This window comes from Quercus robur, chromosome 12, assembly GCF_932294415.1.
Source record: "Quercus robur chromosome 12, dhQueRobu3.1, whole genome shotgun sequence".
NCBI classification, from domain to species: domain Eukaryota; kingdom Viridiplantae; phylum Streptophyta; class Magnoliopsida; order Fagales; family Fagaceae; genus Quercus; species Quercus robur.
This window is the reverse complement of record NC_065545.1, coordinates 36307634-36374722: the sequence shown is the minus strand read 5'-3', so window position 1 is coordinate 36374722 and position 67089 is coordinate 36307634. Positions and strand designations below refer to the sequence as shown.

General features: G+C 31.9%; 3 protein-coding genes and 1 long non-coding RNA gene across 9 annotated transcripts; 1 reads left to right on the top strand and 3 right to left on the bottom strand.

Annotated features, from left to right (window-relative positions):
• Window positions 1-12568: 12568 nt before the first annotated feature.
• LOC126710288 (novel plant SNARE 11) lies at window positions 12569-47751 on the bottom strand. Of its 6 annotated transcripts, none has more exons than XM_050410693.1 (10): window positions 47207-47749; window positions 46904-46996; window positions 45039-45132; window positions 44871-44908; window positions 43644-43732; window positions 42688-42767; window positions 42356-42412; window positions 42099-42191; window positions 41935-42009; window positions 12569-12665 (listed from the first exon to the last, which is right to left on the bottom strand). In XM_050410693.1, the coding sequence occupies exons 1-10, from the start codon at window positions 47281-47283 to the stop codon at window positions 12576-12578; spliced, it is 786 nt and encodes a 261-aa protein (XP_050266650.1). In that variant the 5' UTR covers window positions 47284-47749; the 3' UTR covers window positions 12569-12575. The 6 variants fall into 6 exon arrangements, with proteins under 6 accessions (XP_050266650.1, XP_050266651.1, XP_050266655.1 ...); XM_050410694.1 differs by lacking the exon at window positions 12569-12665 and adding an exon at window positions 21350-21610 and having other exon boundaries at window positions 47207-47748; XM_050410692.1 differs by lacking the exon at window positions 12569-12665 and adding an exon at window positions 40321-40785 and having other exon boundaries at window positions 47207-47736.
• Window positions 23528-32015, bottom strand: LOC126710285 (disease resistance protein RUN1-like). The gene is made up of 9 exons (XM_050410673.1): window positions 30936-32015; window positions 30484-30819; window positions 28255-30381; window positions 27533-28087; window positions 25987-26080; window positions 25836-25859; window positions 25674-25760; window positions 24175-24231; window positions 23528-23607 (listed from the first exon to the last, which is right to left on the bottom strand). The coding sequence occupies exons 1-3, from the start codon at window positions 31845-31847 to the stop codon at window positions 29215-29217; spliced, it is 2415 nt and encodes an 804-aa protein (XP_050266630.1). The 5' UTR covers window positions 31848-32015; the 3' UTR covers window positions 23528-23607; window positions 24175-24231; window positions 25674-25760; window positions 25836-25859; window positions 25987-26080; window positions 27533-28087; window positions 28255-29214.
• Window positions 32240-32777, bottom strand: LOC126710290 (TMV resistance protein N-like). The gene has a single exon (XM_050410699.1). The coding sequence runs from the start codon at window positions 32762-32764 to the stop codon at window positions 32264-32266; it is 501 nt and encodes a 166-aa protein (XP_050266656.1). The 5' UTR covers window positions 32765-32777; the 3' UTR covers window positions 32240-32263.
• A 7379-nt stretch (window positions 47752-55130) lies between the features above and the next one.
• LOC126709243 (uncharacterized) lies at window positions 55131-57582 on the top strand. The gene is made up of 3 exons (XR_007649349.1): window positions 55131-55639; window positions 55943-56053; window positions 57385-57582. It is a non-coding gene; the product is annotated as an uncharacterized LOC126709243 (long non-coding RNA).
• Window positions 57583-67089: the final 9507 nt, after the last annotated feature.

Genomic DNA, 67089 nt, shown 5'->3' with positions numbered 1-67089 from the left:
CAAACCCCTTCCTTTTTTCTTTTCTTTTTTCCCTTTAAACATAGTGTTAATTTTAGCTAGTAATTGAAAATTTAATACCCACTTCACAATATTTGTATTGTGGTAGCTAAGAACACATAATTTTACATAATTTTGACCCTAACTCACAATGTATTAAATATATGGTAATGGGTCTATATGAATCTATATCTCTACCACTCACAATTAATCACGTAAATAATTATGATCAAAATTGTGTAAAATCAGTGGCAGCTCTAGGAATTTTTTCCATGAGAGTCATTAAGAAACTTAAATTAAACAAAAATTTAATTTAAAAAAAAAATTAAACATATTGAGTTATTGAAAACAAAAACACACAAATATATGAAATTTTACAATTTCTTTTTATGAATTTTTATATTTTGAAATCGTCTCATAATAGTTTATTTTCAGTTTTCATTATCTATTGTCAATACAAGTTTGACCATTTAATTTTGTTAAGTTTGTATGATATTTTTGTTTTTATGCAATTGTGGTTATATATCTGTCATTTTTTTATAAAAAATTTTAAATTAAATGAAAAAACTCAACTCCACTTGTACTATATAATTATTAACTCACATAATCATACTTATCCATCCATAAATAATATATTAAATTGTTGTTTTAATTGTGAGATAAGCTGATATGTGATCAGAGTTTAAAATAAAGTATGCAAAAAGATTTTTAAAAATATTAAATTAGTAAAGTAATATTATATATATATATATTTTTTTTTTTTTTTCAAGAAAGGGGGTGCATTGAACCCCCTGAAATGTACGTTAAGCTGCCCCTCAGTAAAATTATGTGTTTCCCCTCATTGTTCCGGAACTAAAACCTCACTTGCGTGGTGTTTATGTGCTCATGTCTGGGAATTTGCGTAGTGTATTTTTTTGACTGAATGGGTAGAATTTATATTATAATAATGAGAAAAGTACTAGAGTAAAGAAAGGGGTCCTGAGATGATTCAGGGCTACACATACTAGGCTGACATCCAAGACAAACACAAACGCATGAGAACATCAAATTACCATCCTCTCAAAGCCAAATTTTGCCCGTTGGTTTCCCACTAAACCCTCTTGATAACTCCATGTAGAGAGTATCCTTCACGATAGTTAAAAATTGAGCAAAGTTGTCAGCGTGATTAGCGGAGGGCACCGAAAGCCTATTGCTTTAAAGTTAAAAATTAATGTTAATCAGTGCGAAAACTCACTGGAAACTTTTGTGGCTTTAAAGTTAAAAATTAATGTTAATTAGTGCGAAAACTCACTTGGAAACTACACTTTTGTAGCCACCAGATTCAAATAATAATTTTTATATTTTAAACAATATTATATATATTATAATATATTTTTTTTATTTACATGTATTTTAAAAAATTATAAACAACCATTCTTGAATTATTTTACAAACAACACCTTTTTCTCTCGGTTTCCATTCGCCATTGCCAATCACAAATATTGTACCACAATTTAACAAAAAAAAAAACATATATTTTCTTTTCATTTTCTTTCTCATTGCAATCCAAACAAAGGAAAAATAAATTCTTTATTCTCTTTTCTTTTCTTCTTTTCTTCCTATTTCCAAACATACACAAGAGAATTGATTTCTTTTTTCTTCATTCTCATTTTCTTGCTATTATTTGTTTCTTTTTCTTGTCTTGTCTTCCCTCTTTTCTATTTAGTATTTTGAAAAAAAATTCTATTCCTAACTCTCGTTAATGCTAACAACATATCTTTTTCCACACATAAATCTAGTATCTTTATATGTCAATTATTGATTGAATTTTAACCATAGTTTTAAAAACCATTACGGTAAAAGAATGGAAAAAATGACTTATTACTGATTTTCTGATCGAACTGATGTTGTCATAAATATTTTAATTAATAATATTTAAAATTATATAAATAAATAATAATTTTTTTATACACTAAAACTAATTAATAAGTTATGAACACACACTGACACACATATAACCTAAAATGCTCTGTAAACTATAATGCTTTATAATTTTTTTTTTTTTTGAACACTTATAATTCATTAATTACTGAAAAGAAAAATGAAATTTAAAATAAAGCCTTTAGTTGAAGTGTTGAACACGTGAGTGTGACTTTTACTAGCTACTGATTGACGTGATAAAATAGAGTTTGAATAGTTTTTTTTTTTTTGTTTCAAATAGAGTTTGAATAGTTAAATGGTAACATTCAAATTTTCACACTATTTGTTAAACCTTCACAGTTTCAAACCGGTGTCAGTCCCTTGAAAAGTGTGTCAATTTGTAAAAAACTAATAAACTCTGTGGGGGTAGGGGCAGATCATTAAACAAGAGAAAGGAAGATAAAGATAAAACTAAAAAAAAAAAAAATAGAGGAAGAGAAGAAGAAGAGGACGAAGCAGCGGTGGAAGATTAAGACCATAACCAAAACCCAAAAGACCAAAACCCACGTTATTGTTTAAGAATATTGGTGTTGATAAGGTTTTAATTTTCAGTTGTGGAATGCTGTTTGAAGGATGTACGAAATGAGAGAGAAATAATTAAAAAAATTAAAAATTAAAAAAAATATATTATTATGTGAATGTTTTTGAAAAATGGCTAAAAATAAATAAATTTTTATATTAAAATAAACGAAATTTTTGCATGAGATATATTTATTAAATAATGTTGCCGTTATAAATTATTTTATAATATTTTTATAAAATATTCATGTGACTAATTTCTTATTGGTATTTATTTAAACATATTATTAGTTTATCAATAATTACTCATTATATTAATAATGTGTAAAAAAATTTGTAATTCTATCATTATTTATATTTATTTGATTATTTAAAAATTTGCTAGACTTCGTAACCAAGGTTCACACTCCACTCTTTCTCCCAAAAAAAAAAAAAAAGGTTCACACTCCACATGCAAGTGACCCTTGTAACTATCATGCATCCGCCAGTACAATTACTTGGAAAAGTGTAATAAAGAGTGTCTCAGATAGTCATCAATTGTTTTTTTTCTACATGGCCACATTCAACGTTCCTTTGTGACGTGCTTGACAGATTGACAGGTCTTGCAAGTCACACATGGCCACATTCATTATTCAATCCATTGTACTCCAATAAAGAAATTTCTAACATAGTTGGGAAAAAAAAAAAATAAATAAATGCTAAAGTTGAATATTAGCAATTTTTCTTTTTGCTAAGTGGTACAATTGGTTTTTTAATTTTTTCTTTTTTGGTTGTGAATACAGTCTAAGTTTGATTTCACTGCTTAGGTGCCCAGCGAAAAGCACATATTTTATAATAAGGTAGGAAGACCAAACTGGCTACAGGGACTTGAGGGATTATAGAAATATCTTCTTCTTTTTTTTTCCCCTCCCCTTGACAAGGGATATTTGACAATAAAACAAGGGTCCGGTTAATGTGTACCATAGGTACACATTAAGTCATCCATTTTTGAAAATATTTTATCGAAAATTAAAAAAACTGTCAATACTTTTTCAATTTTCAATAAAATATTTTCAAAAATAATTAATTATTGTATGCCCCCATTAGCAAAATCCATAAAACAAAAGGGAGGAAACTTCCCCAATAGACCTCATTCAATATTGGACAAACGTTTGTTTGTTTGTTTTGTTTTTTTTTTGTTTAAATTTATTGAAAGTGAATTATGGTAAATTTACCATTAGATTGAATTTTTTTTATTATATTCTCTATGTTTGCAAATTTTCAAGAAAATCGAATATCGAAAGCTATGTCATCCAAAAAAAAAAATCTAAATTCATATTTTTGTAGTTTTAAACTATGCATAAAAAATAAGTTTATAGATCAAATAGTAAATAATATTAAATTTATAAGAAATTTGACATGCATTTTAAAAACATAAAGAATTTTTAATCCAATTATTAGATTTTCAGCTTGGGATTTGAGCGTAGTGTTAATCAACCTGCCTAAGCACATGAAATATTCCACAAGGGTATTCATTGTTTTTGAAAGAATTTATTACTAGTTTATCATGGACAAATGTTGGACAAATGTTTTCTTTAAACTCCTCTTATTTTATTTTATTTTAAATTGAAAGTGAATTATGATTAATTTACCATTAGATTGAATTTTCTTATTATATCCTCTATGCTTGAAAAATTTAAAGAAAATCAAAGATAATAGCTATGTTATCAATCAAATATACAAATTTCATGTTTTCGTAGTCTTAAATTATGTATAAAAAATAAGTTTATGGATCAAATTGTAAATAATATTCAATTTGAATGAAATTTGACATGCGTTTTAAGAACATAAATAACATTTAATCTAATTGTTAGATTTTCAAAATATCTAAACTAGTTTGAAAAGAAACTTTGTCCATCATTATTTTCTAAAGCTTGTAACCCTACTCAATTTTAGAAGTCAAATGTACCAAATGCTATGTTTACACTCGATTTTCTTTTAGCAAGTTCACATTCAATTTTATAATTTGTTGAAGTGGGGGATTATAAATTATAGAAAAAAGTGGTCATTCATATAAAAAGTGATGGATCACTTATATTAGATCATTTCATCATATGGTAAAATTGTGTGAAATTGCAACTTGGGTGTCTTAAATTTAATGAAAAATATAGTTATGGGACGTATAATTTCTTTGGTTTTTATAAGTAAGAAATTTTTTTTTATTTTTTCTTTGCTGATTACAAGAAGGTGGAATATCGGGAACAATTAACATTATTTTTTCCATCTTTTTTTTCCATTCTTTTCATTTTTACATCCAAACACATACATAAATAGTATTTTCTGTCCCTCTTCTTTCTTTCTCTCTTTCTTTTCTTTTTTTCAAATCCGTTCCTTTATTATTATTATTTTTTTTGAAATACATCCAAACATTCTATTTTCTGTCCCTTTTCTTTCTTTTGGTCATTTTTTCCTAATCATTTCCCATATTCTTTTCCTTTTTTTCCCTTCCATTAAACATATGTAAATTTCAGATAGTAATTGAAAATTTCTTAACCCCTTCACAATATTTGTTTTGTGTGGAACTAAACCTCACTTGGCTCCCATCACAGATTCAAAGCACAAAATTGTAAGAGAGTACATGAAATTTTCAGTGAAATTTAATCTACTTATTTAGTTTTTGGTTGAAAGTGTACTAAAGTATACTTGTGTACCTTAAAAAAATTTGAAAAAGCGAAAAAAAGTAAGAAAATATGAGGTTTTAAAAAATTGTACATAAAAACTAAGGATTTAGATGGAAAAATTAAGACCATTAAATTATTAAAAAATTGTTTAGATTTCATAAAATCTATTTGATAGAGTACCCTAAAAAGTTTAGAATATTTGAATCTAAAAGTAAAAGCTCAGCTTATTTCAGACACACCCTGTGTTTAGAATTTTTCTTCAAAGTTTCTCAAAAAAAAAAAATTCTTCGGAGAGAGAGAGAGAGAAAGAAGGAACAAGAACAACTTTTGAGGTTATTTTTTTTCTTATTTATTTTTTTTTTCAAATACATTCAAACACTCTTTTGAGCGCGTTTGGTTTGCCAGTTTAAACATTAGTGTTTAATGTTTAAACACTGAACACTAGTGTCCAAAAAAAAAAAGCATTTGATATGCCATTCCTGTTCAGGGATTGTTTGGAAAACAGTGTTCAAAAATCAGTGTTTAAAATGATATCTTTGAAATCATCTCCGGCCTGTTTTTAAACAGCAAAAACTAGTGTTTAAGTGGCAATTGTGTAATTATCTTGAACATTGTATGGCCCACTTGGTCAGACATCAAAAGTTGTATTGTCTTCTCAATCTCACCCATACAGTCCTAGTGGCACTAAAAAAATATTTTTTGAATAAAAAAATGTTTATTTGGGTCGAAGGTGTCAGTTTTTTTTTTTTTTAAATCAAACACACATACCAAACACATTTTTTTGTTTTATAAACACTAAAAACACGTATTTCAACAACACCTTTTAAACTACAATTTTCACATCTTTTTAAACAACAATTTTTGAACTCTATGACCAAATGGGCCCTCTATTATTGTGTAGACTACTCCGCCCTTCATATGGGGTAGGCTCACACATTGGGAAGAAGGGTTGGAAATTTCTTACATGTGCGTAAACCTCCAAAGTTGTGCTTGTTCTTTCTTTCTCTCTCTTTCAAGAAAAATTCTAGTAGACACATCCTAAATTTCACTGAAAATTTCATATACATGCTCTCACAATTTTGTGTTGTGAATCTGTGATGGAAGCCAAAAGGTTTAGTTACAACGCAATACAAATATTGTGAAGAGGGAGTCAAATTTATAATTACACACTAAAATTAACACTGTTTTTAAAGGAAGGGAAAAGAAGTGGAAAACGTTTAAAACAATGGGAAAAAAAGAGATGAAAAGGGAAAAATATTCCTTTATGGTTTGAATGTAAAAATAAAAGGTAAATTACTTTTTTGCATTCTAAATTATATCATATTATATACTTTGTGGTAATTAATCCCCTAATAAATGTATAATTCTATAACACAACCTCTATTGTTTGTTCCAGGCTAAAACTAATAGAGTTTAACATTAAAAAACTCATTTTTCTCTCCTTTTTTTTTTTTTTTTGATAAGATTTCTCTCTCCTTTTAAAACAAAACAAACAAGAGAGGGTAATTAAAAAAGTGACGAAAGAGATAAAATGTTACACATGTTTTAAGGTTTTAGTTTAGGAAGCGGATCATGCATTCTTGTAGTTCGTGAAATACATATAAAATAGGGTGTCATTGTCGAAAGAAAAGTTTAAAGATTAAACTTTTTTTTTTTTTTTTTATATATGAAAAGAATATAAAGAAAAAGATGAAGAAAATAATGCTAAAAAATGATTTTCTTCTATTTTTTGTAAATTATAAATGAATATTTCATTAGGAAGAATTAAAATTTAAAAGTAATTTTACAAAATATTCAGAACTTTTTCATACTTCTACGAGGGTGTAAGAGTAATCTTATATGAAAGTTGATCATTTCTTCTTTTTTTCTTTCAATTCGGACAGGATAAAAAAAAAAAAAAAGTGTGGAACCCACACGACCACAGCTTTCATCCATTTTTCCATTTTCTACTTCCTCTCGTCCAGTATAATCAGCTAACGGAACAATTATCAATAACCAAGGAATTTTTTTTCTTATCAAAAAAAAAAAAAAAAAAAGGATTTTTTTTTTTTTTTTTTTTTTTTGAGATTCTCACAAAAATCTACCAAGGAAAATATGAGAGAGAGGAAATCTCCAAGAAAGCTTCGTTACTTTGGCGTAGGGTTTATGTGCTCATGTCTGGGAATTTGCGTAGTGTTTTTTTTTGACTGAATGGGCAGAATTTATATTATAATAATGAGAAAAGTACAAGAGTAAAGAAAGGGGTCTTGAGATGATTCAGGGCTACACAGACTAGCCTGACATCCAAGACAAACACAGACACAGGAAAACATCAAATCACCTATCCTCCCAAAGCCAAATTTTGCCCGTTGGTTTCCCACTAAACCCTCTTGATAACTCCATGCAGAGGGTATCCATCACGATAGTTAAAAATTGGGCAAAGTTGTCAACAGCTGTACGTGAGTAACAGAGAGCACCAAAAGCCGATTGCTTTAAAATTAAAAATTAATGTTAATTAACGTGGAAGCTCACTGAAAACAATCAGATAATGACTTTTGTGGAAAGTGGAAGATTTCAGGACTCTTTCTCTGTCTGTTTCCATTGGCCATTTCCAATCACAAATAATGTACCACAATCTAACTAAAGAAAAAGCCATGTTATTAATATTTTCTGAGAATGACAAAAGTAAAAGAAATGGGTCATGGCGCAACTCTCTAAAAACTGTGGAACTGGCATTGTTCCTTTTACGTTACTTTTTGACGAAATATAAAAATTCTTTTTAAGTTTATATATTGTTTTTGACCGGGTATAAAGTTTTTGTTTTTCTTACCCTTTTTTTTTTTTTTTCATTACCAATACATTTTGTTTCAGTGCTCATGACTGAGAATTTACTGGGTTTGATGATATGATTAATGTTAAAAATTGAGCAAAGTTGTCAAGAGTTGTGTGTGATTTGTGGAGGGCACCGATTGCTTTGAAGTTAAAAGTTAAGGTTCGTTTGAATACAATTTATTTTTATTGAAAATTGAAAACTGAAAACCCTATAACAAAATAATTTTTAAATATGTGAATAGTAGTATGAGGCTTACTTTTAATGAAAAAATAGCTAAAAAAGGGTGAACAATACATGAACAGTACGAAACAGTAACCACACAGTGTAATCAGTAACTTCTGTCCCCCCACTGAAACGCATGCAGAGGGAAAAAAAAAAAAACTGAAACGCATCCCTACCAAAATGTGGACGCTATAGTGAGAGCGTTTGGATTGCGCTGAAAACCAGCGCGTTTACGTTTTTCAGCTTTTTTTTTTTTTTTTTTTTTTTCACGCGTTTTTTAGCTTTTTGAGTGCTGCGGTTACTGTTCATGTACTGTTCAATGAACAGTAACCACAAATTTTGACTTTTCCAATTTGTTTCAGCCAATCAGAGCACATCGTGTACTGTTCACGAACCCACAAATTTCACTTTTCAGCAACTTTTCATTAAAAATGGGTCCCACGATACTATTCACACATTTAAAAATTATTTTGCTATAATGTTTTTCAGTTTTCAGTTTCAGTTTTCAGTTTTCTGCTGTATCCAAACGGACCCATAGACAGAGGAAATTTCTAAGAAACCTTCTTTACTTTGACATGGTGTTTCCGTGGTCACCGAAAGCCGATTGCTTTGAAGTTAAAAGTTTGTGTTAGATCCGTTTGAAATTTGTTTATTTTGCTGAAATTGAAATTTTTTTATTAATAGTACCGTAAATAAAAGTAAAAGTTAGCTAAAATAATATAATAGGACTTATAAATAGTACCAAAAAGTGCAGTAAGACGTATAAATGGTAACAAAAATAAGCTGAATAATAAAATAAGTTGTCAAAATTAATCATACCAAATAGATACTGTACGGCACCAATATCCCATGACCCATATGAGTTTTGGGCTCAAGCCCAATGGTACGGCCCCATCGCCCTAAGCCCTTCTTGAAATTGCCTTCATAAAGAACGAGTTTTGGGCCTCGGATCCTGAACTGTGCTCGGCATAAAACTTCCCGAACAATCAGATAAACCTTGTCCGGGCAAACCATGGGATGCTCGGGGAACATCATTACTGAGCAAATTCGCCTGAGCTGGAACTAAGTTCCAATGCCATAATTGTTACATTCCACTCTCACCTAAACACCCACTTAAAACAGATAATATTGGACCTTCAATTGCACTAACGATGGCAGTAATCATGATCTCCCCACTAACCTAAGCTATAAATAGAAGAAGTTGGGGAAGATGAAGGGGTTCAGAAAAAAGGGGAGAAAAACTGTCATTAAGGAAGAGAGGAGGAACATTACTTTGAGTCTCTGTGCCGAGAACGACCCAAAGTAGGAAATCCTGAAGCCACTCTATAAATAAATTATGAGTCCAAGTGAGTTCGAGCCCAACAGTCTCATTTCAGGCGTGCACAGATACGTAGTGTGGAAACACGCTGGAAAGTGGAAACCACGTCACATGGTGACTTTTGTGGAAAGAGCGGTGTGAAATGCACCATTGGCCATTTCCAATCACAATGTACCACAACCTAAGGGTGTGTTTGGTTGGAGGGGTGGAAAAGTGGGAGGATAGAAAATGATGGAATGATAGAAAATTGGGAGGATAAAAAATACTTTAATTTCCCTCATTTTTGTTTGGTTGGGAATGAAAAAGTGAATTTGTATAAATTTACTGATATACCCTTGTTAAAAAAAGATGCACAATTAAAAAAAAAACAATCAACCAAATTTATTAAAACAATAAAAATTATGTCCAAGAAAAAAAAATCATGTCTAATTAAAAAAAAAAAAAAAAAAAAAAAAAAAAAAACATAACACTATGTACAGTCCAGAAAATCAAAAGAAAAAAGGATTAAAAAAAAAAAAGAGTAGGCATCGTTCTTAGAAAGTAAAAATAATAAATAATGCCTTAAAAGGAGCAAATGCCCAAGAAAGCAGGCAGAAGAAAAAAAAAAAAAAAAAAAAGACAATGGGACGAAATTAGTGTTGTAAGGACTCAATTTGTAACGACCCCAAATTGTTATATTGGGTTCGAACGTTGAAGGCCTAAATAATAAATTTGTAGAGAGTGGGCTAAAAGGCTATGCCTTGGTCACCGGATAGTTGTTAGTCATGGTGTTCATGATGGTCGCACAGAGGTGAACCTAGCATATCTAATAAAACTTTCTCCCCGGTACGGCTTGAGTGGCTCCGGTCCTTAGACCTCGTCCGAAGAGCTTAATGTTCTTATTATTCTTTTTACTTTAGGGTCTAACAGCCCTGGAGACGATATACCTCCATTTCTTTTTGGCACTTCCTCCTCCTTTTATACTAGCTTTTCCCCTCTCTCATACGTCCACGTGTAGGTTTCACTTTTTAGGGCTGATACTTGTCTTGTCAACCTATACCCAAAGTGGTTAGAGGTGGTTATAAAAGCTGAAGAGTATGGCTCTGTCAAGCGCAGAGTACTTAATTGCAGTATTGACAGCCTTTCCCTTGAACTGCTCCTACACTGTACTCGTCATTTCTTTTAGGAGTGCTCTGGGGGCTGCCTTTGACGGCGTGCCATTCTTTCCTTCTGAGTTTTAGGATGCCGAGGACAGGATCGTACTCGGCTACATCTCTAAACCATTTGGACTTTCATTGTACTTCCTCGACAATGTTTCTCTTCGGCTCGGGTCTTGAGCCCTAATGTAAAGTGGGCCGTAGTCACAAATTCTTTGGCCCCACAAGTGCAGTGGGCAATTTTGTCATTTACCCATAAAACTCCTCCCACACTATTTTCTCTCCATTTTGGAGAGACAAGTTTTAGGTGGGCCTAAGTGGAAAATGTCTGGGCACCACGACCAATTTTCGTTTTCCTCCCCCTCCCTCCTTTCCAAAAAACATCATTTCTCATTTTCTCTCCAAATTTTTTCATCCTCCTAAAAATCCACTCATCCAAACATAGTGTAAAGAAAAAGCCATGTTATTAATTATTATCATTTGAGAGTGACAAAAGTAAAAGAAATGGGTAATGGCGCAACTCTACCTCTTGACGTTTGAGGAGCAAGTTACAGATCACACGAATGTAAGAAATTTCCCAAAAACCTTCGTTAGAGTATAAAAGAGGACAAACAACTTCTTATTATATTGCTCTGTAACCAAATTTTTTCTTTTTGGTGAATATTGTGACCCATTCATTATAAAGTTATTTTTACATTACTTTTCGTAAGCTTTTTAAGTGAATTTTACATTACTTTTTGATCAACCATAAAAGTTTATATTTTACATTACTTTTTGACTAGCAGCTATGTACTTTTGTAACAAATCCACCATATATCAGCCCTGGGTTTCATCTCTACGCATCCATACGCGCAGTTAAAGAAAAAAAATAAAACATTATGGAATTTATAATGCAAAAAATATGTAAGAGTCATATAATACAGTGGCGTTACCTACTCTCTTAAAAGAACCAGAGTTTGAATTTCTCCCTCCCATTGTTACAACTACCAAATTAAAAAAACTAGCCTATGAGTACATGCATGAGCACGTGCTCTGAGGCTTTTCTATTTTTTAAAATAAAGGTCAATCATTTGCATCTATTATAATTTAGAATTTTTTTTTAAAGGTTTGGTTTATCTTTAGTACTTTTTTAACTAAACATTTCATTTTTAAGGTTTGACTCACCTTTAGTACATTTTTACCTTTAGTAGCAGGTTTTAATCTTCACGTTTTATTTAATTTGTGAATGATGTGGAAGTTTTTTATTAAAACAAAAGGAAATTCCAGTTAAAAAAGTATTAGAAGTAATCCAGACATTTAAAAAAAAATTCAAACAAATAAAAAGAATAAATTTTAAAAATATGCAGTAATTGTAATTTTTTTTTGAACATAAAAGAAAAAAATCTTAAATTTTAAAAAGTCTCTTTTAAAATTCAAAATGAAATTTGTTATTTGGCATTTATGACTCTATTTCTAAATAAAGTTACTTTTCATTAATGTAAATATTTTTAAGTCACATCAAAATCCAATTGAATGAGAAGATTTCTAGATAATAGCGGATATGATATTGCAAAATAAACAGTAAATAACAAAATTTTCAAATAAAACATATAAATCAATTATGAAGTGCATATCAAAATATCTTACAAGTGTAGCAAATACATGGTGTGAACCAACACAATCTACACATTTTTTAGTTTCCCTCAAATAGGAATGATTTTTCAGTCGGGGAAGAAATAATCATACAGACCACTTCCAATTGAAGCTAATGAATCCCAGCAGTTGTTTGAGAGACTATCGTTTGGGAAAGTTTGACCACTCTGCAGAAAAATCACTAGAAAGAAATCTATACTCAACTAGACCAACTCTATAAAACAGGTGCCACCAGCAGCATCACAAGCTAAAGCTGATATCCATCCAATAAGATAACAAAGTATCATCACAATCTCATTAGATGATCCTTTCCTAAATTTTTAACTACCACTCCAAAGTAATTTCCGAGTCATTGCGGGTGGCGCTAATCCAGGAATATCCCTGATGTCCTTGTTGTTTGGGTTCACAAGCTGAGACATAAAAATAAAAAATCACGAAATTTTATTTAAATAGTGCGATGACTCACTGAACTTGAAAGTAACCAAACGAAAAAATGTATGTACGAAAGTGACTGTTTTTGAGTATGGGAGTCCCTGTTTCGTTTGATTAACTTGGATTCTTTTTATTTATCACTGACACCAGGTGTGACTCTCTTTCACACACTGTGACTGTCCCTGCTAGTTTGGCTGGTGAGTGGGACCAACTGACATGAACTTGTGGGTCCCAATGGAGCTGTCGTTAGCAAGAGAACGCGCGGAAACAGCACTGGAGCTGTTTCCCAATGCAGTAATAAACATCAATAACTCTCTCTCTCTCTCTCTCCGCCAATCTTACACACACTAGCACTTCCCATCACTCTCTTGCTTTCCATCTCTATCTGTCTCTCTCTTTCTTTCTTTTATATAAAATATTTTTCTGATACGTTTGCACCCCACTAAAACACCCTATCCTGTCAAACATTAAGTCCTTTGATTTTGACCTCCAGATATCTCGCTCTTTATTTTCTTTCTTGCTTTCTCTTATTTGTGTGAGCTATAGTGAGAGAGTGAGCCATTGTGTACTTGATGATGGGACGGGGAAGGTGGGTTGGCGCTACTGTGGCGCCTGGAGTCCGGCAAGGATTACTGTGCACCCATGTGGGAAGTGGGGTCTATGGTGTGAAAGGAACCAGGTCTTTAGAGAAATTTACAATCCGTTTTGAAAGGCGGGAGTAAAGAGGAAGAGAAGATAAATGAGAAGATACGCAGTCCTTTCCTTTGTATGGATACCATAAAAGTAATAAAAAGGAAGAAACCATTTCTTTTGAATTCACATATTTGCAATCTGCCCAAATTGGGTGGAATTAAAGGGAGAGAATGGTTTTTAAATAATGGTCTGATTAATATATGTCTTAAGAATATACATTAATTTTTTTATTTTTAATCTTTCTCAAAAATTTTTTTTTTTTTTTTTTTATTTTTAGAAATATTTTCTTGAAAATTGAAAAAATTATCATTATTTTTTCAATTTTTGAGAAATTTTTTTTTCAATAAACACACATTAATAAAATCCTTTAAATAATAGAACACACGTACATAATATAATATGACATAGAGTTATATATTTGTCCGTAATTTTTATGTATCTTTTACATTTATATGGGTATAAAAGTAAAAATAAACATATATTTTCTTTTAATTTTCTTTCTCATTGCAATCCAAACTTTATTCCCTTTCCTTTTTCTCCTTCTCTCCCTATTTCCAAACATATGCAGAACAAGTGATTTTTTTTTTCATTCTCATTTTTTTGCTATTATTCATTTCTTTTGTCTTGTCTTCCCTCTTTTCTCTTTAGTATTTTGAAAAAAATTACCATTCCTAACTCTAGTTAACGATAACAATACATCTTTTTCCACACCTAAATCATGTCAATTATTGATTGAATTTTTACTATAGTTTTAAAAATCGATACGGTAAAAGAATCGAAAAAATAATTGGTTACTAGTTTTTTGGTCAAATTGATGACGTCATAAATATTTTAATTAATACTATTTAAAATTATATAAATAAATAAAATTTTTTTATATACTAAAAGTAATTAATAATTTATGAACATACACTGCCACACATATAAAATAAAGAATTTTACTAATGTGTGCCTTAGGGCGCCTATTAAGCCACCTATATTTGGAAATATTTTCTCAAAAATTAAAAAAATATTAATAACTTTTTCAATTCTCGATAAAATATTTCTAAAATTTGATAGCTTAATGTGTGCAGGGGCACATTAATCGCACCTTAAGGCTTAAACTAAAATGCTCTATAATTCATTAATTACTAAAAAGAAAAATGAATTTTAAAATAAAGCGTGTTGAACACGTGAGTGTGACTTTTACTAGCTACTGATTGTTGTGATAAAAGAGAGTTTGAATAGTTAAAAAGTAACATTCAAATTTTCACACTATTTGTTAAATCTTCACGGTTCAAACCGGTGTCAGTCCCTTAGAAAGTGTGTCAATTTGTAAAAAACTAATAAACTCTCGTGGGGTCGGGGCAGATCATAAAAAAAGGAAAAAAAAAAAGAGAAGAAGAAGAGGAGGAAGCAGCGGTGGAATGTTTAAGACCATAACCAAAACCCAAAAAACCAAAACCCACGTTATTGTTTAAGAATATTGGTGTTGATAAGGTTTTAATTTTCAGTTGTCGAATGCTGTTTGATGGATGTACGAAATGAGAGAGAAATAATTAAAAAAATTTTAAAATTAAAAAAAAATATTATTATGTGAATGTTTTTGAAAAATAGTTGAAAACGAAATAAATTTTTATATTAAAATAAATGAAATTTTTGCATGAGTTATATTTATTGAATAATGTTTTAGATAAACTATTTTATAACATTTTTACAAAATATTAATGTGACCAATTTTTTATTGGTATTCATCTAAACATATTATTAATATCATTTTTTTACCAATAATTATTCACTAAATTAGTAATTTGCAAAATTTGTATCTCTAACATTATTTATATTTATTTGATTTTTATGTCTAATAGATATTGAGTAAATTAAAAGATCGCGAGGCATCGCAACGAAGGTTCACACTCCACATGCAAGTGACCCTTGTGTGAGTGACCCTTGTGTGGGTGTGTGTTCCAAACACTTTTATTCTTATTTATTTTCTAGCCGTTGGAAATTTATGAGTAAAATAGCCGTTGGGCAATTATGAGAAAAATAGCCGTTAGGCAATAATTGATAATATAGCTGCCGTTAGGCTTTTAAAGGTTATTAGTAACCAATAATTATAGACTATTATCTTCATAAGTAATCTATATAATACTCATCATAACACACTTTCTAAAGGGGTCTTTTTTATTACTTTATATTTTAGAAATACACAAGTCTACTATTTTTCTCTTCCACATTTTTTTTACAACAATATTTGTTCTAAGGAAAGACAATAGAGGGTTATTCTTAAACCTTTTGTGAGTGAAAGTGCGTACATCATAAAGATTGACGCTATAGTCTAATCCTGGGAGGTTGTTTGTCTAAGAGAACTAATCGCACCAAGTTTTACTTTGGATGACACGAATCAATCTTTAAGCATAACGCTTTTGCAGTGTGATTTTATAACATTGTGAGATTGTTCTAAACTCCTTTTTATTTTACTTTTTTACTAATTATTTGAAATATTATTTTTTGTATCAAAACTTGTTTATTCACTAAAATATTTTCAACACCTTGTCACTATCATAAACCCGCCAATACAATGACTTGGAAAATCGTAATGAATAGTGTCTCAGACACCATTTCACACAGCTCTTTCCTCAAAAGTCATCATGTGATGTGGTTTCCACTTTCCAACGAGTCTCCACACGACGTGTCTGTTTAGTATGATTAATTTTATAATTTTATTTTATTATTTAGTTTATTTTTGTTATTATTCATATGTCTCATTATATTTTTTGATACTATTTATAATTTTATTGTATTATTTTAATTAACTTTTACTTCTATCTATAGCAATTTTAACAAAAAATTTTCAATTACAACAAAATAAATAAATTTCAAACTTCAAAGCAATCGGCTGTCGGTGAGCACTGAAACACCATGCCAGTAACGAAGTTTCTTGGAAATTTCCTCTGTCTCTCTCTCTCTCTGTCTCTCTCTAGCATTTTCTTGGGTGGATTGAAACACGTTGAGGAGAAGGAATGGAAATTCCTTTACATACGCGTAAAGAACCTCAAAAGTTGTGCTTGATCCTGCTTCCTCTCTTTAAAGAAAAATTATAGACGCACCCTCTTTTGTGCTGTGATACTGTGATAGGAGCCAAGTGAGGCCCACCACAATACAAATACTTACCAAGGGTCTGTGAGATTATCAATTACTCTCAAGGGAAAAAAAAATTAAGGAAATAGATTTGGGAAACAAGAGAGACAGAAAAAGGACAAAAAAAAAATACTATTTATGTATGTGTATGGAAGTAAAAATGAAAAGAAAGGAAAGAAAAAGAAGAAAAAAATAATGCTAAAAAATTATTTATTTTTTGTAAATTATGAATGAATAATTCATTAGGAAGATTTAAAAGTAATTTTACAAAATACTCAGAACTTTTTTATACTTCTACAAAACATACAGTAAGTTTCCACACTAAACGCTAGCTTTTAACTTCAAAGCAATTGGTGTCCTCCGCAAATCACACACAACTCTTGACAACTTTACTCAATTTTCAACACTAATCATATCTTCAAACCCAGCAAAAATTCTCAGTCATGAGCACTGAAACAAAATGTAATGGTAATGAAAAAAAAAAAAAAAAAAACTTTTTTTTGGTAAGAAAAACAAAAACTTTATACCCGGTCAAAAACAATATAAAAACTTAAAAAGAACTTTTATATTTGGTCAAAAAGTAACGTAAAAGGAACAATGCCAGCTCCACACAGTTTATAGAGAATTGCGCCATGACCCATTTCTTTTACTTTTGTCATTCTCAGAAAATATTAATAACATGATTTTTTTTTTTTTTGGTTAGATTGTGATACATTATTTGTGGTAGTTTCAGGTGAGTTTCCACACTAATTAACATTCATTTTTGACATTGAAGTTTAGCGAAAAAAAAAAAAAAAAACATTCATTTTTAACTCCAAAGCAATCAGCTTTCGGTGCCCTATGCTAATCACGCTGACAACTTTTCTCAATTTTTAACTATCGTGAAGGATACTCTACATGGAGTTATCAAGAGGGTTTAGTGGGAAACCAACGGGCAAATTTGGCTTTGAGAAGATAGGTGATTTGATGTTTTCTTGCGTCTGTCTTTGTCTTGGATGTCAGGCTAGTTTGTGTAGCTTGAATCATCTTAGAACCCCTTTCTTTACTGTTATACTTTTTTTCATTATTATAATATAAATTCTACCCATTCAGTCAAAAAAAAAAAAAAAAAAAAGGCAAATACGCAAATTCCCAGACCTCACTTGGCTCCCATCACAGTATCACAGCACAAAGGAGGATGGGTCTAGAATTTTTCTTTACAGAGAGAAAGGAGGATCAAACACAACTTTTGAGGTTTTTTATGCGTATGTAAAAGAATTTCCATCCCTTCTCCCCAATGTGTATCAATCCACCCAGGAAAATGCCAGAGAGAGACTGAGGAAATTTTCAAGAAACCTTCGTTACTTTGGCATGGTGTTTTAGTGGTCACCGAAAGCCGATTGCTTTGAAGTTAAAAGTTTGTGTTAGGTGTGTTTGAAATTTGTTTATTTTGTTAAAATTAAAAATTTTAAAAGTAAAAGTTAATTGAAATAGTACAATAAGACCTATGAATAGTATCAAAAAGTACCATAAGACGTATGAATAATAATAAAAATAAACTGAATAATAAAATAAATTGATAAAATTAATCATACCAAACAAACACGTCGTGTGCAAACTCGCTGGAAAGTGGAAACCACATCATATGATGACTTTTGTGGAAAAAACCGTGTGAAATGAACCAATGGCCATTTCCAATCACAATGTACCACAATCTAAAGAAAAAGCCATGTTATTAATTATTATCATCTGAGAGTGACAAAAGTAAAAGAAATGGGTCATGGCGCAACTCTATCTCTATAAAATTGTGGCATTGTCGATAATGTGTAACATTGTCATATTTGTGTTGACAAAAGCCTCCTCAATTCTCGAAGGTTACTCTCTGTTTTTTTTTTTTGAGAAATCTTGAAGGTTAAAACATGCATTACAATCATTTGCTTTCAATCCTCAATTAACCAAATTTTATATATATATATATATATATATAGCTTTTGACTAGCTATAAAAATTAAAATTTCACATTACTTTATTATTTGAATTTTCACATTACTCAGAATGATGGTTTAAATCCCCCTCTCCTGCTATCAAATTAAAAAAAAAATCATTATCTTTTAAATGTTTCATTTTAGTCCTTATTCTTTCAAAATCACTTGTTTCGGTCAATGTAAAATGACATAAATACAAAATTTTGGCCAATCACCCCAAAATTACTCATATCATTTTGTCTAAAATTACATGCTACTATTTATGTGTAAAAATGCATATTTTATTCATTTGTCAATTTACATTTTAGAATATATAATTTGACGTATGTGTTTTGAAAAGTAATGTTGTAAAATAAGAAAAATAGATTATTATGCTAAAATAAATAGAAATCTTTACACGAGTTGAAATGAATAGTATAGTTTGAAGTGAGTAATATTTTAATTTTTTTTCCCTTTCACTCTAATTCCCCCCCCCCCCACCTCTTAAATTAGACTTCTTGTTGTATATATATATATATATATATATATATATTTTTTTTTTTTTTTTGAGAAAGACTTCTCGTTGTAAATAAGTCAAGTTATTTGAGTTTAAACTCGATGATGAAAAAATTCAAGATTAAAGGTTATCATGGCATCATTTTTATTATAGACTAATTATATATGACATCTCAATCATTGTTAAAAAGTATTTAAAAAATTTACGCCACCTGACTTATTAAATTTCAAACAGTAACTATGATAATGGTCTAGTTATTCAACAACCAAATTACATTTAATTTTAGACTCGACTATAAAAACAATGCAAAATTAAACTTAAGTGCTTTTTTGTTAACAAGCATATAAATGTGGTCACGATTTGAGACTCAGATTATCTAAGTTCAAATTTTTATTTTTAACTTATTGAAAATATAACTGATCCATTTTGTAGTAAAAATGACATTTTTCTTTATATCCATTAAGAAAGGAACATAGAGTTTAAGATGGATATTATAATACCATTGCAATTTTTTTTTAAATGCTTGCCATCTTTCTAGATTTATAAATCTAATTTCATAAGTTTATAATGAAAATAATCTCAATTATAATGTAATTATTAATAATTTGCATAATTAAGTTTTTTTTTTTTTTTTGAGAAGCTGCATAATTAAGTCAAATGATATAATCTAAATTATAATTTAATTATATAGAATTTGCATAAATTTTTGAAGGGTTAAAAAATTGTATTCATGATATTACTTTTATATGAGAAAAGAATGACAAAATTTTTTTTCAAACCAAAAGATTTCCAAGTGCTTATAGTCACATGACCTACTTAATACTCATATGCCTTGTTTAAATTATAGATAAATTTTAGCTACAAAATTGGTTGTAACCTAAGACTACAACCTTATTCAATATCTTTTTATTGAAGGTAAATTTTGGCAAGTCCACCATTGGATTACATCTTTTTATTATATTTTCTATGTTTGCAAAATTTTAAAAAAATTGAAAGTCAATAGCTATGTTATCAATAAATTATTTAAATTGCAAGTTTTTGTAATTTGAAATTATGCATAAAATATAAGCTTATAGATCATATATTAAATAATATCCAATTGACACAAAATTTTATATGTATATTAAAAGTATAAAGAACATGCAATTCAATGATTAGATGTTCAAAATATGTATAATTTCTATTTTATTGAGTAGAATTGTAACTTTAGACTACAACCAATTTTGTAACTAAATTTTGTCTTTAAATTATTTAATAAATCATGTGATTTAATATATATTGATGGGTCTTATGAAATGACACATAATAGTTTGGAGACTTGAAGTAGATTCCTAGCTCCAACGCATTTTGGAGTAGTAGTATCTGAACAAGTTCTAACTTGTCCGACCAAAAAAAAAAAAAAAAAAAAAAATCAATCCTAAAAATATTATCTAGCTTAAGCAATAATCATGTACTCAAGTTCCATTAAAAAATATATAATTAAACAAATTAAATGATATTTATGGTGAAATCACCAATTCAAGAAATCTCCCGCAAAAGTAGGCATACATCTTGTTTTACTTGAGAGAGAGATTTGCTTGTCGAAAAGAATTGCTATTCTCGTAGTAGATTTTGTACTAGTGAAAAATTGCACCGTTAATCAACCCGATGATTTCTTTTGTCAATGTTGAGATAAATATCATGGTTGTAAGAAGTATTTATTTGCATTATTTCACAATGCACATCTCTAACATGTTTGACCAGCATTTCTTTCCTACATGTTTTCCATTGTTGGGGGTGCTCATATTCTCGTGTTTAGAAGAAAAAAACTTCCTATCATATTTTGATCATTCTGCAAAGCTTTTTTTTTGGACTTTTCACAGAACATTTAAACTAGCAACTATGTACTTTAGTTATAAATCTACCATAAATCAACCTTGGGTTTCATCTCTATGCATCGATACATATAGATGAAGACAATATATAAAACATCATGTATACATATAGATGAAGACAAAATATAGAACATCATGGAATCAACCGTTCATGAGATATTCCAAGAGGCTTGTAATTTAGCGATATTACCTACTCTTATGAGAAATAGAGGTTTGAATTTCTCCTCATTGTTATAACTACTGAATTATAAAAAAAAAAAAAAAAAAAAATAGGTGATATAATATCTCAAAATAAACAGTAAATAACAAAATTTTTCCCAAAAAAAAATATAAATAAATTAAAGTGCAGATCAAATATCTTACAAGTGTAGCAAATACATGGTGTGAACCAACACAATTTACACATTTTTTAGTTTCCCTCAAATAGGAATGATTTTTCAGTCGGGGAAGAAATAATCATACAGACCACTACCAATTGAAGCTAATGAATCCCAGCAGTTGTTTGAGAGACTATCGTTTGAGAAAGTTTGACCACTCTGCAGAAAAGTCACTAGAAAGAAATCCATACTCAAGTAGACCAGCTCTATAAACCAGGTGCCACCAGCAGCATCACAAGCTAAGCTATTCCATCCAATAAGATGACAAATCATCATCACAATCTCATTAGATGATCCTTTTCTAAATTTTCAACTAGCACTCCAAAGTAATTTCCGAGTCATTGCTGGTGGGGCTAATCCTGAAATATCCCTGATGTCCTTGTTGTTTGGGTTCACAAGCTGAGACATAAAAATAAATATTTCACGAAAAAAAATTAAGCAAATTGAAAGGAATGGGCAATGCAGCGTTATACTGCCAGCTCTTTCACAAGCGAATGGCTTTTGACAGTCACATGAGACTGCAAAGACATGGAATGTTCTTAATGATTAAGACACCAACTCACTATGCAAGGTTTAAGACATGTTGTTGTTGATATGAATAATATAGAAGCTCTAGAAGGTTAGCTCCCCCAAAAAATATAAACCTATCTTAAAGGCATTGAAATAGATACTTTCTGGACAATGCAGTTATGAAAAAAACCAAGCGATTCATCCTTGAACTAAATATTATATGCAACTTAAGTAGTTAAGTTCCAAAAAATCTGTAAGTTCCAACTTCTTTTTTTATTTTCCCATAAATATGTATAAATTTACTGGTTTTCAACTGAAGCCGATCTCCACCAATTTTATGATCAGTCTGTAGCATTCATCAAACTATATCCAACTGAAATAAGAAAATTCAAATTATTGTTTCCCTCTACAAATGTGGTGGACAAGAAATCAATTCAGAAGGAAAAGGAATTGAACTTCTCCTAAAGATGACATCAAGTTGCAATCTGTGCAATACCAACGAACATGAAAATCTGCCAACAATTAGATTAACTCTTCTACACCCACATGTACTGTGTCTGTTTCCTTTCCTTTTTATTTAGTGGAGTTCATTATTATTTTTATAAGAAAAGGGTATACTGAACTAAATTCTTTTACTTTTTATTTGGGTAAGCAAAAAATGACTTAGATTCACTACAATTAACTACACCATTTGGCATTATAAAAGTCTTTTCCTGCAGCTTTTAGGCAAATAAGGGTTAACCAAACAAGTTCAACCTGAGATCAGCTTGCTCATAAAAGCCCCAATTGAAGCATAAAAACAGGTTAGGAAATACTATACATACAGTCATACACATTTAAAAACAATAGGCCTGTGGCCCTCCACAGCCAAAAAAAATTGGGGGGTGGGGGGGGGGGGGGGTGTGTGGAAGGCCTAGTATTCATAATAATGAAGCTACATCTATATAATAAAGGGACATTATGGATATTCCAATTTGTTATCAGATGGCAATAGCAGAATCAAATATTTAGAAAATAAAATATTGTTAATGGCAAAGAAAATGAAAGATAATAATATTACCTTAACAATAATGATGGCTATGACTCCAACGACAATAAGGAAGAGTAAAGCCATAATACATTTATCAGTTGCAACCTAATGAAATAAACGAGGTAAGTAAAATACGTAACAACTAATAGTCAATATATGACAAGAACTGGAAGAAGATACTTTTAGAGATTGACCTGCCTACCAAGTTCCTTCACAAGTTGAGAAGCTTTCTTGATCGAGAAATGGATAGAGTCCAGCTCATTAACAACCCGACTCATTTGTTCAGTCTAAACATAAATATAATAGACTTCTTTAGTTCCATGGCAATGAAAATTTTTGAAAGATTAAACGAAACAAATGAAAGAGAGAGAGAGAGGGAAAGTTAAATTTGATATGACTTAATAAACTGCCATGAAATCCATTTTTTTAAAGCTGAAAAATTACACACCTGTGCCTTGAGTGCTGCCGCAGTCTCTGTTCCAACATTGACAGTGTCTTGAACAGTCCACAACAAACAACGAGATACAGAAATTATTTTTCTTTTGCAATGATTCCATACTTTAAAAACAGTCAAACTAATTTTACATTTTCTTACTCTTTTTTTTAGAGGTGGGGGGTGGGGATATGAAGTACATGAGTTAGTTAAGATTTTCCATAAATAAGACAGAGGAAACCATGATCACACTTCAAAATAGCCTATGAAACTTATCCATTTCCAACTCGCCAAAATAAATAAAGTTATTTCATAACAAAATGATCATCAGAGAAAATCCAACCTTTTTTGACCTCTCGATGGCTTGATCAGTCTCATCCATCATCCGGTTTCCACTATCTACTAGCTGTGTATTTGTCATGGCTGCAGACATATAGCCACTGCCTTAGCATTAAATATACTTTATAATTGAGAAACATTTAACATATAAAGTACTTGAAGTAACATATATTGGTATGAAATATATCAAACACAGAGCATGCTTCCAGATTAAACTTAAAGGTATGCATTGGTTACTTTAAAAACGGAAATATACAATTTTTGAACCATCAAAAAGATATTTTACATAATATTACTGTGACGCTGATTTCATGATGCCAATGAGAGTATGAGTAACATTTTTATATTGTCATTTCTTCTTTACTTTTCACGTTTGTGTGCACAGCACTCACTACATTGCACACAAAGATATTCTCAAAGATAAAACAAAAGCCTTAAATTATAAAATCATTGATATATCATCCAGCAAGATTAAAGCCATCAAATTGGCAAGTACTAAGGGGACTAAAGTGTTACTTGCAGCCATCAATGCTAACTCCATCTGTAATGCATATTACAATGAATCACTAGAGAGACACAGAGTTTTTAATTCAAAATGAAATATTAAACTGCCGTGAAATCCATTTTTTTTAAAGCTGACAAATTACACACCTGATCCTTGAGTGCTGCTGCAGTTTCTGTTCCAACATTGATGGTGTCTTGAACAGTCTACCACAAACAAGGAGATACCGAATTTATTTTTCTTTTGCAATGATTCCATACTTTTTTGAACAGTAAAACTACTTTTATGTTTTCTTACTCCTTCTTTTTGGGAGGGGTGGGTGGTGGGGGGAGATATGAGTCAGTTAAAAACATTCCATAATTTGTTCAGGTTTTGATACAAACCAGTGCAAGTGATGCTCAAGGCAGAGCTAAAAAGACTAGTACATTTTAGAAATACAAGATAAAATTCCACCTATAACCTTCTACAAGGAAATAGAGAAGAATGATAGAAAATAATGATACACTTCAAAATAAACATTCCATAATTTGTTCAGGTCTTGATGCAAACTAGTGCAAATGATGTTCAAGGCAGAGCTAAAAAAACTAGTACGTTTTAGAAATACAAGATACAATTCCACCTGTAACCTTCTATAAGGAAATAGAGGAGAATGAGAGGAAATAACGATCACACTTCAAAATAGCCTACAAAACTTATCCCTTTTCAACTCACCAAAATAAATAAAACTAATTTCCTCACAAAATGATCATGAGAGATAATCCTACCCCTTTTAACCCCCAATGGCTTGATCAGTCTCATCCATATCCGGTTTCCATTATCTATTAGCTGTTGATTTGTCATGGCAGCATGCATATAGCCACTGCCTTAGCATTAAATATACTTCATAAATGAGAAACATTTAACATATAAACTATAAAGTACTTGAAGCAACATATATTGATATGAAATATATCAAAAATAGGGCATGATTCCCGATTAAACTTAAAGGAAAGCATTGGTTACTTTAGAAGCAGCAATTTACAATTTCTGAACCATAAAAAAGGTAGATGTTAACAAATATACTTTAGACACAATACTACTGTGACACTGATTTCACAATGTCAAAGAGAGTGGTTTTTTCATATTATCATTTCTATCTTAACTTATCATGTGTGTTTTTGTGCACTCACTAAATTGTATAAAAAGAATTCTAAAAAAAAAAAAAAAAAAAAAAAAAAAAACTATAAAATCATCAAAATATCATTAAAGCCATCAATTTGGCCAAGAGCATAGGGTTTTAAAGAGTTACTTGCACCAGCAAATAGCAGCCATCCATGGTAACTTCATCTGTAATACACATTACATCAAACACAACCACTAAAGTAGCTACCCAAACCAACTTCACTGTAAGGCATATGAAGCTGGCATCTTTTCAGCTGATACAGAAACTATTATAACTATTTCTATTAGACAAAATTCTAGGACAAATCCACAACCAAATAGAAATGTGTTTATCAGGTATCCAAGAATTACAACAAAAATGCATGAGCCATAGGTTTGTATGACTATTTAAACCCATAACTAACTCTTATTTTAGCATGAAAGGCAGCCAAGAGTAGTAGACACATTAGTGAAAACTAGCACATGGGTGAAAAAGATGTACACTTACACGGTGCTAGCAAGACATTATCTTCCCCACATCCTTTGGTGCCAAAATCAAAGAGATCAATTCTCTTGTTTTCAAGATTTGACACATCTGTATCCACAACAAAATTATCTCTGCTGCTTTAAGAACCAAAATAATGGTAAATTGTGACTGATGTTAACTTACTGCTTTTTAAGAGTAACCTGTGACCTGCATAGAGTATGAACATCTTTCAGTGCATTTGGAATACAAGATTTAATCAACTGATATAAAACTAAAATTTTGGAAAAAATCTATAATATCTAAAGGCTAAGTAGAAATAAAGATAACAACACACCATTGACTGTTTTTTCTCATTCAGCATCTTGTTAGTGACTGGATGATTTCTACTCTCCAAATCCTTGGTTTGTCAGGTGAACACGTCGATAACCCTGAAAAGGCAAGACTAAATTGTCTTTCTGACTGGAAAATAAAAACTAACAAAAAAGGAAAAGGATAAACACTTGTTTTATATGGGTAACTAGAATTCACACACTTGCATAGGATTCAACCCATGAGCTATCCTCCACCTCTTATTTAGGTAGGGAGGAGACGGCATTTGACCCAAGGACCATTTGCAAAAGGAAAATGAAAACACATACAAAACATCAACTGCAGCAGCAGAAGCATTATATAAGACTGTTTTCTAAAGAGTTTTTGCTAAGCCATTAATATTATCCCAAATACCCATCAATGTTTGAACCAGCGACCTCACCACCCATCCCATACTTGTCTCAGATCACCAGTTTTGTTAAGTAGCAACTTTCAAGCATCAATTAGTAAAGTAAAACGTTTTCTTTGGGCAGAAATTAAACATCCAAGGTTATAGGCAAATTTTAATTATATCTAGATCTTAACATTGCATAAGTCCTTAAGCATATTATTTACTGAGTTTTACAGGATGTTCATCGTATTGAAATTGGAAATAGCTTAAATGGGGTGTAGATCCAGAATCTCTGTCCTACATTGCAATATATAACATCTATGTACAAGACTCAATGTTTCACTGTAAGTGACAGTGAATCTATAGTTGATACAACAAACATAAGCGATACGCAATAGCTCACCTTTTAACAAGGCCTATTAAGAGTTAAAACCATATAATGCAAACATATAAACTCTACTGAATTACAAGCCTCATGAGTCATGACATGTCATGTCAGGTTAAGAAATATGACTACCAGTGAGACAGTTGATCTATGTCTGCAGGGTAGTTCACATTATGGACGCTGGTTGTGGGGTTGCTAGTTTCTGCATACTATCCCCTGGGATATACAAACACATGTCCTTTGCACCAAAAGATGATATGATGAAAACCCAAAGGAAGTGTTGGTGCGCACTAAATACAGCAACTTCATTGTACAAATTATAACACAATACCATTGAAAAATTGTAGTATTTATTCACTTCTCATTCTTTGATTACCAAACAGAAAAAAGTTTTGCAGACTTCAATTCACTTTTTCATTACTTTTCTTTTTCTAACTTCAATTACATGTAAGTGTGCAAATCATAGAGCAAAATCAACATCTAAGGAGCCGAGCTAGGTGCCTTTTGTAAATCAATATGAATCATAGTCCCAAATGCCAGTAAGGAAAAAAGAAAACGTTATTATATATGTCGGACTGTTTGTGAAAAAGAAAAACAAGAATTATAACAAACCGTTACCGAGGGACAAGAAATCTCAATATGCATTTGTATAGTAGTAGAAGTTTAACAGAGCATTACATATACTTAGCCCAAAATAGAATAAAATTAACAGAAAAAGAAATGCTAGTATATGTCCAAAAAAAAAAGGGGAAACAACTAGATTATATAATGGTAGGAAGAAGGATGATAACTCACAGGTAAAAGATGACGAAAAAAATCTCCTCACAATCTATGCCCCTGTCCCGTCATCCCAGTCCTCCTCCCAATCCTCCGAGTCTTTGATGTGATGTCTTGCTTGTTTAACAAACGGAACCCAACTGTCTCCACCTCCACGTTCCTGGTAGCTATTGTAAACTCAACTTCATGGAATCCCTTCTCATCAATAGACCAGCCAGGGGTTTCCAGATCGAAGAAATTCAAATAGTGCAGGCTCAGCGCAAGGTGATGCGATTCAATTTTACCATATTCTGACGCAATACTTTGAAACCATACTTTAATAGATTTGATTTCAATCACAGGTAGGTGATTATAATGGTCGCAGGGTACAAAAACAACGCACAAAAGAATTGCCCGCAACTCATCAAACCCCGACCGAGGCAATTGCATGTTCACTGAATAATCGCATCTGAGGAAACTCGGAGATGCCAAAACTGAACTATCACGTATTTTCGCTTTTTCAAACCCATTTGGAATTTCTTTTCCAGGAAGAACATAAGGTAATCTCCCCACTAATTTACCACTTATTAGTCCCTGAAATATACAAAGCGTGATGTTGAAAATTACATTATAAAAAATAATAATAAAAAAATTAAAACCAACACACAGACAGAGATAGCTAAATAGATAGATATATACTGAAGAAGAATATTAGGTAATTTCCCAAGTACATGATATTTAGAAAACAGAGAGAGAAATACCTTGACACAGAATTGAATATTGAAGCAATTGACACACGCGACACAGAAATCAAAGTGACGACACCAGAAGGGACAATTTTTTGGGCTTTCTGGGAATCTCTCCAGTGAGGTACAATTGTTTACATTTATATTACAATCTTGTGACCGAATATCTGGTAACCATCGAAGCCTCTTGCAACCATCCAAGTTGAGCCTTGTAATTCTAGAGAGTTGGGAGATGCTTTCAGGAAGACACAAAAGATTTTCGCAATCACTTAAATCCAAATGCGGAAGGGCAGTCAAACGTCCAACGGATGATGGCAACGATTCTATTGCTATTCCTCTTAGAGAAAGCCTAAACAGGCCTTCGAGATTCCCTAGATTCTCTGGCAAGTTGACCAATTTTGAGCATTTAGAAAGATTAAGACTTTTTAGCATCTTCAAACTACAAATGCTGCTAGGAAGACACAAAAGATTTTTGCAATCACTTAGATTCAATTCACGAAGGGCAGTCAAACGTCCAACGGATGATGGAAACACTTCTATTGCTGCTCCTTTTAGAGAAAGAGCAACCAGGCCTTTGAGATTCCCTAGATTCTCTAGCAAGTTGACAAATTTTGAGGGTCCAGAAAGATAAAGTCTTTTTAGCATCATGAAACTACAAATGCTGCTAGGATGACATAAAAGATTTTTGCAATCACTTAGATTCAAATAACGAAGGGCAGTCAAACGTCCAACGGATGATGGCAACACTTCTATTGCTGTTCTTTTTAGAGAAAGTTCAACCAGGCTTTCGAGATTTCCCAGATTCTCTGGCATGTTGACAAATTTTGGGCATCCAAAAACAAAAAGAATTTTTAGCATCTTCAAATTACAAATGCTGATAGGAAGACACGAAAGATTTTTGGAATCACTTAGATTCAATTCACGAAGGGCAGTCAAACGTCCAATAGATGATGGCAACACTTCTATTGCTGTTCCTTAAAAAAAAAGACTAAATAGGCCTTCAAGATTCCCCAGATTCTCAGGCAAGTTGACTAATTTTGGGCATCTAGAAAGACAAAGACATTTTAGCATCTTCAAACTACAAATGCTGCTAGGAAGACACAAAAGATTTTTGCAATCACTTAGATTCAATTCACGAAGGGCAGTCAAACGTCCAACAGATGATGGCAACACTTCTATTGCTGTTCCTTTTAAAGAAAGATTAAACAAGCCTTCGAGATTCCCCAGATTCTCTGGTAAGTTGACAAATTTTGAGCATCCAGTAAGATAAAGATTTTTTAGCATCTTCAAACTATAAATGCTGCTAGGAAGACACAAAAGATTTTTGCAATCCCTTATATCCAAATCCCCAAGGCAAGTCAAACGTCCAATAGATGATGGCAATAATTCTATTGCTGTTCCTTTTAGAGAAAGAATAAACAGGCCTTCGAGATTCCCCAGATTCTCTGGCAAGTTGACAAATTTTGAGCATCCAGAAAGGTTAATTATAAATAGTGACTTCAAAATACAAATGGCGCTTGGAAGAAGCACAAAATCTTTGCAATTGGTTAGATCCAATGAAGTAAGGCCAATCAAAAATTCAAATGATGAAGGCAGTTCCTTTATAGCTGTTTCACTCAAATAAAGCTCCTCTAGACTTACAATATTTCCCAAGTCCTCTGGCAGTTTGTCAAATTTTGAGCATCCAAAAAGATCAAGATTTTTAAGCGATGTCAAACTACAAATGGTGTTAGGAAGACACACTAATTGTTTGCAATCCCGCAAGATCAAAATATTAAGGCCAGTCAAACATTCAATAGATGAAGGTAATGTTGTAATAGCGGTGCATTTCAAAAGAAGTCTCTGTAAAAGCTTCATGTTTCCCACAAATTCTGGAATTTTCTTAACTTTTGAGCAACAAGAAAGATTAAGAGTCACAAGAGACTCCATTTCAAACTTGTCTGGAAGACTAGTTAGTTCTTGGCATTCTTCTAGATCAAGAAGTTTAAGCTTTTTCAGTTTTACAATGGATGGGTGAAGCTTGCATAAATTTGAACACCTTGCAAGAACTAATTCCTCAAGATTTGGGACTCCATTGAAGTCGAAGGCTATAATCAGGTTTGAGGAGCCAGCCATATCGATGAACCTTAACTTGTCAAAATTCTATCAAAAAAAGAAAAAAAAGTTTAGAATAATTAACTTTCTAGTGTTTTTTATTGAAGTTTTAAAGCAAATTTGTATGAGATTATTTATTAACACTCTTACCTTCATTCCTCCCCAAAGTAGTTCAATTTTACTACACTGCAAACGAAGTTGAACAAGCTCATTTGGCAAAAAACATGGCAATGATTTTGAAGGATAATTACTCCATTCAAGATATGTTAATTTATTTGGAAGATACTCGGGGACAAATTGAGGGCAAATACTACGAATTCTCAGAAATTTTAGCTTGGGCATCTTGAAAAAGGCATTAGGGTTCCAAAGTGACACTTTTTGTTTTTTGGAAGATGTGAAACCTAACCAAAGTGCCTCTTTTTCTTCATGATAAATACTTGTATCCTTGGCTTCCCAAATATCTATGGCTTGAACTGCTTCTGTTCCCTGATAATAAAAAAAGGAATTCATTAAATGAAAAATATATTATTAGCATAACTATTCATATTTCAACTTTGCCGAATAGGAAAATACAATATGAGCTCAAGTATATAACCTCTTACCGTATTGTTTTTTAACACATGATCAATGTCATCATAAAGCCACAGTCTACTGCGCTTTCCAGGCTCATCACGAGATTCTTGACGAACAATATCCCTTCCCATATCTCTTAGTAAATCGTGCATCCACAATTTATTATTTTCGGAAATTTTCAAGAGAGACTTGTCAATGAGAATGCTCAATCCAATTTGGGAATAGCGGCCAAGACTATCTAGCATTTGTAAAACATGATCTTTCTTCTCATGATTAAATAAGCATGCAATATCTTTGAATATATCCTTCACTGAGTTAGGGAGTCCATCAAAACTTATTTTTAGTACTTGATTAATCTCTGGTTTGGGATCTTCTTTGAGCATCTCTAATGCATTTTTCCATTCAGCAGTACTTCTTCCAAACAAAAATGAACCCAAAACCTCAAGTGCTAAAGGAAGACCATTAACATATTCTAAAAAACTTTGGGACAACTTTAAATATTTATATGGGACTAGTTCTTTTTTAAAAGCCTTTGAACAAAAAAGACAAAGAGCATCTTCATAATTCAATGCTTTAACTTCAAATGTTTCATCTACAGGGAATTCCTTCAACAAGTGCTTATCTCTTGTTGTTATGAGAATTCTACTACCCGAACCAAACCAATCACTCTTCCTGACTAACATTTTTAACTCGTTTGATTCATCTACATCATCAAGAACAATAAGAACTTTTTTATGCTGTAACATTTTCTTGATCATGTGAACTCCATCATATTTATTTTTTATCAAATTTTTTTCATGCAAAATTTGAGAAATAAGATCTTTTTGCAGTGAAAGTACATCTTTTTTCCTAACATTGTCAATAAAACAACAAGCTTCAAATTCTTTAGAAACCATCCTATAGACAACACTAGCTAGGGTTGACTTGCCCATTCCCCCCATTGCCCAAATCCCTATAAAGCGAACTTCATTATTTAACCATAAAGCTAAACATGACTCGAATTCCACCAGTTGAGAGTTTATTCCTACCAGGCCCTCAGTAACTTCTGAGAATTCACAACTTGATTTATGTGATATAAGTCCCCTAATGCTTTGGACAACTTCTGAGAGAGGGCTGCGATAAAGAGAGAACAAGAATTGATGACCAATGAATATGTCCCATGAAAATATGGTAGAAATTAGGTGTTCGATTATGTTGCCCTAAATAAAAATTTGTAAATTGATTGGCTATGAAAAAATTAAATGAGATTTGCTAAAGGTTTAATATTTATTTAAAAATAAATAAAAATAGATCTATTAAAGGTTTAAATGGAGCTACATATATAAAAGTGGGTTAGCTGAATATATATCAAATAAAATTACCTATTATTTACATGATATCCGACAATATTGGCCACATGACTCAAAGCAGCTCTCCATGTGCCCACTTTCTCCTTGAATTGTTTTTCATGTTCAACAAAGGCTTGTGCAAAAGTTCCCATTTGTTTTCGCACATCAGATGGATTCACGTTGTAAAAAATAGGTACAACTGTCATTCCCTTTTCTTTTTTGCAGTCAATAATCTTTACAAGTTCTTCTAAGCACCAAGTTGAAGATGCATAATTTTCTGAGAGAATGACCACAGCAAATCTTGATTCTTCTATCGCTTTCAAGAGCTCTGGTTTAATAGTTTTTCCTTTCTCAAGTGTTTCATCGTCCTTGAAAGTGTAAATGCCCCTCCATTCTAAAGCACAATTTAGAAAGTCTGTAGCAGTGTTGCGGGTGTCCTCTCCTCTGAAACTCAGGAAAACATCATACTTCCATTGGCTGGTAGAAGAAATAGAAGAAGAACTTGGGAAAGATGACGAGCTTGAAGCCATTGAATCCCGGTATAGATCTGCATGTGAAGAAAAATATACATTCAGTTAGAACGGAAGAAAAATTGGAAAGAAAATAATTCATGAAAGAAGAAAAACTATTTGATGCAATGTTTTCAATCTCTGTCTTCATCAGATGGATCAAAGGTTACCTTCAAATTGTTCAGAACTCAGGGGGAGTACTGTTGGGTATCTTAAGACTAAATGGTCTGGGAATATATAGGTTGTCAGGTTTATCTCTTGCTAATATGTGTTATTAGTCTTTTGTTCAGAATTTAGGGAAGTCTCACTGTTCACAACTCAGAGTAGTGCTTTACAGGTTCAAGTTTAGGCGCATCTTCTCAAGTTTGGTTGTATTGGACGAGAGGAAGTAGAGAATGGAAAAATGCATGGAAGCTGTGGATTTGAAAGGGAAAAAAAATGATTAACTTTTATACAAGATTACTCTTATACCCTCGTAAAAGTATTAAAAAAAGTTTTGAATATTTTGTAAAATTATTTTTAATTCTTCCTAATGAATTATTCTTTTATAATTTACAAAAAATAAAAAATAAAATAATTTTTTTAGCATTATTTTTTCCTTCTTTTTCTTTCCTTTCTTTTCATTTTTACTTCCAAACACATGCATAAATAGTATTTTATGTCCTTTTTCTTTCTTTCTTTTTTCGTTTTATTTTTTTCCAAATCTATTCCCTTATTTTTTTTTAATTTTTTTTTCCCTTGAGAGTAATTGATGATTTCACAGCCCCTTAGTAAGTATTTGTATTGTGGTGGACCTCACTTGGCTCCTATCACAGTACAAAATTATGAGAGTATATGAATTCTTTCGATGAAATTTACCATGTGTCTAGAATTTTTCTTTACATAGAGAAAGGAGGATCAAGCACAACTTTTAAGGTTCTTTACGCATATGTAAAAGAATTTCCATTCCTTCTCCTCGACATGTATCAATCCACCCAGGAAAATGCTAGAGAGAGAGAGGAAATTTCCAAGAAACCATCATTACTTCAGCATGGTGTTTCAGTGGAATTTGCTAGGTTTGATGAAATGATTAGTGTTGAAAATTGAACAAAGTTGTCAAGAGCTGTGCGTGATTTGCGGAGGTCACCAAAAGCCGATTGCTTTGCAGTTAAAAGTAATTAGCGTTAGTGTTAGTGTGGAAACTCACTGGAAACCACCACATGGTAACTTTTGTGGAAAGAGCTGTGTGAAATGCACCATTGGCCATTTCCAATCACAATGTACCACAATCAAAAGAAAAAGCCATGTTATTAATTAATATTATCTAAGAGTGACAAAAGTAAAAGAAATGGGCATTGTCGATAACATCTTGGGTTACCTTGAACATGCATTACAATCATCTGCTTTCAAAAGCTCAAGATATCTTATATCATTGAGCATTAGCATTAATTTGATGTGCCTTTCTTTTTACTTTACTTTTTTGACAAGCTAGAAAAGCTCTTTATAATTAAGTTTTTATATTGTTTTTGACCTAAAGGTTTCAATCCACCCAGGAAAATGCTAGAGAGAGAGAGAGGAAATTTCCAAGAAACCATCATTACTTCGGCATGGTGTTTAAGTGGAATTTGCTAGGTTTGATGAAATGATTAGTGTTGAAAATTGAACAAAGTTGTCAAGAGCTGTGCGTGATTTGCGGAGGTCACCAAAAGCCGATTGCTTTGCAGTTAAAAGTAATTAGCGTTAGTGTTAGTGTGGAAACTCACTGAAAACCACCACATGATAACTTTTGTGGAAAGAGTTGTGTGAAATGCACCAGTGGCCATTTCCAATCACAATGTACCACAATCAAAAGAAAAGCCATGTTATTAATTAATATTATCTAAGAGTGACAAAAGTAAAAGAAATGGCATTGTCGATAACATCTTGGGTTACCTTGAACATGCATTACAATCATCTGCTTTCAAAAGCTCAAGATATCTTAGCATTAGCATTAATTCGATGTGCCTTTCTTTTTACTTTACTTTTTTGACAAGCTAGAAAAGCTCTTTATAATTAAGTTTTTATATTGTTTTTGACCTAAAGGTTTTTTTTTTTTTTTTTTTCATTACCATTACTTTTTGAATATATATATCAGTTAATGATATTTTTATATATTATTCAAAAAATAACATCAAACTACACACAAATATCAAGAAAAACACAAGTAATCACTACGATTTTTTTAGAATAATAATCACTATGAATTCGAGTGTGCAACGTGTATTTTTTTTTTTTAAAGCATGCATTACAATTCATAGTCAAATATTTATTGATCCTTAACATGTGACTTAGGAAATTTATTAACCAAATTATATATATATATATATATATATATTTTGACTAGCTATAAAAAATAAAATTTCACATTACTTTTTTATTTAAATTTTCACATTACTCATTAAGAGAATGGTAATTTAAACCAACCCCCCCCTCCAACTATCAAATTCTTTTAAAAAAATCATTATCTTTTAAATGTTTCATTTTAGTCCTTATTCTTTCAAAATAACTTGTCTCGGTCAATGTAAAATGACATAAAAAATTACTCATATTATTTTGTCTAAAATTATGCATATCATGTCCACAGCTATAATACTTGTGTAAATTTACATGGCCACTATTCATGTGTAAAAATGCATATTTTATTCATTAATTTGTCAATTTACTTTTTCAGTTGGGGTGTGTGCATGTGAGTGATGTGGGTTTTTTAAATAAGCGGTTATGTTAATGAATAATGAATATTTATTTAAATAAATTTTAAAATAGATAATCTGATGTATGTGTTTTTGAAAAGTAATGTTGTAAAATAAGAAAAATAGATTCTTATCCTAAAATAAATAGAAATTTTTACACAAGTTGATATGAATACTATAGTTTGATGTGAGTAATATTTTAATTTTTTTTCCTTTTCTCTCTAATTAACCCCCCCCCCCCCTTAGATTAGACTCACTCCTTTTTTCTTTTTCTTTTTTTGAGAAAGACTTCTTGTTGTAAATAAGTCAAGCTATTTGAGTTTAAACTCGATGATAAAAAAATTCAAGATTAGAGGTTATCATGGCATCATTTTTATCATAAACTAATTATGGGTCCGTTTGGATACAATTTATTTTTGCTGAAACTAAAAACTAAAAACTGAAAACACTATAGCAAAATAAATTTTTAATGTGTGAAAAATTACTGTTCACTCTTTTTTTACTGTTTATAAGCCTAAAATCACTGTTCATGGACAATGAACAGTGACAGAGGCGCATCCAAGAAAAAAAAACTGAAACGCAGACTTTGAAAACGTAGTAAAACGCTGTATCCAAACTCTTCCTATATATGACATCTCAATTATTATTAAAAAGAACTTAAAAAATTTACGTCACCCGACTTATTAAATTTTAAACAGTACCTATGATAATGTTCTAGTTATTAACAAGGTTGTCAATTGGATTTTAAAATTTCTCTCTTGTCTCTCTATTTTCTCCCCCCACATCCACCCATATCGGACTTATTACATGTTGTAAATAAGTCACCTTGTACATATTCCGTTCATGTTCAATTTGGAAAAAAATTTGTTTATATTTAGTTATTCAACAACCAAATTACATTTAATTTTAGACTTTTTTTTTTTTTTGAGGGGGCATTTAAGTTTAGACTTGACCATAAAAACAATGCAAAATTAAACTTAAGTGTTTTTTTTTTTTTGTTAACAACCTTATATATGTGGTCTCTATTTGAGACACGGACTATCTAAGTTCTAATTATTATTTTTAACTTATTGATGATAATATAGCATATCCATTTTGTAGTAAAAATGATATTTTTCTTTATACCCATTAAGAAAGGAACATAGAGTTTAAGATGGATATTATAATACCATTGCAAAATTTATAATAAAAAAATGCTTGCCATCTTTCTAGTTTTATAAATCTAATTTTATAAGTTTATAATGAAAATTGTAGGGACACGATTTCTTTAACGGCCCAATAATGATGTTGGACTCGTACGTGAAACATCCCTCACAATATGATTTGTAGAGAGTGGGCTTGAAAGGCTAGCCATTGATCACGGGGCAATGATCCGGTTCTGATTTTAAGGGCACTAACATAAAAGAGGGGGTTAAGCTTGGGCACCCAAACCCTACAGCTTTGTAGTTTGAAGGATTGGGCTCCTCGGACTTATTCCGAGGAGCATTAAGGTCTTCCTCCGGTTACCCGGCGGTGAGTTTTTTTGTGGTGGCGTGCACAGTTCAGGCGTTTTCCTCCCTGGAGTCTCTTTTCCTGGAGGTGGGATGGGAGCTCCTGGTTTCTTTTCTACTTTTTTCCCAGCCCCCCTATCCAGATCACTTACTTTCTCTTTTATACTCGCCGACGCTCGCTGTCCTTCGCCCACGTGTAGGGTCAATCTTTCCAAGACTGATATTTGTTACGTCAGTCTAATCCCAGAATCACTGGGGGTGGTTGATAAAGCCGAAGAATCCGGCTCTGCTGGATGCAGAGTCTTATCTGGGAAGGGTAATGAGGGCAGCTTTCCCGAGATATTTTAGGTCTCCTTTCCAGTCTGGTCCTATACCGTTTTTGCCCCTCTTCTTGGTGGAATTTCGGGTCTGCCGAGGACTGAATTGTCCTCGGCAACATCTCCGGGCCATTTGGGCTTTATGTTATTGAGCTTGGGCCGTAATCTTCTTTGGCTTGGGCCTTTGGACTTCCCACGAGCAAGTGGACCTGACCCATAAATTATTGGGCCCCACAAAAATAAATCCATTTAATTAGGTCAAATGATATAATCTCAATTATAATTTAATTATATAGAATTTGCATAAATTTTTGAAGGGGTAAAAATTGTATCCATGATATTTCTTTTATATGAGAAAAGAATGACAAAAAATTTTCCAAACCAAAAGATTACTAAGTGCTTATAGTCATATGCCTTGTTTAAATTATAGATAAAATTTATCTACAAAATTGGTTGTAGCCTAAGACTACAACTTCATTCAATATTTTTTTTATTGAAGGTAAATTTTGGCAAGTCCACTAGATTACATCTTCTTATTATATTCTCTATACTTGCAAAATTTCTAGAAAATTGAAGATCAATAACTATGTTATCAATAATTGTTTATGTAAGGATGATAGGCCCAGTAGTATATATTGGGACGGGGGCCCGGTTTGAGGACGCTAGTATTCCGAGGACGAGTAAACGTTGTTATGGAAGTCAACATTAGTGAATAAAGAAAGGGGTCTAGTCATAATGGTCCAAGAAGGTGGTCCGAGGAGAGATGCTTCCTCAGTTGAGCAAAGTAGAGGTTAGAAAGTGCGGTCTGCCATCCAGAGGCAACGTTACGGGAAATTCTATTCATAAGGATATACATCAAGAAAGCATAGGACAAAGGAAAGTTATGAAATATTTAAAAGAAAGCTGTTATCATCGCATTGAATGCTCTGTAGCTAAGTCTCTGGCCCCAGTACTATATATTGGGTCAGGGGCCCGGTTCGAGGATGCTAGTAGTTCGAGGACGGGTAAACATTGTTATGGAAGTTGGCATTAGTGAATAAAGAAAGGGGTCTGGTCATGATGGTCCAAGAAGGTGGTCCGAGGAGAGATGCTTCCTCGGCTGAGCAAAGTAGAGGTTAGAAAGTGTGGTCTGCCATCCAAATGCAACGTTCCAGGAGATTCTATGCATAAGGATATACATCATGAAAGCACAAGACAAAGGAAAGTTATGAAATATCTAAGAGAAAGCTGCTACCACCGCATTGAATGCTCTATAGCTAACTCTCTGGCCGCATTAATGAGGAAGTGATACCTGAACAGTAATTTTCAGCTTTACAGCTACTCCCAAAGACTTCAGGAAGGTGCTAATGGAACAATGATCAACACCAGCAATCTAATTTACACGTGGAGGGTGGAGATAAAAGAAATAAGATAGTATAAAATAGAAAGAAGACCTTAAGGGAAAGGAATCGGAGAATTGGGAGAAAAACACGATAGAAACTAGAATTGGACTTGTAACCAAATTCAAAAGAGATATATATAAGAACTGATCTCTTCGGATTGTGCCGAAGATGATTTTCTTTAGATAAAACCTGTCTATCTTTACTTTCTTATCATCTGAATCCATTAAAATTGTTACCCAACTCATTAGAGCCTAATTTTCTAACCCACTCTTTTTAAGTTCATTATATTGGGCTCTTTGGGCCTAAGTCCTTGTACCTTTTGGGCTTAGGAACCAAATTGTGGCATTCCAGTTTAAATTGCAAGTTTTTGTAATTTAAAATTATGTATAAAATATAAGCTTATAGATCATATAGTAAATAATATTTGATTGACACAAAATTTTACATGTGTATTAGGAGTGTATAGAACATGCAATTCAATGATTAGATTTTCAAAATGTATAATAATGTCTATTTTATTAAGTAAGATTGTAGCCTTAATTTACATCCAATTTTGTAGCTAAACTTTATCCTTAAATTATTTAATAAATCATGTGATTTAATATATATTTATGGGTTTTATGAAATGGCACATAATAGTTAGGAGACTTGGAGTAGATTACTAGCTCCAACCCATTTTGGAGGAGTAGTTTCTGAACAAGTTCAAACTTGTCCGACCAAAAAAAAAAAAATCAATCCTAAAAATGTTATCCAGCTTAATCAATAATCATGTACTCAGGTTGGATTAAAAAAATATATATAATTAAAAAATTAAATGATTTTTATGGTGAAATCACCTATTCAAAGAAATCTTCCGCAAAAGTTGGCATGCACCGTGCTTTACTTGAGAAATTGGCATACCTTGTTTTACTTGAGATAGAGATTTGCTTGTCGAAAAGAATTGCTATTCTCTTGTACATTTTGTACTAGTGAAAAATTGCACCGTTAATCAACCCGATGATTAATAGTCATTTTGAATTTAGAGCCATCCATATTCCATGGGATTTGAGGCATGTATGTTAACCAAACAGCCATAGCCACTTACCGTAGATTGTCTTTGTCTAATGGAAAAAATATTAAAACAGTGATTTCCTTCGTCAATGTTGGGATAAATATCACGGTTGTAAGAAGTATTATTAGTTTGCATTATTTCACAATGCACATCTCCAACATGTTTGACCAGCATTTCCAATACGTAATTTCCTACCTGTTTTCCATTATTGGGGGGGTTGGGGGTGCTCATATTCTCGTGTTTAGAAGAAAAAAATTTCCTATCATATTTTGATCATTATGCAAAGCCTTTTTTTTTTTTTTTTGGGACTTTCCACAGAACATTTAAACTAGCAACTATGTACTTTAGTTATAAATCCACCATAAATCAACCTTGGGTTCCATCTCTATGCATCGATAGATATAGATGAAGACAAAATATAAAACATCATGGATACATATAGATGAAGACAATATAGAACATCTTGGAATCAACAGTGCATGAGATATGCCAAGAGCCTTGTAATTTAGCGACATTACCTACTCTTATGAGAACCGAAGTTCAAATTTCTCCTCATTGTTATGACTATTGGATTATAAAAAAAAATAGCTGATATAATATCTCAAAATAAACAGTAAATAAAAAAAAAATTTCCCCAAAAAAAATATAAATAAATTATGAAATGCAGATCAAATATCTTACAAGTGTAGCAAATACATGGTGTGAACCAAAACAATCTACACATTTTTTAGTTTCCCTCAAATAGGAATGATTTTTCAGTCGGGGAAGAAATAATCATACAGACCACTTCCAATTGAAGCTAATGAATCCCAGCAGTAGTTTGAGAGACTATCGTTTGGGAAAGTTTGACCACTCTGCAGAAAAGTCACTAGAAAGAAATCCATACTCAAGTAGACCAGCTCTATAAACCAGGTGCCACCAGCAGCATCACAAGCTAAGCTATTCCATCCAATAAGATGACAAATCATCATCACAATCTCATTAGATGATCCTTTTCTAAATTTTCAACTAGCACTCCAAAGTAATTTCCGAGTCATTGCTGGTGGGGCTAATCCTGGAATATCCCTGATGTCCTTGTTGTTTGGGTTCACAAGCTGAGACATAAAAATAAATATTTCACGAAAAAAAATTAAGCAAATTGAAAGAAATGGGCAATGCAGCGTTATACCGCCAGCTCTTTCACAAGCTAATGGCTTTTGACAGTCACATGAGACTGCAAAGACATGGAATGTTCTTAATGATTAAGATACCAACTCACTATGCAAGGTTTAAGACATGTTGTTGTTGATATGAATAATATAGAAGCTCTAGAAGGTTATCTCCCCCAAAAAAATATAAACATATCTTAAAGGCATTGAAATAGATACTTTCTGGACAATACAGTTATGAAAACAACCAAGCGATTCGTCCTTGAACTCAAAATTATATGCAACTTAAGTAGTTAAGTTCCAAAAAATCTGTAAGTTCCAACTTCTTTTTTTTATTTTCCCATAAATATGTATAAATTTTACTGGTTTTCAACTGAAGCGGATCTCCACCAATTTTATGATCAGTCTGTAGCATTCATCAAACTATATCCAACAGAAATAAGAAAATTCAAATTATTGTTTCCCTCTACAAATGTGGTGGAAAAGAAATCAATTCAGAAGGAAAAGGAATTGAACTTCTCCTAAAGATGACATCAAGTTGCAATCTGTGCATTACCAACGAACATGAAGATCTGACAACAATTCGATTAACTCTTCTACACCCACATGCACTGTGTTTGTCGTCTTCTTTTCTTTTTATTTAGTGGAGTTATTATAATTTTTAAATGAAAAGGATATACTGAATTAGATTCTTTTACTTTTTAATTGGGTAAGCAAAAAATGATTTAGATTCACTACGATTAACTACACCATTTGGCATTATAAAAGTGTCTTCCTGCAGCTTTTAAGCAAATAAGGGTTAACCAAACAAGGTCAACCTGAGATCAGCTTGCTTATAAAAGCCCCAATTGGAACATAAAAATAGGTTAGGCAATACTATGTATATAGTTAGACACATTTAAAAACAATTGGTATGTGGGCCTCCACAGCCACAAAAAAGGTTTTTTTTGGGGGGGGGAGAGGGGTGGGGCCTATTACCCACAACAATGAAGCCAGATCTATCTACTAATGGGACGTCATGGATTTGATTCCAATTTGTTATCAGATGGCAACAGCAGAATCAAATATTTAGAAAATAAAAGATAATAATATTACCTTAACAATAATAATGGCTATGACTCCAACGACAATAAGGAAGAGTAATGCCATAATACACTTATCAGTTGCAACCTAATGAAATAAACGAGGTAAGTAAAATACATAACAACTAATAGTCAATATATGACAAGAACAGGAAGAAGATACTTTTAGAGATTGACCTGCCTACCAAGTTCCTTCACAAGTTGAGAAGCTTTCTTGATTGAGAAATGGATAGAGTCCAGCTCATTAACAACCCGACTCATTTGTTCAGTCTAAACATGAATATAATAGATTTCTTTAGTTCCATGGCAAGCTAATTTATTGAAAGATTAAACAAAACAAAAATTGTAGAAGAGAGAGAGAGGAAAAGTTAAATTTGATATGACTTAATAAACTTCCATGGAATCCATTTTTTTAAAGCTGAAAAATTACACACCTGAGCCTTGAGTGCTGCTGCAGTCTCTGTTCCAACATTGACAGTGTCTTGAACAGTCTACCACAAACAAGGAGATACAGAAATTATTTTTCTTTTGCAATGATTCCATACTTTAAAAACAGTAAAACTAATTTTAGATTTTCTTACTCTTTTTTAGAGGCAGGGAGTGGGGATATAAAGTACATGAGTTAGTTTTAGTTGAGATTTTCCATAAATAAGACAGAGGAAACCATGATCACACTTCAAAATAGCCTATGAAACTTATCCATTTCCAACTTGCCAAAATAAATAAACTTATTTCATAACAGAGTGATCATCAGAGATAATCCAACCTTTTTTGACCTCTCAATGGCCTGATCAGTCTCGTCCATCATCCGGTTTCCACTCTCTACTAGCTGTTGATTTGTCATGGCTGCAGACATATAGCCACTGCTTCAGCATTAAATATACTTCATAATTGAGAAACATTTAACATATAAAGTACTTGAAGTAAAATATATTGGTATGAAATATATCAAACACAGGGCATGATTCCAGATTAAACTTAAAGGTATGCATTGGTTACTTTAGAAATGGCAATTTACAATTTCTGACCCATCAAAAAGGTATTTGATGTGTAATATTATTGTGGCTTTGATTTTTTTTTTTTTTTTTGATAGATTACGTATACTGTGACTTTGATTTCACGATACCAATGAGAGTATGAGACTGAGATTTTTATATTGTCATTTCTATCTTTACTTGTCATGTGTATGTGCAAAACACTCACTACATTACATCCAATGATATTCTCAAAGATAAAATAAAAGCCTTCACTATAAAATCATTGATATATCATCCAGCAAGATTAAAGCCATCAAATTGGCAAGTACTTAGGGGATTAAAGAGTTACTTGCAGCCATCAATGGTAACTCCATCTGTAATGCATATTACAATGAATCACTAAACTAGCCACCCAAACCAACTTCACTGTGAGGAATGTGAATCAGGCATCTTTTCATTTGATACAGAAACTATTATAATTATTTCTATTAGACAAAAATTCCACTACAAATCCAGAACCAGATAGAAATGTGTTTATCAGGTATCCTTATGATTCCAGAACCAGATAGAGATGTGTTTATCAGGTATCCTTAATCATCCAAGCATTACAACAAAAATGTGTCAGCCATAGGATTTTGTGACTATTGAAACCTATAATTAACTCTTATTTTAGCATGCAAGGCTGCCAATAGTAGTAGACACATAATTGAAAAATAGCACATTAATGAGAAAGATGTACACTTACTCGATGCTAGCAAGACATTATCTTCGCCATATCCTTCCGTGCCCCCATCAAAGAGATCAATTCGCTTGTTTTCAAGATTGGACGCATATCTATATCCACAACAAATTGAAAATAAATCTTAAGAAAAGAATCGGAAGCATTCAAGCAACTATTCAATGGCGCAAAAGATTTGATAACAAAATATATGATGTCACTACACACATGAGCCAATGAGTTTCAGATGAATGTCATACAAAATATGACTTTTTGACAAGTGTTAGACAAAAGTATCTTGACTCATCCAGATTAAGAAGCAACATTGACCAAAAGACAATCCAATATCTTTACTCATCCAATAAATACCCAACCGAAGATAACTAAGCCAAGTATTGGTCCCAACTAATTGGGGCCAACTCCATCAATCCTTCATTATACAGGGTCAGCACGTGTATCTTTTTCTCTATCCCACCATATTGAACTATATTTAATCTAACAGCACTCCATTCTATTTATCATTTCCTTCTTCGATAATTGTACTGATGTTATTCTTTGCCTCTCTCTAACCCTTTTGCTCCTTCAACATGATCAAATCACTCTTTCTTACTGGTGCATTAATTACATCTTCATTGCACAAGGTCTAGCCATTTTATGCTACTTCCCCTCATCTTGTTCACAATAGGTGCAACCCTCACTTTAAGCTGCAAAAATAATGTTTTTTCAAGAAATGATTGGCACCTTATATCATCTAATTGTAACTTTGATGCATTTGCCAACCAATTAACTATGAAGAGGTTAGAAGTGTGTATGGATTCTACTATGAATATAAAACCCAAATCATGTGTCAGGTTTGAGAAAGCACAAAATTTAAGAAACTTAATGCATTGAAACATGATATATTAACAGTGAAATTAAAAAATATCTTTGTTGTAAAATGATATAAGAAAAAATGTATGTCACCAATTTGAATTGGCTTCTTTTATGCATTTAATTTTATTTGATAGAGGATAATACCAAAAAGTGATCATTTTAAGGCTTGGTTTTTATGATTTGGCACTCAATTTGGGACACACAAAAAATGGTTTAGGACAAAGGGAGCAACAAAAAGCATTAAAAATTCTAATAGTAAGAAAATAAAAATGCTAAAAACAGAGTTTATGACGTGTCAGATGTATTGTAGGTGCCTAAAAAATTATCTTCTGCTGCTTTAAGAATTGAAATAATGGCAAATTCTGACAGATGCTAACTTACTGCTTTTTAAGAGCAACATATGAATTCAACTCTTTGATCTGCATAAAGTATGAACATCATTCAGTGCACTTGGTAAGAAAGATATAATCAACTGACTCAAAAAAAAAAAAAAAAAAAAAAAAAATCTATAGTATCTAAGGCTAAATAGAAATAAAGTTAACAAGCAACCATTGATTGTTTTTTCTCATTCAGCATCTTGTTAGTGTCTGGATCATTTCTACTCTCCAAATCCTTCGCTTTTCTGTCAAACTCTTTGATAAGCCTGAAAAGACAAGACCAAATTATCTTTCTGACTGGAAACTTAATAACTGACAAAAAAGGAAAACACTGGTTTTATATGGGTAGCTACAACTCACACACCTGCATGGGATTAAACTCATGAGTCATGAGCTCTCCTCCACCTCTTATTTAGGAAGGGAGGAGATGACATTTGATCCAAGGACCATTTGCAAAAGGAAAATGAAAACACACAAACAAAATACCAACAGCAGCAGCATTATATAAGACTACTTTCTAATAAGTTTTTGCTAGGAAATTACCCAACATATGCATCGTTGTTTGAACCTGCGACCTCACCTACCATCCCATACTCGTGGGAGGTGGAAGTGCCATTGGCAGATTGGCTTATACAAGACATTTATCTCAGATTGCCAGCTTTTTTTGGTCACAACTTTCAAGGTCAGTAGTAAAGTAGGACCTGTTCTTTGGGCAGAAACTAAACATCCGAGGTTATAGACAAATTTTAGTTATATCTAGATCTTAACCCTGCACAAGTCCTTGAGCATATTTTTTTGATAGATAAGTCCTTAAGCATATTATTTACTGATGTTTTACAGGATGTTCATAGTATGGGGATTGGAAATGACATTTCAAATCTCAAGAATGCAAAACCTCTTAGAACCTTCATACTAATGGACTGGACGTTTTAATCTTGCAATCTGCTAATAAAATCAATGGTGACATGTAGCCATCTAGGTATAAGAAGATAAAGATGACATCTGCAATACTGCACAAACTAAGAGCTAGAGATTTAAACAGAAGAATCAAGTTGAAATGTATTTTTACTTTTTTCGGATAAGTTATTTAAATTGGATATACCAAACCCTATTACAGATGAGTTATGGTTGATTGAGATTAGTACTTTTCATTTAGATGATCAACTTTTTGGCATAACAAAATGAGAGCTTACCAACATTTGAGCAACCAAATAGCTAGAATGGGGTGTAGAGCCAGAGTCTATGTCCTATACTACATTACAAAACATCTATGTTTCAAAATCAATGTCTCACTGTGAGCGGAAATGAATCTATAATTTATACAACAAACATAATAACATAAGCAACATGCAATAGCCAACCTATTATAAAAGGCTAATTAAAATCAAAATCATATGCTGTAAACATTTAAACTCTTAATGAATATGATAGCACTTTATTGAGGTTAAATATCCTTCTAGGACAAATTAACACCAAAAAAGGCTATGTATGGTATGTGACAACCCCATTACACAAGCACACTATGCATCAAGATTGGATTATGATCATAATGTCATCATCACAAAAGAGATGCACCACTTGCTTAGTGATTCCATATGGTAAATCCAAGGCACAAAGTACATGGCTAAATGAGTTCTAGCCATCCAATTCTCACAAAGTGAAACCAAACTATGGAATTAAATCTAATAATTTCACACATGCACACAAACCATCCAATCACCATGTTCCCTTTTGTAAAACTATAATAAAATAAAACCTCATAGTCCCAATGGTCCAAATCTTTACTTCATTTAATCATTGCCCCAAATCTTCAGATGCCAAGAATCACATCCCTCTAAAATTGTGAGCATTACATTGACTACATTACTTTCCTTCCCATCACAAACAACCCCATATTTGACTTAAATTCATAGCACACAAAACACACCACTTGATTTAACAAACTGCATCATAGACTCGTAATAGAGATTTCAAATGCTGCTTATAAACATCATATACAATAATCTACTAATAACAATAGGGTCCATTGACAAATACCTCTTACACTCGCGCATCTTTTCGGTGAGCTCTTCCAACTGCCTACTCTGCCTATTGGAGTCCTTAACCTTCTCCAACTTCTGAAACCCATTTCTGTCACATCACATTACACCACACAATAATCATATACTTTGCTATAACACCACACACACACAATTACCAACAAGCTAACATTTTCATCCATAACTAAGACTAACATTATCTCTATAAATCCAATCTCATTAAGCACCAAAACAAGCCTAGCAAAAAAAATAGTGAATTATAATGAAACAAACAAAAAGAAGATCGAATCGAAACCCTTACGATAATGCACGAAAAATATCGGAGATTTCACCGTGAATCTCCGCTAGCTCTTCGCTAACCGCAGAAAAAGGATCCATCTTCAAAATTCAACCCCGAATATCAATCTTTCTTCACAATGCCGAGCAATATATATACACACAAATTTCGATCAAAAACCAGAATTTGAAAAACGAAATCAAACAAACGCAGGTTGTGAAGCTCGAATCAGATAGATCCAAACAAAACTGAAAATCAAAAATGTGAAATCCGAGCTGAAACCGAAACTGAAACTCAGATTCGTTAGCCTTTTGGATTTCGGATCGGATCCGAGACAATGTAGGAGATACCAAAACCCGAGGCCAAGGCTTTTTTTTTTTCTCAGTGTCCTCACGATCTGAATCCAAATTTTACAACATTAAACAAAAAAAAAAAAAAAAAAAATCAAATAAACAAATAAATAAAATTAAATTTTATTACAGTGAATATTTATTTATTAATTTTTTTCTAAAATGTATTTTTATTTTTAATTTTGGTTTTATTTAGGGGAGGTTTGTGTGGGTTTTGGCTCTAAAAATGCCAAAGGAGTGAGAGATGTTTTAAAAAAATGAACGATGTTTAGGCCGTTTGAACCGCTAATTATGAATAGGAAGGGGACAAGGTGGGGCCCACCACTGTAGTGTGGTGGGGGCGTTTGTGACTGTTGGATTGGTGTACGAGGACTGTTTTTCAACGGTTCCAGATGCGATTGGGAAGCTAATGAAGCAAGTTGATTCCTGGAGTGATTGTAGAGGATCTCAGCTGCTTTTGTGAACTGAGATAGGTCCGAATGAATTCTTGTGGTCAATTGTCTGAAAGTCAATGGAACTCAAGACGTGAAAACATATTTCACGTGGTGGGTCCGAGGGAAAAGTGTAAGATATGTTACTACAAATTTTATAATCTTGTTTCCAATCTAGGACGGTTCCCCCCTTGCAAACGCAAAAGAAACACATTTAAATAGAGCAAAATGCTATTTAGCAGTTTGGCACCCCAAATACCCAAAAGATACACTCAACTCATGGTGTGCTAAAATTTTTTTAAAAATTTTCAAATGCACTACATTACATTACAGTAAACAGTTAATAGTACCAATTATTGTAGCGCATTGCTACTTCTCACAATTTGTTTTTTTATTCTATCTCTCACTCTCACTCTCACTCTCTCTTTTATTCTCTCTCATCCTTCAACTTGCCACGGGTGTTTCTTAGGTGGAGATCAGCATGCAGTGGTCATGGTGTTGTGGCAGGGCTTTTTTGTGGTGGTTGTTGTGGCTGGGTGTGAGATTGGTGATCTACTTATACGATTAGTGTTTGTGGATATGGATGTTTGGACATGGGTATGGGTGTTCCGTGATTATGGGTATGGTGTTTGTGGGTGTGTTTATGTTTTTGCAGTTATTTATTTATAATTTAATTGGTAGAAAAATTATTTATATTATTTTAATAAGTTGTATGTTAAAATAGGAGATTAGATGTAGAGTATATTGTTTAGTGAGGTCTTAAAATAGATAAAATAGCTTTTGGGAGTGCTAAATGAATTTTTTTTTCTAGCATCTCGGATGTGAATGCCCTTAGAAGTTAGAAGGCTATGAATAAGAATAAAGCTAAAGTGTCTCATACAATCTAGGAGGGAATACTATCTAGTTGAATCCAAACCTTGCGTGCCCATATTCAAAGCCCACTTGATTAACTCATGAGCAATACCATTAGTCTATCTGGTAAGTGTGTAGGGGTCGGGTTAAAGGGTTTTTTCAACCTAACCTGGCATTGTTAATTTTAATATTTTTCAACTCAATTCAACCAATTACATGTGTAAAAATCAACCTAACCCATGTGAGTTAGGTTGGCAGGTTTACTTACATATTTCATAACTTGTAAAAAAATACATGGGTTTTCATTAACTATTTAATTAATTTTCTTGAACAAATTATTATTATTCATATAATATACCTAAATTATGCTACAATTTTCCAAAATCACTAAGACTACTTCTTTTTCTTTTTCTTTTTCTTTTTTTAATTTAAGAGTTACAAGAACGGAGGAGAGAAATTTAAACCTAATTCTTATAGTATAGAATCTTCTAAAAAAAAACCTTTCAATAGAGAAAAGCAACAATATCAATGAAATATAAGGCTCTTAGCCATCAAAAATTCAAAACCAATTTTCAAATTATTAACATAAATCACCAAAAGGCAAGAACTTTGTAACTCAACTAACACCTCATAGTGTTTCCAATAGAGATGTCTAGAGTTCAAATCCTCCCTTTTTTATTTTAAATATCAAATTATTGAAGAAAAAAAAAATCAAACCAAAAATACAAGCATGGTGAGCTCGGTAGTGGGAACGACAAGCGGTGATGGGACCATAAAGTCTGATGATGCCCAACTCTCTCTCTCTCTCTCTCTCTCTCTCTCTCTCTCTCTCTCTCTCTCTCTCTCTCTCTCTCTCTCTCTCTCTCTCTCTCTCTCTCTCTCTCTCTCTCTCTCTCTCTCTCTCTCTCTCTCTCTCTTGGTTGGCCTTTTTGGCTTTGCTAATTTAATTGCATGTGCATGTCACGTGAGCAATGTCAGTCACTCTTAACTGCAAATTAGCACGTGTGAAGTTCAAGAAATAAATTGGCTAAAATAAAAGTTCTAAAGGTGTAATGGTCACGATCTCAAAGTTTAGGAGTCTCTAGGTATTTTCCCTATATACATAATATATCCTAAAATGGTCCCCTTAAGTTCAAATTCTTGGCTTTACCCCTATCTTGAAGGAGCATCATGCCTCAAGATCACTTTCATTGTATAATCACCTAGTTCAAACCTTATCAACAAACAAACCACATCATTCATTAGAAAATGATAGGATCCTAATGATGACTAGAACTCCCCCTAAAACGTGATTGCAACACGAAAAATGTTAAGTTTCTTAGGTCATCTTGACAATAACTCTTGTCAATCACAAGTCCTTCAAAATTGTTTTCAAACAGAAAAATATTTTTTTCCCTCTAGATCAAAATCATGTATAGTTTTTTATGCATGTATGATATCATAGGATATATTTCCTCAAGATTTAGCACGTAATTTGTTTATTTTGCACTTCACACATTTTTTAAGGATTGTACCGTCGCTAGGATTAAGGTCAAGGGTATTAGTGTATTTTTAAAGGGCCAATTTACCTAGGCCATCCCAGCCTTACACGTGTAGTCAGCACCTCAAGGAATAATCCCAGAGCACTCCAATATTGCCAAGGATCGTGCTCAAGGACAACATCAAAAAGGAAGAATGTGGTCTTGGACCCTTGGTTTTTGACCTACGTATTCCCCAAGCACTGCCATGGGCAGACCAGTCCAGCCCCAAAAAGGACACTACCAACTTGGTATTCCTATTGGTTAGCTACAAGCATGGTCAAACCAGTACATTCTTGAAGCTTTCCAATTGGTACAGAGCAAGGAAAATGCCCACTCCACTAAAAATGCCCAAGCCCACGCATTAAAAAACTGCAGCCAGCCTAACCTTTAAAGCCAGCTCCGACTCAAGATTCCTTTTTAACTCATTAGTTCACTCAAGCCCATCAGCTCACATAATCCCACAAAGCCCAATCGGAATCTATTTGGCCCAATCAGTACTTCCACGCCAGCCCACTCACATTCTTACAAAGATCCACTCAAGGACAACCCGTGGACCCAACCCTTTCAGCCCACACTTAAATTAAAACCCAACCCACCATTTTTCAAAAACTCTCTTTTTTTTTCCTTTTTTCTTTTTTTCTTAATTTTAGAAAAAAAAAACTTTAATTATAAATAATAAAAAAAAGACAATTAGAAGACCCGCACCTAAATAACAAAATTGAAACCCCACCCTGATCTAAGAAAACCAAGAATGAGAAAGAGGGGAAAAGGAAAGAGTGAGAGATCTAGAAGAGGAAAGAAAGATCGCGAAGTTGGGTTGTTTCTGTTCATCAGCGTAACAAAGAAATTTTAAATCTTTTAATCTAAAATGCTAAAGTTGGGTTGATCCATTCAGAAACATCTTTGTTTTACTGAAAACATTTGCAACTTGGGTTCTGCGAAGGTTCCTTTTATTTTTGCTTCTTCTCATTGATCATTGGTGTATATTATATTTGGCCAATACTGTTGTTTGCCTTTTGATGGCGTTGTGTGCTATTGTGCGAATTTTTTCTGAAATGGTGGCCTTCTCATTGATTGGAATGTTCTGGGAGGGAACATTCCTCTAATTGGCTTTCTTTTCTTTTTTTTTGAAGGTTTTTCTAAAATTAAGAAATAAGTTAAAAAATAAAAAATAAATAAAAGTTAACAGCAGAAACAAACAGTACATTAACAGAGGACTTAACTAGGAAAGAATGAAACTTAAAAAACTAAAATGACAAAACCTAAATTTGTAAGACTAAAATGAAAAATGGTGAAATTTAGAGGGTGTGTTTTAAATTTTGGCCTTTTATAAATTATTACACATACTAAGAAATAACTATTACAATTTTTTTGGAGAAGAATAATTATTCCTCATTTTGAAGAATAACTATTTATAAAAAATGATTATTCCCTATATAAAAATATAACCAAATTAAAGAAGGATTAAATCATAAGAATAATTATTACATTATAGTTCCTATTATAGTCTACTAAACATACCCTAAGTAAGGGTGTCAATTCGGGTTGGTGTGTCAGGTTCGTGTCGTGTTGAGGTAGGGGTATTCGACTAAATGACTCAACCTTAACCCGACCCATTTACTAATCGTGTTATGATCCTTCAACCCTAACCCGACCTGTTAATAAGGCGGGTTGACTTGACTTAACCCATTTGACACGCTTAATAAACGGGTCGTATTGGGTTGACATGAATATAACACAACCTATTTCAACCTACATAATATTAAATATAACATTCATCTATAAATAATTTATTTTGCATCCCAAAAAGCAGTGCATACACTTCAAGTTTTCAATTCACATTCAACATAATATAATTCAACAAAAATATAACATTCATCTAGAAATAAGTTCTTTACACTCTAATAGAAGTGCATACACTTCAACCCAAATTCAAAATAACAAAGTTTAGCAAAAATAAAATAACATACTTCAACAAAAATATAATATCCTTGGAACTCGCCAAATGCTAAATATTGATATTGAAAGAATTTGAGCAAACAATAGATTAATCCTGATTACGACCACGATTATCATCTATAGATTTTTTGTTGATGTCCAAATTCATAACATCTTCCACAAGCTCATCCAATTTCATTTGTGCAAGTTCTATGCAAAAAAAAAAAAAAAAAAAAAAATTAGTAGTTCTAGGGTCTGTAAAGTTTTAATTTCTAATTATATTTCTTGTAAATTTTTGTAATTACGCACTTTTCTTTTTAAATTTAAAATATATGTTGGATTTAAAAGATATTTGACAAATCTAAAATAAAATAAATATTTATTTGTTATACGAGTTAAACAGGTTGTGTTAATTGAGTCATTTCGGGTTGACACAAATAAATTGACGTGTCAAATGTGTCTATTGCGAGTTATGAGGGTTGACCCGCTTGTGACATGTTTCTTATCGTATTGCTTTCAGGTTGACCTGTTTATAACCCAAACCCATTAAGGCCCAACCCTAACCTGAAAAAACCCGTGTCGGGTTTGTGTCGTGTTCGCGGGTTTGGTCAAACATTGACACCCCTAGCCCTAAGGGCACATTTGGTAAACTGTAATGGTAATTACATAGGAATAGGAATAGAAATAGGTATTATAAGGAATAAAAAATGATATAATGTAATACTTATTACTATTCATTTATTTGGTAACAACACAATATTAGAACCCTGAAGATAATGGAATGAAAGTATTTTAAATCAAATTTAAGATATATTTTAGGAAATATCTTACTCATATTTTCTAAAAAATAATATATTTTAAATTTGAAAGAGAGATTAGTTATTTCTTATGATTTTTTATTTTCATAATTGTTATGTGCATATGAAAAATTAATTTATTTGGAAATAAATTAATTTTAGAAATTAATACACCTATTAAGGAATAACTATTACAATCATTTTAGAGATGAATAGTTATCCCTTATTTTAAAGAATAACTATTCATAAGAAATGATTATTCATTGTTATATAAACATAACAAAATATTGACTAGCTAAACCATAGATTTTTTTTTTTTTTTTTTTGAGGATAAAAAAGGGTGACTCATGTGTGATATCACAGCCGACCACATCCTACAAATACATCGCCTATGAGTACCACCAGCACATAATGGTGCCCACGACTTGGACTCCACTCATGTACTTCGTTTTTTTTTAGAAACCAAAGTCCAAACCCCACACCCGTTGGGTATAAGAACTCGAACCCGCACCTAGCACAGCCATCAAGAAGGGGACAACTACTAAGCCACACTAGCTGCTGGTAGCTAAACCATAAGAATAACTATTATATTACAGTGCCTATTACAGTCTACCAAACGTACTTTAAGAGTTTATAATTTCAAGCTAAAAGATTAAGGGATCAATCTGATATGGACCCAAAATTTAGGAGCATATTTTATGATTTATTTTTATATTTTTTTGAGTAAACAATAATACTTATTAAAACACACACGAAAATAGTAATATTAGATTTCTGTATTATTTATAATACTTACTTTTGTTCATGAAATTATTACTCCAATGTACCAATGTTTCATTACACTACTTGACATTGTAGGACTGAAAACATCATTATTAGAAAAAGTGTTGTTTCATCATGAGATTCAACAATCAAATAGTGAAGATGATCTTGAACTCTTGAAGACTACATGAATAAGTGATTAAAAATATATAGAAAATTAATTTTTAACAAGTGGGAGTTTATTAATCTGCTCCACTATTTTCACTTGTTGATTCCTCTTTGCTTTTTCCCCATATAAGAACATATATCCCTACAATTATTATCATAGCACCAACTATCCTGTAAAATAGACGAAATAATTAGTGATTTTGTTCTAGTGTGGCAATGGTGGTGGTTGAAATTTGATATTTACCTTCCCATGTACATTTTCTCTGCTAAGAGCCAAGAGCTTAGGACAGCAACCATGATCATGCTTATGAGGGCAAAAGCTGTGACAAAAACAGGGCTTTTATCTTTCAAAATGCATACTTGGATCAGTGGCGACTCTAGGAAATTTGTTCAGGGTGTTTCTTAGGAAGCATAAATTACACAATCTTATTTATTTTTAGCCTTTAGGTAATTAGGTTTGATTCAATGTTATTAATTCCATTCTGTTCCAGCCGTAATGGCCAAAAAATACCGTGCCAGTAAACAAACTGGAACAATAACCCACCCTATTCTACTTCAGGAAAAATTTCAGGTCATTCCGGTCTATTTTGAGTGTTTCGAGGTGTTTCGGTAAACAGTGGTGGTTCTAGAAATATTTTTCAGGTGATCCATAAAGAAGCATAAATTACACAATATAGCACACATCCCATAGTTTAATTTGCTTTGCACAATGTAAAGACTAATAATATGCATCATCCACCTGGCTCAACCCATTGCAAAACTGCTTAACATTTTTTCTTTCTTTGGTGTGTATTCAATTATTTATTTATTTATTTTTTACTAATATTCACTTACTTTTAAGATACCACATACCACTACCCACCCCCACACTAAGAGACAAGAACTGATCAGTAATTTCAACACAATTACATATTTTTATATTTACGTATATTTACATAAAAACACAAAAGCTAAGTAATTTATATTGTCCAAAGATAAGTCTAAGTCACAAGACTCCCAACACAAGTCAGACAAGAGAATGAAAGCCAATAAGCTACGTACCTAGCTGGAAGTTACTGAGATCCCCTTTTTCTTTTGTAGTGTATAGTTTTAAAACCATACACGTGTGGTCCTTGAGGATTAGAGCAAATAATAAAGTATTTTTGGCCTTGGAAATCCGTGAAGCACTAAAAGGCTTTAGAAAACAACTCAGAGAAAAGAAGAAATAAGTTTCCTACTCCTAATACCTTCCCAGAACATAGATTTGAGACAAGAAATCGTCAAGCTCGTAAGTTACATTCCTAAAAATTAAAAAAAAATTTGGGGGGGCCATAACGTGGCTCCGCCACTGTGAGTATGAGAGAGAGAGAGAGAGAGAGAGAGAGAGATTAGAGCAGAGATGAGATAGGGAAAAGGAGAGAGAACTGAAATACCTTGTTGTTGCCTGAGGTTGGGGGCGGCGCCACTGCGACATATTGAAGGCTGAGGTTCTTATTTCCCGATCTCACTTTTGCCGTCGCCGATCTCGCAATGTCCGATCTGGGCCAAGTCAATCTCCAATCTCGCTGTCGCAGAGCTGCTCTGGGTGTTCATTGTTGCTGTTGCTGCCTTGCTAAGTCGCTGCTGCTGCTGAGAAGTGAGGACATGAGGTTCTTATTAGGTTAGGAATTGTTTTCGTTTAAAATATGATTGGGTAATGGGTATACCATATACGTATTAAGTTTAGAAAATTTTTATTATTATTATATTTGTTAGAATCCGTGGGTTTGCTGGGTTTGCACCGATCAGTCTTATGCTGATAATTTTTTTTGGCTTTTTTTTTTTTTAGCTTGAAAGTAGAACAAATAAAATTTTATTTATTTATTTGAGGATGTTCCTAATTTTGATTGAGGGTGTTCCTCATTTTTTTTAAAGGGTAAACAAATAAAAAAAATTAATTATTATATATAATTTTTTTTTTCAGGTGAGGGTGTTCCTGGGAACACCCTGACATGAACGTGGCATTGCCATTGGCTTGGATGTAGGAGGCAAGCCCTGTGCTTCCTATTCCCTGCATGCATGGATATAAAGAGTTGTAAGTATATCACTATCATGTATCAATGCTTTTATACTTAATGCAGTTTTTTTCATCAAATCTCTCTTTTAAATTCTATAATATATATATATATATATATATATATCATATTATATATTATAAAAGTTGGGCTTAGACGCCATGGTTGCGCCAAGTGGCGGCACCAAAGTGTAAAAATTTTCTTAAATTTTTAGATTTTTAAAGAACTAAAAAGGAATAGTATACTACCAAAACTCTAATTCATTCTTATCTCTAATTTAAAAAAAAATTAGGACTCTAATTCATTTTTATCTCTAAAAAAATTTTAAAAAATACTGCCAAAAAAATAAAAAATACTGCTTCACGTAAGATTTTTTATTTTTTGGTATTAATTTTAATGTAAAAAATAAAAAAAAGAATAGTATCTCTAAAAAAAAAAAAAATACTACTTCGCGTAAGATTTTTTTATTTTTTGGTATTAATTTTAACGTAAAAAAAAATAATCTAATATCAATCTAGCTAATAAATATAAATTCTTTTTGTTGTTATCTTCTTCTCCTATAATTTCTAAGTTGATTAAAAACTTTAATTTGATTACAATCCAAACTCTTCATCCAATCCCTTCCTTCACTTTTTTATTCTTTGGACAAACACTAAAATTTAATATAAAATTATGATTAACGTTAATGTAGAGTTCTAACTAATTGATACACATGAGTGCCAAGCCTACGTTGATTGATACAGATGACACCTTTTTATCTAAAAAATTTCAGATTAGGTGCTTGAAATATTTTTTTTTTTTAAATTTAAATAAATCATCTTTGATAACTTTAAAAAATAAGTTACATTGAGTTTTACTTCTTCTTCTTCTTTAGATAACTTTAAAATTCTAAACTGATTACAACTTAAAGAAGAAAAAAAAAATCTATCCTATTTCCTTATTAGCATTATTCACGTTTACTTACTTCTTCTTCTTCTTGTTTTATTCTTTTTTTTATTTTATTTTATTTTTTTTATAGTTTTTTTATTATTACTTACGTTCATGTCATTGTTGTCAACATTTTTTTTTTCATTCAATCTATATGACATTTTTATTTTGTGGATAAAACATATATCCTAAATTAACTCTTCTTCTTTTTTAAAATTCCTAGAGTTATTAGAAATCTAACTTCCTTACAACTAAAAATTTTCTATATATATTCTGTTTTTCCGTGTATTCTTATATATTCTTAGGCATAACAACTTCTTCTTTTCTCTCCCCCATTATTATTAATAATTCTCATTCTTTTATCATTTCTATGTTGTTTAGAAATCTAACTCTCTTTTGTTTTTTTTTTTTCCTTATTACTTAGGCAATTTGATGTCTATGAAATCCATAGTAGAAGTTTTTATCAAACCTACCATCCAAAGTATTATAGGTATGTATTTCTCTTCTTTGTTTTTGTGTTTTTTTCCAGCAATGGTGGACAAGTACGTATCTCATGCAAGCATACATGAATTTAAATTACCTTTCAATATTTTGAATTCTTTATTATTTGCTAGATGTGATTAGGCACAAAAGTATATGCTTTATTATTTTTTTGGATCATTTAAATACACCTCTATTAAGTTAATAGGATTTTTTATATAATTTGTTTAAACATAATGAAATTTATTTTTTCAAATTGGATTTATTCATGTTGTTCCCTTTTTCTTTTCTTTTTTTATATTTATATTTTGAATATTATCACTTAATACTTATTTATGTAAAGTATGCATAGTATTATGTATTGGTTTGCAACATTAATTAATATTTTTTGCTAATTATTTGTATAATTTTTTATTCCTAGCAAATTTTCATTAATCTTTTTTTTTTTTTGGTTTTTAATTGCAAAATTTTGGAACTTTAATTCCTAAATTTTCATAATCTTTAAAAAGTCATCATTCTTCCAATATCAATTTTTACTCTTGAGCCATCACTATAATATAGGGTTTTTTTCCCTTTGCAATTATCGAACTTATTTGACTAAAATAGTAAAATCAATGCTGAAATGATAGCTATTTTTTAAAATTTTATTTTCAAGTGGTCATAGACTCATACGAAACTTTACAATTTATATGGTTCTATTTTTTTTTTTTAATTCAATTTAATTTTCTTTTTCTTTTTAATTTTCTTTTTTTATTTTTCAGGTTTGTCATAAAAAATTTCAAGCATATCCTAAGAAAGGTTTGTAATCATATGTAGATTCATTAAATGCAAAATTCATATGCAAATAGTTTGATACATGTAACTAAAAATAATATTATAACACATCTAATAAGAATTATTTATTTTTTATAATAATTATTAAAATATAATAATTATTTTTACATATATTCTATAAATTTTATCATAAAACCTTGCAATGCACGGGCCTTTAACTAGTCTATATATATATATAAAACCGAAACTTTTTAAGCTTCCACAGTTTTCACGTCAGCATAATATTTAAAAAAAAAAAAACGTAATAAAATTTTTTTAAAACCCGACTCTCCCTTTTGCTTTCACAATCCTATGCCAAAGCCCAAACCGGCTTTCCAAATCCCCAATCTCCACCTTTGACAAACAAAATGCAGAGCCTTTTTCTTTCCTCCACCGTTTTCCTTCTCCTTCCTTCAAAACAAAAAACAAAATCCCGAAGTTTTCTATTTTCAACTTTTCCGGTCCCAACTCCACCAAACCCGATTCCCATTTTTCAACTTTCAAAGCATTTGATAGAAGAAGAAGAGAAGAAAGGCAGTGGATCTTATTGTCGGCAAAAGAAAATAAAAATAAAGAGAAGATGAAAGAGATGACAGGGAGATGCGGAGGGCACTGTTAGAGAAAAAAAAAAATTGATGGAGAATGTCAAAGAAGAGAAGGGAATGACGATAATGAAGAAAGGAAAACAAAAGTTACAGTGAAGAAAAGAAAACAGAAAAAAAAAAAACAGAAAACCATAAGAGAAGTTCCAGTGAATAAAAGAAAGAGGAGAAAAAAGAAGTAGAAAGAGATGAAAGAGAGTTACAGCTCTGAGATAATAATGTAGGGAGGGCTAGATTTTAGCAAAAGTGAAAAAGGATGCTTCGTAGAAGATGTGTGATATATAAACACCCTTCTATATTTACTAAATTACAAAAATACCAATTTGCTTTTTTTTTTTTTTTTTTTTTTTTTTTTTTTTTTTTTTTTCCTTTAAAACTTCCAATTTACATCACTTTTTAGATTTTCTTTTACTATGCATTAAATTAATAATAATAATAATCTAAAAATGATTTATTTTATTTTAGATAATTCCTCAAAATAATAATAATAATAATAATAATAAAAACCTTCTAAAGAGTCAATCTTCTCCTTCTGGTCATCGTTCGTGAAAGAGCAAACATTTCGGGTCATAACTGTTGGCCTGAGGTGCAGAAAAAACCGGCTAACTTGGAGTGGGGTCTTGATTTTTTTTTTTTTTTTTTTGAGAAGTGGGCTTGATAATATATATGATATTATCAAATAATATTTTACTTCAATGATATCATTGCATATTATAGTATACCATTGGGTTTTCATTAGATAAGTTTTTATACCATGATCTTATTTTTTATTTTTTATTTTCATATTGGGGAAGTTATCAATAGCTTTCCCATGCATCGCACGGGTTAGCGACTAGTCTATATATATATATAAAACCGAAGCCTCTGTTGGCACCATAATTTTCCACATCAGCATTATTTTTTAAAAAAACAAAAATTCTTTTTTTTTTTTTCACTAAAACCCAATAATACCTAAAACCCAATAATATAAAAAAAAAAAAAATTTCTCCTCTCTCAAACCTGATTCTTTGCCATCTTCACTGTCAATTTTCTCTCTACAACCCAAAACAACCATCAGTCTTTATCTTTCACCTTTCTTTGAATCTAAACCTGATTCTCTGCCCATCTTCACTATCAATTTTCTCTCCACAACCGAGAACCACCATCGGTCTTTATCTCTCACCTCTCTCTGAATCTAACAACAATAAAGAAGCCAGCTTAATCTAAACCAGGGTTGTTGACATCGCCACCGTTGAAGGCGAAAGTGGCCTCCACGATCGCCTCCTAGCTCGTCCATTAGTCTGACTGAGCCGTCCTTCAGAAAACCCGATCGTTGCTTTGTGGTGTGCTTCTTTTCCTCTTTCTCTTTCCTCTTAATTGATTTTTTGTTTTTTGCAGAGTTTCTATGTCTTCTTCTTCCTTTGTTGTCAGAGTTATACCAAAGAAGAATCATTAAAATCTTGGTATCGAATTTTTTTTTTAATGCAATTTTTATTGGATTTTTATTTTCTTGGGATTCTTTAATTTGGTTTTGATTTTGGGTTTGTTTTGGTTTGATGTATGGTATTTTTTGTTGTATTTATCTTACATTGGTTTTCCCTTTCTATAATTTATTACACGGGCATTGTAAACATAAGTTAGTTTTGTACATTATGAAACAGTAAACAAGTTTAATGGGTAATATAATCTTTCAGTTTTTTATATGCTAGATTGTGGAATGTTATGTTGGGGCTACTGCTATTTTGCATTTTGTGGCGATTTTATTTCTGTTTTGAAGGTTTGGGTTGGTTACTATGGTTGTTCAAGATTGCTGAACATGTGTGTCTCATTTTAATTTTTAAATTTATTTATTTATTTATTTTTTGAATACCACCAAAAAAAAAAAAAAAAAAACCAATGATCTGTTTAAACCAGTAAAATTTAAGAGTACTACACCAGATTTTTAGTGGGATGATTGATTGTATTAAAGTTTGTTTATTCCTCTATTTAATAAACCAATTTCGTTCGATAGTTGGAGTTAAATTCAGTTTCAATTGTTAATTTGTAATATACACATCTATATCACTGTTTGATGTCGTTTTCATCATTTAATGAATTGTCTACAATGTTTTTTATTATAGTTGTCGATAATACTCACATTGCTCTATTTCAAAAGAAAATCTATTGAAGCAACCAAGATTTGGAAGATTGGACACTACAAGTCTTGAAGGATGGGCTTTCAAGTTAGTCAAAGGTGAAGGTGATTCTCCATATTGTTTGTTCTGTTTCTCTCCATTTTTTCCTCCTTATTGTTTGGCTTATTTTCTGCAAAAACAGTACAAAAGCAATGTGTATTATTTGTTGATATATAAGTTCAAATCTTAATTACTTAAATTTGAGTTTAATTTGAAAATCAAACTCCAATTCTTCCCATTTTTTTTTCTTCTATTCCAATTCCTCACATGATAAGGTTGGGGCAGCCAAACATTTGTAGAGAAAAATCTTGGTAGATTCTAATTGTATTTTGCAGAATTCAATGTTAGAGTTATATGAATACCATGTAAGCGACACGATATCTTTGAAGAAAAAAAAACCCCGACTCTTTTCTGGTTCTATTTCTTTTGCTTCCATTCACTTTGAAATTTCTGATTCCACCGAACATGTCGAGCATTCTACCTCCAAGGTCGCCCTCAACTCCCTCTCCAACCATAGTCCTCTCACTCCTTAAAGTTTGGTTGGTGTTTCAATAAGGCCTCACTCCTCTCACTCCTTAAAGTTTGATTTTCAGGATTGACTTGAAGAATTTGGATTCTTCTAATGTTTGACTATTTGTAATGTATGGAAATTTTTCATTTTGATCTTTTTCAAATTTCAATTTCCTTTGATTGATATGGATTGCAGTGATTCCTCTTGGTGGATTTCTAGATCATCCACACAGAGGTTCTGCACTCATTGTTGTTTTTGATATTATGTGCGTTCATTAATCTTGACTCATTATGTATGTTAATTTGAGTATATTTTGATATATATTATGTTTTACAGGTTTTTTGACTATCACATACATGTTACAGGGACACTTTGTCACAAAGCTATTCAATTACTTGATTATCATTAGGTTTAATTGTAAAGAAATTAAAATTGGGTTTTTTGGATTTTAGGGAGGCATTACTCATCAAGATTCTGCAGGCCATAAGGATACAATTGGACCTTGTGATGTGCAGATAAAGACATATTTTGAGTATGTTGGACAAATTTGTTGTGTTTTAAGGTCTTTTATGAGAAATAAAGATGAATTTTTTTTGGTTTGATCTGTATTGAGTTTCCCCTTTTTACAGCCTAATTAAATATTTGGGTTTGTTTTAGTTTCACTATTAATCAAATATTTGGATTTGTTTTAGTTTCACTATTAATGTTCTGGGATATCACATGAAGTTCAATTTGTTGTTGTTGTTGTTGTTGTTTTTTTTTTTTTTTTTTTTTTTTTTTTTTTTTGGTTCTGATATGTGTTAATTGATATAAAAAGAAAAAGAAAAAGAAAAAAAGAAGAGATTGTTGGCCGATAAATGAGGAAGAGTTAGGCAAAGGGAAGTTAGTATAAATTGGGGCATTGCAAAGCCAATACTCACTTTGATTGGTAATCTGGTGTCTTCTTTGTTTACTGCATAATTTATATTTTTTTAGAATTTGTTATTCTTATTCCATTGATATTGTGAGCTATAGATGGTTCTCTTAAAAAAGAACCACTATAGGCATGAGAATTACAATTTTCATAATGATTTATGCATTAGTTAGAGATAATAAATGCTCAGGTATAATATTTCTATCATTTGTGAACAAATCCTTGGAAGTTAAGAGTTTAGTACCACTGACATCTACATTCTTTAAATGCTTTAGATATTTAAGCATGCACAACTAAAGACAAATTAGCTATGTAGTAGGGGAATTGTACATATTATTAATTACTCTAAGTCACTTTTACCCAAATCAACAAAACTTTGAGTTGAATAGTTGACTGAATACAAATAAAAGAATCATGAGTGTGAGCTATTATGTCCTTCACAAATCTGTTAAAAAAATTATTGGACTAGCCTTGGCCCTAATGTAGCACAAAATGCTACAGTAAATGCTGTTACCCATCCAGTTATGACCAAATAAAACAGTTAACATCATAGCAATATGTCTTTTAAGTTGAAATTATTTTGTATTTCAAAGTTGTTTCTATGTTAAACTACTTCCAAAATGTCCTGATTCTCTATACTTATGCATTTAGACTATATGCTGGAAGAATTGTGGTTGGATCTATATCTAATTAAGATAAATTGGGTCTTTTCTTTGAATTTTTCTGATTTTTTTTCTTTCATCTTCCCCTTTTAAAATCAGTATAAAACTAATATGATCTATGCCCCTCTCTCAAGAACAATAACTTTTAATTGTTTGCAAAGACTTGAGCAACTGAAATTATTACCTTTTTTATTTCAAAATGGTAGCAACAGTCACCTTCACCTTGCTTCGTTTATAGTTAGAACATTTTGGGCCTACAAATGAATATGAATAGGATGCCTCCTCTGCTTGATCATTTTAGAAGTCTAAGATGTTTAATTTTCTCTATCCAACTTCACTGCTGACTCTTTTGTTTTTTGTTTTTTGTTCTTATTTTTATAATAGTTATCTTCAAATTAATCTGACACTTGGTATCTTTTCTTTTCATCCATGATTCCTTAACGTGATATCTTATAATTGGAACTGTTTTTGGCTTTAAGATAGGAGAAAATTTTAAGATTCAAATGACAGAAAAATTGCCAAAACATTTTTCTCAAACTTTGTATATTATGTTTAGAATACTTCAATTTCATATTAATCTGATAAGATTTTTTAATGTTCCTGCTACCTATGTCTTAGCTTATGTATTATGTCTTTATATTAACTAATGATATGCGTTTCTATTTGTCTCTATTTAATCATTAGTTTGATAGGCTTTTTTAACCATTAGTTTGATAGCTATATCCTATAGTGGGTTTATGCACGGAGTTTCTGACCATGGAGTGGGACTCTGCAGCTTAAAGATTGCTTTTTTTGGAACAGGAATAGAGAAACTCTTTCTATATTGCTTCTTTTAAGGATTGTGATTGTGCCAATAAATTCTTTTTCTACTAGAGTCTTATTTGTCTTTCCAGATCTGGGCGCTTCAGTGCTAACATTGTTCCTTTACCAATGAAGCTAAACACTACATCCCCTCCTATGCGTGTAAAGCAATATTTTTGTGGCTGAACCAAGTATATGAGAAGATAAAATCATGAAATTCATTGTTCAAAATGTTCCACCTATCTCATAGATTATTTTTTTAAAATTCACCATCTCCATTGTGCAATTTCTTGGGGTTTGTAACATCCTTTGAAAGTCTCTCTGTTTAGAACAGCATCAAACTCATTTGACTAAGGCAAATAAAATTTGAGTTGACGTTTTTTCTTTTCATGTTTCACTCATTAGACGCATCTATTAGGCCTTTTTAGTTGCCCATGAATTAGAATCATTCATATTTTGTATAATACTACATTCACAAATCCAACATCTTGGATGATGCTTTAGAATTTAAAGTTGTCATTGTAGTGGATAGAATGACTCATTTGTACAAAGTTATGAAATGTCACTCCTTCAATTGTTCATTGAAGTTAGTTGTCTAAGCCTTTTGTTGTAAAATTAGTACAATGAGCATTTTCTTTATTTTTGTACGCTTTCGTGCTTTGATTGGAAAGTTGTGCTAATGAAGTTCCTTATCAGTTTCTATTGTGTTTGGTCTATGTTTGTTTTTTAATATATTTTGCTAATAAAGTTTTAATTTTTTTTTCACATTGTTTATAGTCATATTTGATTTTCTTTAGTTGTGAAAAGTTTTTGAATTAAAAGTTTCTAGCATGTGTTGGATAGAATTCATGATAAATGTAATGTTTAATGAAAGTCACGTATAGGTTCTTGCATTGATGTTCAATATTTTCAAAACATATTGGATCATCATCCCTAAGCCATCCATATTGCTTGCTTTTTGATTCATTATGATTTTTCCTTTTTTTTTTCTTTTTTTTTGGGTGTGTGTGTGTTGAAATAAATGGTATATTTCATAATTGCTTTATCTCCTGAGTATAAGCAGTTCATGGATTTGTGTAAAGTATTCTTCCCATTGTTTCAGATGAGTGGTAAAGGGAGGGAAGTGCATACTAATTGCAAGCCTCCATTAACAGTAAAAATTTATATTGATTCTTTTTATTTCCTCCTAAATGAATTATTTTTTAGATATGAATTCCCTTATTTTGCAGATAATATTTTCAAGTGGAGATTAGAAGTTGTACACTGGAGATTTGTTTTGCCCTTGTGTATAAAGACCTTGGGAATTTCAAAATATTTATGTGAAAGCCATTTTGGTAGTTGTTGTATCTTTATTTACTTATGCTTGAATAGTAGTTTTTAAAGTTTTTGAGAGGGGGATTGTTTATAACTTATTTGTATGAATTTAGTTATAAAATTATCTCTAAAAATAGTTAAATCATTAAATTATTATCCCTAAAGTTTGTTATGAGTTTCTTCCTTTATATTGTGTTCATGTAGAATATGAGTATCATCTACTATTCTAGATTACAAAGTATAAGGAATATATTTTTTAAATAAGTCAAAAGATGAATAAACAAAAAATATCAAATGGAATATTTGCCTAAGCATTCATTTATTATATATTTTTTGTTCATCTAGATATTTTGCAATAATTGATATACAATTGTTTAGTTTCCTTTAATGTTTGATTACATTTCAAATAAAATTATACTTACATAGTATGTTTTGAGCCATAGTAAGTAGTGGTGAATTCTTATTTGTTTCAGGTGATTATTTCTCTAAGCAAAGTAAATATATATGTTTTTTAAAAACTGTCCCGTGCATCGCACGGGTTAGCGACTGGAAAATCTATAATAACAAAACCTTAAATAACTCTAGAAATAATTAATATATATTCCTAGTTTTTTTTTTTTTTTTCACTACACCAAAATAAGTTTATTTTATCAAGTACTTAAAAACAACAAAATATCTCATCTACAAGTTAAAATTGTTGCAATAGTAACTGTGGTCGCACGATTTTCCTGGCCCAACTTCTATTGATCAGGCCTTGGCCCAAAGCGCAACCTACAATAAATATTTGTAGAGGATGGGTCAAAGAACTTAGCCTCAGTGAACCTATTCGGTCTGATACATGGACAGTATTGTTTGCAAAAAATAAAAACACAAGAATGGATCTCTCACGTATGATTCTATTTCTTCAGTTCTTGATACAGTTTTTTCCGTCTCATTCTTTGAGGGACTCCACTACATTATATAGTTCTCCTCCTCTCATCTCAACCTTACACCTGTTGATCATCTAAGCATCTACTTGAGCACCTGTCCCATCAGACGCCCTCATCACTCCCTTTGTGAGTTGCAGAGGCCAAGGTGGTACTGTTCAGGGGTCTTTTCCTCATTAATGCGGCCAAGAGGGTGGTTGGGGCGCAATTAATGTGGTGGTAGCTTTCCATGAGATATTTTGGATTTTATTCATTTTATATGTTGGGAGGATGAACTGAAATGGCTGGGGAGAGTTCCTCGTCTGGGCTTCATGATGTCCGAGGAGGAGTTACTCCTCGGACAGGTTTCCTTGGCGTTATTGGGATCGAGTAATGCTTCATATGTGATTTTTCTTCGGACAGGACGCTCCTCGGACGGGCCTGAATTTGAAATAGCCCATCATTTTTGGGCCGGGCCCCACAATAGCCCCTCAAAACTCCGGTTTTTATCTCATTCCGAGGAGAAAAGCGGGGTTTTGATGTTTGTGAGAGGATGAAAATAAGGAGATCGTGTGGCGCGTGCGGATCGTTACTTTTGACGCGCTACAATTTACGAGGCGCGGCCATTAACTTCTGGAGGCGTTATGTTCCCTTCATCCAACGGCGTGGCGTGGATCGAACGGCCATCATTTTTTCTCGTATTTTTAGGCAGCAGTGATCTTTTCTCTCTCCTCCCGGCTATATAAGACGTCAGAGGGGTTCAGTTCCTTCTTTTTATCTGTATTTCATAAATCTCAAAGGACTCCAGAGAACTCCATCGAATCCCAGAGCTATACGAACACTTGCGTCCGTTACGCCACCGTAGCCGTTTTTTGTGAAGCGTTTCGTCCAAGAGAGATTTCCAGGCGTCCCATTGAGCGTTTTGTGAAGGTACCAGTACATTTCGTTCTTCTCGCCGTTTCAATTCCCTCCTCG

What these genes read in the sequence shown, in the direction of transcription:
- LOC126710285 (XM_050410673.1), bottom strand. Translation starts at nt 31,847, where the DNA reads ATGGGGGGAATGGGCAAGTCAACCCTAGCTAGTGTTGTCTATAGGATG. An exon ending in ATGTGTTAAAAAACAATACG is followed by an intron (nt 30,820 to 30,935) that starts GTAAGAGGTTAT and finishes TTTTATTATCAG; the next exon opens with GGAACAGAAGCAGTTCAAGC. An exon ending in TACTTTGGGGAGGAATGAAG is followed by an intron (nt 30,382 to 30,483) that starts GTAAGAGTGTTA and finishes TTTTTTTGATAG; the next exon opens with AATTTTGACAAGTTAAGGTT.
- LOC126710290 (XM_050410699.1), bottom strand. Translation starts at nt 32,764, where the DNA reads ATGGCTTCAAGCTCGTCATCTTTCCCAAGTTCTTCTTCTATTTCTTCT.
- LOC126710288 (XM_050410693.1), bottom strand. Translation starts at nt 47,283, where the DNA reads ATGGATCCTTTTTCTGCGGTTAGCGAAGAGCTAGCGGAGATTCACGGT. An exon ending in ATGAGAAAAAACAATCAATG is followed by an intron (nt 44,909 to 45,038) that starts GTTGCTTGTTAA and finishes TACTTTATGCAG; the next exon opens with ATCAAAGAGTTGAATTCATA. An exon ending in TATGTTGCTCTTAAAAAGCA is followed by an intron (nt 43,733 to 44,870) that starts GTAAGTTAGCAT and finishes TTGTGGATATAG; the next exon opens with ATATGCGTCCAATCTTGAAA.